Here is a 68,130-nt window from a genome sequence, read left to right as displayed (position 1 = left end):
CACTTGCAGCCAAGAATGCCTTCAAGGCTTTGGCTTTTGCGGTTCTCATTACCATCTTAACGCTGTCCTTTATCGTCCACAAAGAGGTTCGCTTCATATATCCTCTGCTACCCATACTGCACATTCTTGCTGGCCCCTACATTTCATCCTTTTTCATTGTACCGCAGGCAGATGGTATCCCCACGTCGCGCGGTGCAGTGGGTATCCAACGCAAGCCACTTGTCGTGGTCGGGCTCTTGGTCAATATCGTGATTGCAGCATACCTGTCGTACTTTCATTCTGCTGGGCCGATACTGGTCATGGATCAGCTCCGTGCAGATTTCCAGAGAATCCACCCAAAAAACTTGACAATGCCCATGCCTTTTGTCTACGCCAATGAGACTGCCGAACCACTTGAGCTCTTTGCACTCTTCCTGACACCTTGTCATGCCACGCCATGGCGCTCACATCTCGTCTACCCGGCCTTGAGGGCGCGCGCTCTGACTTGCGACCCCCCACTTCATACCGCACCTGGATCAGCGGAAAGGGAGGCCTATGTCCCAGAAGACCGTCGCTTTGATGATGACAAGGTCGGTTTCCTTGCCAACGAGCTGTGGCCTGTCAATGGGAAAAAGCAAGAACTTCCGAGGTACATTGTTGGATATGAAGGCATCGAGCCTGCATTGCAGGAGTATTTTGGTGCCAATGGACCGGGTAGCGACAAGGGTGTCGTGTTGAAGCAGACTTGGAGCGCGTGGAACGGATTGTTTACCGATGATGATAGAAAGAGCGGAGAGCTGAGGATCTGGGATACTGGACTCTATAGTGAAGCCTGAGGAGCGATGTAGACCATTCACGGTGATTCGAAGACGGTCGATTCAAGGACACATGACTGCTTCCATGTGTATTTTTCACGACTTTGATGCTGCAATTCGTGATATACAGTCGCGGGAAAGAATCTCGTCAGCTCATGTTTGACAGGCTCTGGAAATGGGCAAGTCAAAGATGTATTTCTCAAATTCGAATCTTGGCTTTTCATATCCCAAAGAATAATATACTCCTTTTCTTTGCTACCCGCTATACTGGTGGATTATGTCACTATTTGGTCCTGCTATAAATGGAGTGGAACAATACAACTTCATTAAACTAGTCAACTTTAATAATCACATGTCTTATAGACCCTTTGAAAGCTCCTTTTCATCCTCTTGATCCTCCTCAATAGATGCCATTAATGACAACTTGTCTTCATACTCGCTCACACTGTATCGTGGCGTGCTGTAATCACCCTCTTCCAAGCGATACTTTATGAGTATGTCCTTGATCTCCAATCTGTACTTGAGAATGCTGGCGCCAAAGTGCGACGCCACCAGCCTTGTTGACAGCAGGGGGATGAGGTTGTTGATGGCTGCGTGGACCTGGCTCCGTCGAGACTTTTCTTTACCTCTACCTCTGGTGACGTAGCTGAGGGCCACGGCGCTAATCTTGTCATAGCCCACAAACTTTGCTCGCCCTTCTAGTCGAAACGCGCGGTCCAAGATGAGGATGAGGTCGCACGCGCACTTGAGCACCACGCGCGCAGCGGTTGCGGCCTCGAGAAAGATACTGCCGACTCCGAGCAGCGCAACATTCTGGACAATGCTCTGGCCAATAAAAAGGGCACTATTCTTGCCGACGATCCTGGCAAGCAGGCCTTCTGCCTTGGCCGCCATGTGTTTGGGAATGCCATAACAGCCCGTGACAATTTCACTACACAAGAGTCGAGCAATCGTCGGCGTCCCTACGGCATTGGCAACCACTAATACACCGGCGGAAGTAGAGGTAAACATTGCTTTTCGAAGAAATTGCAGCGTCTTTTCAACGGCACGGTCAATCTTGATATCCAAGTCTTGGATCTGTGCCGCAATCATACCGTCGGCTGCCAATCCATCTTCGATCAGCTCCGCCGTTTTCTGTATCAGCTCGGTAATGGACCGGGCATCGTCTGTAGCCAATTAGTTTTCCCGTGATATAGAGAGTTGTGAATTCAACACGTCTAGACGAGGGGCCGTACATTGAGCGTTTTCCGACGAATCACTTGGCACTTCACCACCTAGTACACACTGAAATCGCTTGTTTTGCAGCAAGTGCCATGCATCCTTGGTGAGTATGTCCTTGGTTATGGCAAGCTCAATCCTTTCTTGTCGTCTTTCGAGTATTTCTCGCTCCCTGCGCAGCAACTTGTCGTCTGGGAGGAGATCGTTTCGGCAGATTGCATCAATATCGTCGTACGAAAATCTGTTGGTTTTGCTCATCAATAGCTTGTCCTTTTTCGTGCACACGACAATGACTGGCGTAGCTGGTGTGATTCTGGCAACTTCCTTTAGAACATTGGCCATTCCCTCTTGGACGGGTCTCTCATCATCTGCTGGAATGCATAACCTGACTTGATGTTAATGGAAATCATTAGGTGTGAGCTTTCAGGGTCCTGACCAAATCGCTTGGAGTTTCTCTCTCATGTCAACCGAACCAGATCGTCTTTCCAGAAACTTTGTCAAGGCCTTGACTTCCTGTTTTCCACCTTGCTGAAATCCCTCCGAGTCGTGAATGATAACACCGGGGTGCTGAGCATCTTGGTAGCCGTTTTCAACATCATGAGCACCTCGCTCCATGCTACTGATGCCAGTCTTGGAGCACAGCAATTAATTTCATCATTCGACATTTCATGACATGGACACTCACCAAGGACATGCCAAAGACACGATTCAAAATGGTGGATTTGCCCACTCCAGCGCCTCCACAGATCAGTATACGGCAAGTTGGCGTAGCCATTGTGGGGTTAAAGTCTCTGATCCAGGGATAAACGTCTAGTAGAGCAATACCATCAGGCGCCAAAGCTCGGAGCATGGCTTCCTCTCTGAAACTCTCCAGATGGTGCTGCAACCCCTCGAGGCTGCTGGCAAGATGTGGTGTACAGTATGACTCTACCAGCAGATACACTGAAGGATGAACAATGGTTCCAGATCGAGCTATACGTGGCATTAGCATCTTGCAACGGTGATGCCTTTGAAACTTACAGTCTGGATTGTATCCATTGAGCTTGCCTAGGCGTTCGCCAAAGACGCCCCGATCACCCAGCTTTAGACTATCAAGAGCGCCCGCATTGAGGCGCACATTGTGAGTGGCGAGAGATGGTGGAGCCGAACGTTTGGTGAGCTTTTGTTTCTGAGTCTTGAGGTCTACCACACCGTGTACAGCGCGAATGTCATACATGGAAACCTCTAGTTGGTTTGAATACCGAAATCTCCACGGAGCGCCCTTGTTGTTCAAAGGTCCAGATACTGGTACCGAAGGAAACTGTCCCGGGAGGACGAGCTGAAGAGGATCCGAGATGATATCGTGCGGTTCCTTGGGGCCATGCCCGAGAACTAGTCCGTTGGCTCTTGCCTCGTGCAAGATCCATTGCAAAGGGTATAGCGACAGGCCGTCATGGAGAGCACCACCGCCGATATCTTGATGGCTTCCTATGAACCAAGCCTCTATGATGGACCGAGAGGGATCGATATATTGAGTGTCATCTTTAGCTTTGACTGGGTAGCGAGCCAAGCGGTGTTCATTGAGGGCCATTACATGTCGGACAGTCTCGATGCGGTTTTCGTCGACAATTGGGAAGTCTTTCAGCCCCAAGGCTCTCTTGACCGTGTCAAAGAGCCCAAGAAATCTGATTCTGGGAAACGGCTTGCCATGGTTACGTCTGCATCATGACATGTCAGTGACCTTGCTTGGAATGGGACCTTGGTATACCCACACAATGTTTTGCCTTTGGCCACTGTTGTGACTTCCTGGATCGCTGCCCAGCTTTTTGAACACGGACTTGATTTGTGGTCCTTTGGATCTGGGAATGACGCCGTTGCACAAAAGTTTGGCTACTGCTCTGACAATGACTGAAACAACAATCAGCATCTGTAATCATTGTCTGGATGATACTGGAAACCCACAGGCTCCACGACTAAACCCAAAAAGCCACACTTCATCGTTTGAAGTCTCGATATTGTCTACGCAAAACTTGGAGCCCGTCAGCAAGTCTGAGATCTCTACCAAGAGATGAATTCTTGCAAGCAATTTTGTTGAGAGCAAGGTACTCACATCGTACACCTCATCGATTAGCTTCTCGCAGCTCCGGCCAAGGATGCCCTCGTTGATTTTCTCAAAGGGACTGACCCCGACGCCGATACCAGGATAGTACCGGGTAATCTATAAAGAGTCAGGGCCAGTGATGCATCATTTTTGTCTCTTGACGAGGCCTACCTGCTCAATCTGGCGACCATCTACATCGGTCACCATGCCCTGCTGGATCGAAGATTCGACACGAAAGACATTGCTATTGTTCCCTTGGCCCCTGTCTATTCCAAAACAGTCAGTTCAGTTTATATTGTACGCGACTATGCATTTTACCTTCTTGGCCGTCTTCGTTGAACCATGTGCCGTCTACGCAAGCAATGACTCGCTTCCGGACACTCGACGACATGATGTTTGATGTAGATTTCGTCATCCGGCGACTAGCTGACGTTGCACAGAAGCTCGGCCTCGAGGATGAACCTGCCTTGGAGTTTTTTTCGGGTTGGAAAGGTGATTTCAAGTTTCGTGTTCAATGAAAAGATGGCCGTCAGCAGCAAGACTTTTCAATAGCTCCAAATGACAACTACAGCCTTGGCAGCCTCGTCTCCAAAGGACAAGGATCAACAGAAAATTGTACTTTCCATTTATAGCAAGCCAATGAAATAATTGAAACGAAGTCACGTAAGAGAGGATTCACTGCAAATTGTGTCACCCGAAAAAGATCCTGGATGGCAGACGCAGCAATATCTCCCGAGCCCGACACACGGAAATCGACACTCCAGCCCGCGTTTGTTCATTGATCGGAATTGCGGAAGACAATGCCAAGTATTATTTGCGGCTCTTGAGGATGAGCTGTGACATTAATAATAGCGGAAATGCGCCCCCAAATGGCATCGAGGCGCAGTCACTTGAACGGAGATGGACCAATCAGTTTGTGCCAAGGAACCCGCCTACACTGTCCACATGAAAGCATGGCATGATCTAGAGCCTCTTGATATCATATTCATGACTCTTGGCAGCCTTGGGCACAAGTTCTTGTAACAGAAAAAAAAATCCAAGTTTTATTTTTATCTATTGATACTCAAGAGCTAGTCTTTAATGTCCTCGCTGTGAAATAACAGGAATCGCATATACAAACCAGGTTGTGCGAATTGGCTGCTCTAGCTCTATACTATCAAGCACGAGAAGCTCATCTACTACGTCCGCGAACGTCTCCATAGTCTTGACTCCTCGAATACTTTGTCCCCATCTTCTTGTGCCGTACCGACTGCGATCCCGACGAGGGGCTCATGATCATGTTGTCTGCGCGCGGGCGACTCGACGAGGTACGCGAGTCGCCGCGAAGGTCTCCCACGACATCAAACAGGTGGTTTGTTGGTTGTGAGCCGTGCCAGGCTACCTGATTTCTCAGCGGTCCTCCTTCGCTTGCCCGGCGGCTACTATGGCTATGGGGTAAAAAGTTAGCAGGTTTCTTTGAATACATCGGAAAAGTGTCATGGTCTACCTACTGGCGAGGAGGTCCATAAGCATCAGCGGAGCGACGTCGAGGGCGCGGGCCTCTATTGTCGCGGTGACCGTGGGTATGGCCATGGCTGGATTGATGCCGAGGCCGTGGACCACGTTGGTCATAATCATAATCATAATCATCAAGATATCTACTGGATGTACAACCCATGGTGAAGAAACTTGCTGTTGGGACTTTTTGGTAACCGAAAGTTTTATCTGATGGGAATCAAGAAGCTTCTCCTCGGATTTGAATCTCGTCTATTTATACTATTGAACACCTGGACTCTTATTCACATCTGTGGATTGCGTCTCTGATACACTCATTGCGAAAACCAGGTGTCTCCCTGCGATCGTGGCACTCCAAGGCATGGTAATCCCTCTCCTCATGCTGGTGAATAGCCAACTTGAAAGACCAACTAGTCGAGTGAAAAGCCTCTCGCCCACTGCAGAAATACCACGCTGTGTAATACAGGCCGCAAGTCAATCACACGAGCTTGAATCTCCTGCTTCGCAACTTCTCATGGATGTCTTGCCGGGCCAATCGTGTCTGCCTCCATGTCTAGCTTTGCCGATAGTGCTTTCTGCTGCACGTACTCATCTCATGATTCATTTATTCATAAGTACCACATCAAGACATGATTGATGGACTTTCCTCAAGATCATCTTATGCCAAGTACTCGTAAGAATTACCATCTCTTTCTAGGTAATCCTTCTCAATGAGCCTAAACAAGTATTAGCATCACCATTTTTGATATGAATGTCCAACTTACTTTTCAATGTTCTTCTTAATCTCTGTCGTGTCTACTGCACCGCGACTCTTGGTTTGGTTGATAACTTCGGCAACCAGATTGGCATGCGTCATGGTCTTTCTGCTCTTCATGATGCGCACAATGGCAGCTTGAGTCTCAAACTGTCTATCCACTGCAACCTTTTGGTGAGTTGCCTCATTCTCTTCCTTGGTCTCCTTGAGTTGGATCTGGTTAATCTTGACACGGTATCTCGTGTCCGTGAAAGCCTTGTTGACCTTGAATGTGTCGGTTGTCTGGACGTCCTTGCCCTTTGGCAACTTGGATAGCACGCGAGATTTGCCACAAGCAAGGGATTGTAGCGTGCGACGAAGGTCGCCATCTCCCAGTCCCGAGGCCTTGGCGATCTGATCAAAGGTCAGGAACTCTTCGCCTTTACCTTCAATTTGGTTGAAAAGGTCCAGAACGACAGCCTGAAAGGCACTGACGAGCAACTCCTTTGAGCCCTTGTTGAACTTGGCCTTGACAACACAGTGAGCCAGGTTGTGCTTCCAAGTAAGACGACGTCCTGTGTGCTTGCTGTGGTAAAACTTTTCAAATTGTTCAATCTGGGCAGCCACATTGGCGGGCAGGTTGAGCGATACTTCGCCATAGGTTGGCCAGGCTGCCGCCGACAAAATGTCCACGTTCAAATCCACCGGTGCCTTGTCATTGCCAGTATTCTCTTGGTACGACTTGTACGCGGTCATTTCGTCACGCGCAAGCTCCTTGTCCTTGAACATTTGCTCGAGATTGTGGGTGAAGCTGGAACCACACTCGCTCTTGAGCTTGGTCAGCATGCTGCGTTCAGCATCAGCACTAGCACTGCGGTTCATGAGCAATCTTCGAGCCAAATCCTGTTTGTAGAAAGCTTCAAAGACATCCTTGCCCTCAATGAATCTGAACAACTCCAAGGCTTGGTCCAGTTGTCGATCCAGCTCAGCATCTTCATCTCCAGTGCTGGCAAGACCACTTTGCTCCGCTACCATGCGGTCCTTGTTGTCTGATAGCAATGATTGAGGAATCGTCTTTAGACCGCCTCTGAGAAGCATGTCAATGTATTTGGCAATCATCTCGCCAACCTTTGATGTTCCAGTCTTCCAGGAAGACAATATCTTTCTGTCATTGATAAAGTGACCGAATGCCTCTCTCAAGCCATAGGTAAAGTCGTCGTTTTGGTTAAAAGCATCGCGTACCATAATATCCAATGCTCTTCGAAACTCCAACAGTCGGACGACCATCTCGTCGCCTCTTTCGGTATCATTGACAATGACTGCACCGGCCGTTCTGATGTATTCCTCCCAAGGGGTACGCAGCTTCTTCTGGATTGAGGAGAGCCGCAGAAGCTCGTATAGTGCTTGCATGGAGTCGACGGCATTCTCATCAAGCAGCTTGCTTACACTACCAGTGTCAAGAAGCTTTTCAGAATAGCCCTCGATGAGGGTAGAATGTGCGCTGTCCATGAGTTGGCGCTTTGTCAGACTGTCAAAATTGTATGCAATACATCTGTGGTCTTCAGCTGCCAACAGTCGCTTGCAGGCAGTAATATAAGACTTTAAAGACAAGGCGCTTTGGATCTCGGCAAACTCTTCGAAATAGTTGCGTGACGACTCTAGAAATCGAGGTTCAAAAGATTTGCCATAAATGTTCAAGACATGAAGCATGGAGATGGACTCGCGCAGTAGCGAGGCTTCAAAGCTGGGGTTTCCTCTTCGGTCGCGGTCGACCAGGTCAATGATGCCCGTCAGTGCTGTAGATCCGAGTTTTGAAGACACAAACAACATTCGTCTGTATAGCTGAATACCCATGTCATTGATCATGGGGTGATCTTTGGAGTTGAGTAAAAAGGTCCGGTCCAGGTAGCTGAATATCGATCGAATGCTGGCCTGTTCAAATTAGCAATCGGTGATGGGTAGGACATTTGTCGGACTCACAAGTTGCTGACACCATATGACCCAATACTTGAGCACGCTCTTTAGAACCTCGACGGGGTTTGCGCCAGCTCCACCGTGGATGGACTTGACCACCTCTACGTTGAGATAGTTTTCACATCGCTGCCGTAGGAACTCGTAGAGCTTGTTCTCATTGTGGGTTTTGTTGTCAATGTTCTTCTTGCGGAGATGCTGACAGAGACTCTCGACGCCCTTGTACAGTGTGTCGAGTGGCTTTCTGGGCTGTTGTCTTGCGAATACTGACTGCAGGGCGGCATCGAGATCCTCCCAGACCTTGGCATAGTACTGTTCCAGCTCATGGGTTCTCGAAACGGTGCGCAAGTTCTTGATTACGAGCTTCTTGGCGCCCTGGCTGGGTTGAAAGGCGCTGGCGCCGCGGGGTTTCGTCAGGTCAATCAAGTCGGCATTGACAGGCCGCTTGCCCTGGACCTTGCTCATTTTGTGTGTTGCCGACTGGCCCGGCGGCGGCGTAGTCTTGGGTCGCTTGAGGTCGTGGCCCGTCGGCTGGCTCTCAGAAGGTCGTCGCTTGCTCGAGAACAAGTCGGTCGATGGCTTGATGTGCTTTGAATGGGCAGTGCTGGCCGATCCGTTCCGTGGCAATGCTGGCGTTGTTGAAGGCGGAGGCATGGACCTGACCAGGAGGCCCTGGAACGCAATGCCACTGACCTCGTCGACAAGGGGATGGAAGAGATGCAATATTAACGGGAAGTGGGCAATCAAATCCTGCTGTCTAAATGCACAATTGTACCTAATGTAGGTAAAGACTTTGGGAAAAGGTTGAACTGTTGAGCGTTTGTGACGCCCATCCAACCGCCGGCTGATGTTATCTTTAATGATGCAAGCATATCGATCGCGTCGGGTCAGTCGCGCTTAAGTCCGATTTGCTGCTGAACGCTGTAGGATCGCGGGGAACGCTGGAGCTACCCCACTAATCCAAGCTGTCAGAGGGCCAAAGCTGCACGGCGCCGTTTGTTAGCGGGCTTCCAAGATAGCTGTGCTTCCACTATCGCTGCATTGTTTGAGATGAGCACGTCTTTTCAAGTAACAAGATTGTCCGTTGTGGTTGAAAGCATCTCTCTTGACCTCCAGAGGTCAAACGTGGTCTTGAGTTGTATTGCCTTTTCTTTTATTCATATGAAAGCACCAGAGAGTGATCTTGAAACATTCATTCCCGTGAAGCACTGGTATAATGTGTATGATGGACGCGAAGAATAATAAACAGGGACAAAAACAGTGGCCTGTTGTCAGCGGGAGTTATAGATGGCTACATTAGTCAGACACAAAACTACGCTGAGCAGGCGCTTTCATCCAGAGGGATAACTGTATATTCATAGACCTTGACCACTTATTCATGTTTGTCATTGACCGATGCACCAGTTGTGTCCTCATTGGATTTGTCTTGGCCCATTGCCAAAAAAGCCTCTTTCCAATGATTCCGTTCCGCCTCGAGTGTTGCTATCTTTTGTTCCAAGTCGTCCAATCTCTGAGCTCTCCTTTCGCGGGATTTGCGAGCAGCCAACGTGTTGCGGGCTCTTTTCACGGCAATTGGATCTCTGGCATTGTCGACCATGAAGGGTGGTAAAGGTTCACCTCTTCTTTGACTATTGACACCACTCACGGCAGACGAGCGCGCTGTCAGAGAGCTGCTCGGTGTGCTCGTTTCGAGAAAACCTTCAACCTCTTTGCCTTTGCTTCTCTTATCAGGCTCATCTGAAGCCAACAAGTCATGCTTTGATGACAACATGATAGGGCCACTTGACGGCTGGTAGCCATGGACAGAGACACTCTTGGGGCTTGGAGGCGGTGGCATTTCTGATAAACTTTCCAGTAAAGAATCGCTTATAGCAAATTCAGGGCCCATTGCGAAACCATTTATTGAATCACCAGCTTTTGGAGCATCTGCAGGTGTCGGATACGTGACTGAATCAGAGAATTCAAAACCGTGCAGGCCTATAGAAGCAAGCCAAGCCCGAGACGGGAAATCACTCCGCGTCTTTGATCTAGCCTTAGAGGTAGGAAGCTGTTGCTCCTCCAGAAACGACTCGTTGTCACTGTTTGGGTCTTTCTCTGCGGAAATATGCGGCTGTTCAGATTCTTGATTCATGGCACTGCCTTCAGGTGAGAGCTCTGGGGCCAAGTAGTTCGTCATGTCCTTGGTAATGGTAGGGCTGGATTGGCTAGGATTATGAGCCATGCCTGGAGCCATGTGATCGTGAACTGATTGTTGCATTCCGTCTCGGGTAGCGCTCGTGAGGCTTGATGCATCACTCTGCGAGGCCTGAGAAGAGTCCCCTTGACCCATCCTCAAGGCCTGGGTCCGAGCCTGCGCCTGCGCCTGCGCCTGCGCCTGAGCCTGAGCCTGAGCTTGCTGCTGCCGCAACCTCAATCGCTGTTGCCGGCGTGCTTCATGCATCTCTAGCATTTCACGATGTCCTGGTACATGTAGAGGTTGTTGGTACCCAAGCTGAGGAACTGAACCAGCGGTCACACTAGTAGGCCTGCCGATGTCGAGTTGCGGCTGCTCATATGGTTGAGTCTGCTGTGTGGGCACATGGTGAAGAAGTTGACTTGGGGCCGGAGATGCCTGGGCGTCACTGCGTACGGATCCCACGCGATCCTGTTGTTCTTCATCGCTATAATCAATCATAGATTCTTCGATTTCAAAAGTATCAGAATCCCTTGAATCGAACGCATCATCGCTTGTTCCATGCTGGACGTCTTGTTGCTTGTGATTCTGAGAGACTCTTCGACTATTTTTCTTTCTCTTAGTCTTAACTAGAGAGGGATTCACCGAAATTAGTGGCTGTGGATCTTGTTGTCGTGCAAGCGCTGGAGCTTCTGGTACGACCTCATCGACATAAGTGGATGGAACCCATGCTTGGCCCTGGACGCTCCTGGCCAACCACCAGCCTATCAATAGTTAGTACAGCCGGACGGACTTTGATTACCAGAAGCGAGCATTGATTCATACCGTTGACCTCTTTCTGCACAATCTCGATAATCTCACCGGCCTTTACACTGAGCTCGTTTGGCTCTCGTCCCGCAAAGTCATATAGTACTCGAGCCACTGGTTTAGAGTCTTTGGTTGAGGATGCCGCCGATGGTGTAGGCTTTATTGTTGACAAGTTTTCCACCTTGCTCTCAGTACTTGATACAACTTCTACTTGAGAAGCTGCGGACATGGGGAGCTGTTGGCTTGGAGAAGGTGGCTGATGGGCCGGAGCCGACGTGCTCGGGGGCTGGGTTTCAGTGCTTTGGTCCGTGGGAAGTGCCATGACTGAAATACTTTCTAAATGATCAGCCAAGTGCTCCACGATGCTGTCCATTCCCGAAGGCAGGAGCTCGTGGCAGAAACGACATATTATTGCAATTATTGCAGTCCAGTCATACAACGAGTCATGAGAGTGTTTGAGATGTCGTATCCAGCTCGATTTCGAAAGAAAAACTAGGCTCTCACATCCGGCCTCCAAACACATGTACGGCTGAAGGTCGGTAATAATGTGAGAGCTGCAGGTATATATGATCAGCATCATACGTCGGCAAGAGGTAGGCTTTGAGTTGGCTCATCGGGTGTCTTACTTCCACTTGGCTTCATCTTGAATTTTCAATCGCTCTCCACAGGCAATGCAACTGAATTCGTTGCCCAATTTTGCCCGTGTTGAAAGTTTGGGTATACTCAATACGTTGTTGTTCCATCCACCTTGGGTGGTCAGTGACGCGGCATATCTGCTGCGAGCTTGGTGATTGCTGGTTTGTACAGATGTACCCAGGCCAGAGTCATTGAATAGCGAAGTCGTATCTTTTGGTTCGTGTAGTAGGTGTGTCGGGTCAACGAATATCGACATGGCCGTGGCAAGAGTTACTGACTCTGGGGCGTTTCTTTCTTTGCTTTCTTGGAATTTGAGCACTCGCTCCCAATTGGCCTTTCCGAGGCGCTTGGCCAAGTCATTGTCGCATGAAGGATAAAGGCGACGGATTCTTTCAGCAAAATGTTCCGAGGGATCCCATCCGTCCACCGTTTGAGGGTCCACTGCTTCTTCGTTGACGAGTGGGTTCACAACCTGCTCGTCAAATCTTGCGCCGAGATCTAGAAGAAATTCCGTATCCGTGGTCAGATCCTTTGTGACCTCGCGCAGCTTCTCTGAATGGGCCGTGGTATCGTCATCGTCTTTAGTGCCACTGTCTGTAGACTCGTCACTACTGGAATATTCGCTGTAGTCATCACCTTGGATTAGTACCGACAGCTTTTCCGCCATGATTGAGAGATCTGCTGCCTTGAGGGAAATTTTCGCGGCTCTGGCGCCATGCTGATCAACAAGCGGGAGAAGTCCTGCCAATGTCAGCAGAGCTTTCTGCAAAGGGAGAAGAGTCTGTAATGTTTACCCCGAGTCAGAGCCCTACACACGTTCTTCAGGGTTCTCAAGGTAAAGTCGCCGATTCGCTGCGACAATTTCAATTTGCCTTCAAAGTCTCCTTGCTCGATGCCGTATGCATCGGCCCAGAGAACAAGACGATCATGGCTACGCTGAAGCTCGCATAGACGGGACCGGGGTGTTTCTTGCGATAAAGACTGGATCAGTAGGGTAAATAGTTCGGAGCAGGCTGCAAAAAGAGAGGCCAAGGGCGACTTTTCCGAGGGCGCATCGTGGCTGTCTAGCACCGTGTTTTGCCATTGCTGGATCTCTGGTCCAGTATCCATGTGTTGCATTTGATGTATATCCACACCAGCCTGGGCTGAGTGCATAGCTCCCACTTTTGCAATATGGTCCAGCTGTATATTGTGCAACCATGAGTAGGGCTTTCACTCAACAGTATCAATGGAGGAATAGACTTTTTCATCAAATATATTTCATTCCGAGTACACTTTCTGCACAAGGCATCATCAGAGTTGGATGATCCCGCTGGGCTGCAAGAATGCGGCGCAGTAGATTTCATTCCCCTCTATTGGACAGATTCTGGTCGCAAATGCGGCTCGGGAACAGAGGAACCACTTCCCCGCTGGCGACATTGGGGCTTAGGCGCTGAGCCTGAAGATCCTCTTGTCAGCTCTGTTGCTTATATTTGCATTCTCGGCTTCCTGGTCCCTCATCATTCATGACGAATGTTGTGAATTGCTTCCAAGGTCGCACGACCGTCACAAAATGGATCCTGTATCACTTATTCTTGGCATAACACCTCTTTGTATAAGCGCCATAAAAGGTATCAAAGCAGCCAAGGCCACACTGAAAACACTGCGACATTCCAAGTCGGAGCTCAAAAGGATAAGGAAAAAGTTTACAAAGGTGTGTCTCAAGTAGGAATTGAGTCCATGCCATGACTAAAACTGCTTTAGGAAACACATGTATTCCTCGACGAATGCCATCTCCTACTGCAGGAGATTGTCGACCCCGCTGATGTCGTTTTCATGATAGAGGAGCCAGACAATCCCTTGTGGTCTTCGGCTCAGCTAGACGAGCAGATCAAGACGTATCTTGGCAGGAGGCACGATGATTTCAAGGATGTGATGCAAGACATTCACGATATCATCATGTCTCTTGACAAGGAATTGAGTCTCGTGTCTTTCGAAACAACAGAGACTGTGAGCAATAGTCTGATCCTTTCTCGATTCAAAATTGTTACTAATAAATCCAGACTACAACTCAACGTATCAAAGGAGCTATTGATGTGACACAGCATAAATCGAAATGGCTGGCAAAGATTGAAAACATCAACGAGCTCAATCAAGATTTGAAGAGGCTACGCAAGACGGCCAAGCAGATTCAGCAAGCAAAGCCAAGAATTCAGAAACACGAGACGAGGCAGATACCGACATATTATGAACACTTGTCGCCATACACTCGATCCTTTTACCAAGCCTTGACGCAAAACTGGTCTTGTTCTCAGTCGAGACATGTTTATCACGACCTGGCTCTGTTCCTAGGTCAAGCTGGAGAAACAGTCGACTTTCTGATGCGCAACCGATCAGTATCGGGCTTCAAAACCACTACGTGCGTAACCCAAACCATCCACGCATGTCGGGGATCCAGAATATTGTCCAACTGATCAGAGTATAGCGATACGGTCAAGCTAAACGTCATGTCCCAAAAGATAGCGGATCGTCTCCAAGCACCATTGACACCATGTTCAAGCGTGGCGTCTCTGTCTTCTTGCGATGCTCCGCGGCCCAGCAAGAGATTGAGAGTGAAGGATGTCGACGAAGTCTCGCAAGCATCAACGCTCACGGCCAATACAATAACCATAATCGAACCAAGTCTGACCTGTCAATGTGCTCCCTTGGACCTGTCCCAAGCAGAAGATGTGTGCGGCACCATCTCCCAAAAGACAAACACGCTAACGCTTCCTACTGCATCCGTACTGTATATTGATGATGAGACTGGTTTTCGGCATGTGCTTGGGCATGGAACCGATACCTGGCCAAGTGTGACCCTTTCCAACCAAAGCTCATTTCCTCTCCACACCGTCTTGCAACAATCAATCGCCAATAACTTGTCTATACCTGACCAGCTTCGACTTGCATTGGCACTGGCCCGCGGCATGCTCCTCTTTAATCCAAGTCCATGGTGGCAATCGTACTGGAGCCTCGAAAACATCTACTACTTTCCGAGCAACAATGACGATACAGACCTGGCCACAAGTCTGCAGACTCTACATTTGAGCGCCCAGATTAATTCGACCACGGCAGTGAGAGACGAGTCCTACATGCACGAAAAGCTCAGTCCCGCTGAACCTCAAGATGGCAGCGACGAGGCCCAGCTGCTCTACGGAATCCGCAACCTGGCGCTCTACAGCCTCGGCGTCGCCCTGCTGCAGATTGACCGATGGAGCAGCGCAATGAGCGCCGACGACGTCGTCGCCATCCGGAGACTGGCGCGCCAGACGTCGCGGATGGGACCCAGATTCCAAGAGGTTGTGCGCAAGTGTATCGACTGCGATTTCGGGCAAGGCGGTGACCTGGAGAAACCGACGTTGCGCAATGCCGTGTATGGTTCGGTCATTTGTGAGATTGAAGATCTTGTTGCACGGATTTGCGAAAAGTGAATCAATACAGAAACGTGTACTACTCATTATAAACGTGCTGCACAAATCTGAACTCACTGTAATGGCAGGTCTGCGACACAAATGCTTGTGTATTCAAATGCAAGTCATGACTATTCGTAACTTTTCAAACACCAGACGCTATTCAAAGTAGACATATAATACACAATGTCCTTTTCGACAAATTGAACTTAATAGTTCTCACTCTCACGACTAGCCTGAGTAACCGACTCGGGAGCCTCGTAACCAGCCGAGGAAATGGATCCCGGAACGGTCTCGGGGGTATAGTACTCGGAGCCGGGGAACTTGCCCTTGGTTCGGGGCTGACCCTCGCTCTGGAGGTTCTCCTGGGCAAACTGCTTGCCCTCGGACATGACGTCGCGGTTTCCAGTCTCGTACGAGTCCGAGGCCTGAGGCTGTCGTCGTCCGCTCGTGTCAAAGGTGTTTTCGCCGCCAAAGTCGCGCTGCTGCTGTGCGAGCTTGTGCTCGGGGCCGCCCGTACCCTCAAAGTGCTCACCGCGAGTTTGTCTGGTGAAGGAATAAAGGGTTAGTATAATGATGGGACTGTCCAGCGCGGATCGCAAACATACCTTCCACGGGCATCGAGGTCACCACCCTCCTCGGGCGGGATGCGCTTGTTGTAGCCGCGGTTGGTGCTCAGTTCAGTGTCGTATTGCACCTGGGCGCCGGGGAATCTGTTCTCGACGCGCGAGTCGATGCCAGCGTCGTCGCTGGAAGAAAACTTTCCGGCTCCCGTCTTGGCTCGGTAGCTGTTGAGGTCGCGCTCAGCCTGCTCGGCAACGTTGCGAAGGTGCTGCTGGTGGTCTCCGGGTGCCATTTTGGAGATGGTGTGTGTTATGTGTATTGTATGGTGTCAAGGTGTAACTTGTAATTGTGGGCAATTTGGGTATCACAACTGATTGAAGAATATTGACTGAATTATCTGATTTGAATTCGATCATTACTCTGGATTTCGAGACTTCATATACTTCACATGTTCTGTCTGACAGCTCTATACGTCATAGAAGTGTATAGGTGGTAGGACACACTTCTGACTTCATGATTTCATCATGCCCCCAGTTTTTCCCTTCTGATCGCATAGAAATGCAGTCTCTGATGTTATTCATTATAGCCAACGTACATATTACGGACCCTGGATGTGTTTTTAAGGGTCTTTGGGCAATAAAAAAGGACAATTTGCATTTCAGTCGTGTGTTTCGTTATCTCGCAGTGTGATATGATCTCATGCCGAGTGTCGATCCCGGGCTAATCGCTCCGGCGGCTCTGCAACTACGGGGCTCCCTAACCGGAGCAGACCCGCCGTAGGGCTCCCAGGGTCCCACGCAATTAATCGATCGCCTCGCTCACTAGCGATTGCTCCCGCGGGATGCTCGTCTTGGCATACATCAATACTACTTTTGAGGATAAAATGTCTTTCATCTTTCACTAACGGTTTGAATCACTGTTGAAGATCGTGATTCCCTATCGAATCCCTCTCTCAAGCTGTGATTCTTGTTGTTGTATGTAGCTGCTGGCAACCGTCTAGGGTGTCTAGCCACGATCCGCCTGGTCTCATTGCACAAAAGACTGGGCCGCATAGCTTGTAGTGTCAGGACTCAGTCCATCCAAATCAAATGGAAGTGGTTCTCATCTCTGTATTGGGTTCACCCCTAGTCTAACAAATCCACCCTACAAGGCCTCATTTTCCACCCACATTTCCTTGAATCTAGAGTCCTCCCGAAGAAGCTGCTGCGGGTTGCCGACTTCACGAACGACAACGTGGTCGAGCACCACTACCTGATCAAAGTTGGCAATGGTGCTCAGGCGATGCGCAATGGCAATGACTGTGCAGTCCCTAAACTGCTCGCGAACGATTGTCTGCATGATGGCGTCGGTAGCCTGGTCCACACTGTTTTAAAAAGGTGTCAGCATGAGATTTCTTTATAGCAAAGTCGTGAGTAGCAATGGACTTACTTGCTCGTGATTTCATCAAGCAATACGATATTTGCCCTGCGAAGGATGGCGCCCGCCAGACAGAACAGTTGGCGCTGACCGTGGCTCAATATACCCGAGTCCATCTCTGCCGCCAGTCCGCCCTTGGCGTCCATTACGTCGAGAAGATGAACCCTCTTGAGCGCATCAAGTATCTCCGTATCTGAAAACTCCCCAGAAGGATCCAGATTCAAGCGGACGGTACCAGTAACAAAGACGGGCTCTTGGGGGACAATATTCAGACGAGCCCTCAGCGTCTTGCGAGGCAGAGTGCTGATGTCTAGGTCGTCGATAATGATGGAGCCCTCCTTCATCTCCAGCATGCGCGAAAGAAGCAGCAGGAGGGAAGATTTACCACTGATGATTGTGTTTTTAGTATACTGGCTTGTACTTTGGGATGATCTTGTTTGATGCCTTACCTGCCGCTTCGGCCACATATCCCCATCTTTTGTCCGCCTTCCACGGTTATGCTGATATTCTTGAGAACGAGAGAGTCTGGATTTGTTCTAATCATTCGTCAGTCACAGAAACCACTTGACCCATCTCGACACAGTCTGATCACTCACTCGTAGAATGCGCTCACATTGTCGAGCTGAATGCTGCCCTTGGTTGGCCAGGCCGGCGGCGGTTCTAGATCCTCGCCATCCTTGTTCTCAGACGGCGTACTCTCCACAAAGGCTTTGATCCTGCCGACGGAGCCAATACTGGTCTCGACAATGGTCCACTGCAAGACAATGGTTGTTAGCATCATGCTCAGCGACATGACCTGGGTCAGGGCCACGCCGGCCAGCCCGCCGCTCGACTTGAGGGCGACGGAGAGCGCTACAACAATAATGGCTATCAAGGCGACAATGGTGTCGAGGACAAACGTCAGCCAGCGCTGGATCATGTAGAGCAGGTAGAGAGGTTCCTGGGACGAGTCAAGAAGCTTCAGGTTCTTGTCCAGCGTCTCGGAAGCCCAGCCAAAAGACCTAAGCGTAGAGAGCCCGCTCAGTGTCTCCAGGAAGCTCGTATACAATGGACTCTTAGCTTCGAGCTCCAAAGACCTGAGCTGGCGTGAGGTTCGTAGATAGAAATTCTGCAGCGCGTAGAATACCGGTATGATGATGATAAAGGCCACTCCAACCCAAGGACTGGAAACAATGATCAAGATGACCTGACCAAGCGACAAGAATACTGTCAAGAGGAGCGTCAGCATTGACAAGGAGAGTTCATTGTCAACCAACTGAAGATCTTGAGAGAATCGATTGATTGTGACACCAACGTCTGTAGAGCTGAAAAAAGACAAGGGCGCCTCCATGACGGCCTTTAAAAGATGGGCGTGCAAGCTTGAGCCTGCCCGGTTGATGATCACAATGAACAAGTGATATGCTGCGGCGAACAACAGCAAGAGGGCCAAGAGCTGCAATGCAGAATAGACTCCCCAATACTTGAGATTTCCCGGATCAGCGGCACTGCTCCAAATATTGATCCAGTAACTTGGAACGTTATATGCGGCGGCGTAAAGTACAACTAGTAGTAGAAGAATACTAGAAACCCAGTTGCCTACCGCCATGATGTAGTAGCTGTAGACGGTAAAGTCACCACCCATGTTGTTCTGAATGACTTCATCGATCGTACTTGGCTCAGCAGCCGCATCATGACTGGCCTCTGCGTCGCCACCGCTCTGACCGTCGGCGTTTTTTATGCCACGATCCTGCGCGGTGCTGACGTACATGGAAAACCCTTCTTGAGAGCGTAAAGATTGGTAATCTCCCTCGTGCGCGACTCGGCCAGAACTATCCAGCGCGACAATATGGTCGCAAAAGGGAAGGAATTCTATGGCATGGGTGGCAAATATAATTGTCACGTTGTGTTGTCGCGCAACACCCTCTGGGCCCATGACGTTCCAAAAGACATGGTTCGCCCCCTTGCTGTCGAGACCGCTCAGAATATCGTCGAGGACAATCATTGGGATCCTGGCGTAGAGAGCTCTGGCTAGTGCTACCTTTTGTCTCTGGCCACCGCTCAAGTTGATACCGTCACTCCCAACCACGGTATTGTCTCGACTAGGCATTTTGCCTATGTCTTGAGACAATGCACAAGCAGCAATGACGGTATCGTACCAAGGTTGTGTAAAGTTGGAAAAGCCCACAATATTATCCCTAATGGAACCGTTTACCAAGTATGGTGTCTGGCTGCAAAAGGCAATCTGCTTGGAGTCACCAAGTACCTGCAGTCTGCCTTTTGCGGTGGGCGTCTCGCCTACCAACGCATGGCACAAGGTGGTCTTGCCACAAGCAACTGGTCCGACGACTAGCGTGAGCTGACCACGCGGAATGGCGATATTGATATCCTGGAGAACATCAATCGTGCCCCAGCCATAGTAGCCGTGATTGATGCGAATGATATCCTTATCCTTGTCTCCTACACTTGCGGGCTCAGGGACACGCTCTTTGAGGGGGTTCACCTTGGCAGTATCTGTGCTCTTGGGAACTTTGTCAAATCTCGACAGAGCGACTGCCTTTTCAGAGAGTTGGTCAAATTCTCGGAAATCTCTTTGGTGTTGGGCCGACAGGAACTCATCAATACGTGAAGAGGAACCAAAAGCGGCGACAAGTTGTGGCAGATCGAGTAAAGTCTGGCTCAAAGACTGCGCAATAAGCAAAAGCAGGGAGAGTGAAGTGAAAGCCCGAGGTGCGTCAAAAACCAAGTGAGTGGCTCGTGCCTGTAGGACAAACACCAGAAATGTCAGAACAGGTGAAAGGAACTGCGGAATATAGCCTAGCCCGACGGTCCACACCAGCAATATTCTGAATTTTGCCGCGAGCTCAAGTTCCTTCACACGAAGTTGCTGGATAATGGAAGACACGACGTCTGTCAGTCCGCGCATCTTGATGGCCTTGATAGATGACAGGATATTCGAAGTCGCCCCGATCCGAGACTGCGATGCCTCCATCCACGCAGTTTGACGAGCATGGGAAGACCGACTGACTGCGACCGACGCGACAGCGGAGAGAACTGTGACGACAATGGGAACCACGAGCGCTACTCCCAGCTGTCTTTGCAGGAAATATGCCAAGACTCCGACCTGAATTACAATGGCCCAAAATTCGTGAAAGCTCCGCAGACCAAATATGATTCTCTCAACGTCGGTACTCATCAGGGTTACGGCTGACTTTTGATCGGCCAAGGCATGGGTATTCACTTTCAACGTCTGCCAGCTAACTGCCGATACCAGACAACCACGAATCATGATGAGCACTCGGTAGTGATGATACCAATAGGCGCCAGTAGTTACAGCAATTCCAATGTATACCAGTGCGTACGCACCTATGAGACCCTTGCCAATTGATTCGGACTCGGGGGTAGAAGGCTCTCCCAAGTACCTGATCAAGGCTTGCAGTAAGACTGGCTGGCATATCGTGAAAGCCAAGAGCAGAATTCGCGGGACCAATGTGCCGAGTATTGGCCACCACAAAGTGGTCAAAATGGCCCGCATGGTGGCATAGCTCTGTCGTCTTTCCGATGCCCCAGCCCAAGCATCGAGAAAACGTGGACCAAGAGAAGTCGAAGTCATTTCTGGAGTCAAGCCATCAAGATTCCCAGGTCGGAGCACTGTTCGCGAGCCGTTCCATACAAGGGGATTGAGCCAGAAGAAGATGCTCCGGTTCAGGACACTACTGGTGCTTTCAGGTCCGTATGCCTCGGCTGGTGCCACAATGTAGTCCGACTTTTCGTGCAACTCCATGACGAGAACCACGGCTTTCGAGACGACTGAAGCAATGGAAATGCCCGCGAGCGCTGAGCCTGGAGACAACAGCCACGACGTACGGGCGCGGACCGCGTCAAACAGGGCAGAGAATAAAAGGTACAATAGTAGGACCGACGACGGGCGCACATTACGACCATGCTCAAGATATGAAAGTACGCACAGGGCAATGGCAGACGACAACGACAACCCCGCCGCCGCAATGGAGGAGCTCGACCACGGAGCATGTCGTTGTGTGGACCAGACACCGAGAACAGCCGCCTGCAGCCCAGTGTAGATTGCAAGAGTCAACTAGATGCAACATTTAGTAAACCGGGCACTGAGGGAAACTATCGAAGACTGTGAAAACTGACCAGCTTGACTACTTGGAGCATTCTAGCCGAGATCAGCTTCTTTTGGCGATACAGATGCCATGTTCTCCCCAAGGCGACGACTAGAACCAGTGCCGAAGGCAAAATGGAAAGTATGGTGTTTTCGAACAAGAGGGTAAAGTCAAAATCACGGCCACATCCCCTGACCACGGGGCCAAACCCATCATCGTTGCACTGCTGCAACTGCATCTTTGTGAAGCAGAGAGCCTGCAACTTGCGCGCGTCGGAAAGAGTTCTCGTTATTGTGCTCTGTGGTATACAACAATTGCTTCGTGGTTTACTTTGGGAAGAGAACGACACAATGTAAGCTTTGCATTATCTACCTAGGTACATACTTGCCAAGGTAGGTAATGCCTGGTGCTGGGGTGGCTTTGGTGTTTTGTTAAGGGTGGTGAGGGGGCCTTGGCTTTTTTTACTTTAGAAATAGAGAAGAGAGGAATGAAAAGAATGTTGGCAAATGATTCTGCGAGCCATGTATCGCCGTGATCTGAGCGCTAAGCTTTTGAGATCCCTGCTACCCACAGTCCACTTCCCAGCTCCTAGGTCCTCATCCCGCTGAGGCTTCCAGGTTGCTACAAGGTATCCAATATTGCACCGGCTGCCAGTCGCCTAAAGCTCACCTCTCTTACCGTCTGTAAATCGACGACCGAAGAGTAGCACATGGCGGGCATTACGCAATAAATGATGAATTTTGACTGAGCCTCGGCACAAAGCACCTTATTCTTCCGGCAACGTTGAACTTGCAAGAGATCCATGGCCAAAGTTCTACACTGGTCCTTTTCGTAGCTTCGGCGTTTTCCAAGTTTCGCGGATGCAATGAAGCGGCGCCCTGCTTACCAACGCGACCAGAGAACGCGAGCGGACCAATCAGCTTGGCGTAAATCCAGATTCGTATTTCCCAACTTGGGTGTAGTACGTAGTGAAGCGAGATTCCGAAGGAAGGAATATTTACATTAGCGTCCCCGGAACTGATCCGGGACTTGTCCGCAACTGTCCACGTGTTGCAGAGTGCTGATTCATCAAGGTATACAGAGTACCTATCATGGTGATTTGCGCATGTGGCACGGGTATAACCTCAGTATTGAGGAATATATTGCGGAGACGAACTCAAACAATAGTCGAGTGTATTGACCACTCCCTAACAATGAAGGATTGTTTGCCCTGGTACAAGATACTCACCGCTCGGTGGGCGCTCACAGCGCTCCACCCTATACTATACAGTCATCAGGGACGGGATAGCATGCAAGTGGGTTTGGGAATGGCTGCTGACATGGTCAACATGGAGATATCGCACCATTTGGAAGGTGTATTCATCACTTTAAAGTTTACAGTGGGGTCCCAGAAATACTCGGTCCACCCCATTTCCCAGCCACCCGATTATATATGCATACACGACTTCGCTTATACAGAACTTTATCAATTTCTATGGTAAAAATAAAAAAACACTATATATCGCGTTTTCTCACTATACAAATTAAAATCCAGTATATTATCCACGCGCTAGCTTTACGGCGGTAAGCCGTTTTTTTATAAAATTAATTAATTTAATAATATAACTGCTTAAAATTGCCTTTTACGCCGTATATAAATAAATAATAAAATACTTTATATTTGCTATATTTTTCTTAAGGTCCCAAAGCTTTAGGAATATTTTGCGAAGGTTCCTTTTAAATATTATTTATATTTATTTAATAGGGTTAAAATTTAGGCTATATAATAGCCAGTTTTCGTAAATAGCTATACCGTATTAAAAAAATTATTGCTTTATAAAATCCGATTTATAAATAAGGGCATTATCCTGCTAAAACATTTGCTAATTTTTATATTATGGTAAAAGACCTTCTTTTAAGCACTTTTAATAATTTTATAAAGTAAATCCACGTTGCCTTCCTTTAGGACCGGGCATTAGGTCCCGGGTTATTACTACTAATAAGCTGCGCTTGCCTATATCTATATTACGTATTTTTTCGGCCTAAATCGACCCCTAAACTATAATGGAAATATTAGCTTTAATATAATTCTTAAGGTTTATAAATTCCTTTTTAAATTTCTCGCTCGGGTAACGAAAAACCTACGCGGTTAGGCTCGAAAAGGAGTTTTAGTAAAAGGATTTATCGGAATAGATTATTTATGCTATTAGCTATAGCGCGTCGATAACTTTATATATACGTACCGCCTTTACCTCGTTTAGGTTCTGTAATCCCTAGTATGCAAAGGCATATCTAGCCTTAGCGTCCTCCTTGGATAATGGGATTCTTTTCTAGGACTTCTATTTCCGGAGTTTTTCCTTTTGGAGTTGCCGTCGCACCGTAGATTTGGATACATTAAAGGGTAGACCTCGGATTACATCTTTCTACGACGCGTTACGGTTCCTTTTGCAAATTATAAGCATGCTACGTCGCTGACGGTCCGTAAAACCCTTACGCCCTTTGCCAGATCTTTTCAAGAAAAATTTATAGAGTTTGAGCTGGTTTTTCCAGCGTTAAATGGAGGAGCGGCTGGTACGAAAGCGACGGCCATGCCATATATACTAAAAGATGTTCTTTCTTTCACCTCGAGCGGCGGGGCGCGTCTCATCGAACGAACTTGGTCCCTTTCGACCGTTGAAGTTTTGCGGCTTGCGGCGGAAGATGGCGGCGTTATTTTTGTCTCCCGAGACCGTGACCATGCTTCTTCCACCTCTCATAAGGGGTAGTTGCAACAGCCTGGACGGAACGTGTGCAAGATCAGGGCAAATACCGCCCTTTCCCGGCACACGGAGATTTGTGTGTATATTTATGGATACAAACCTGGGTCGGTGGTTTATTTCAACATGATTGGACCACCAAGTTCAACACAATTTACTCGTCCAATCATCTTCAGGAAAGCACATGGATTATATCCATATACCAATCTCTTCATGCTAGAAAAACTGATATATGCATAATTCTCCTCGTCAGCCCTGGCGTGATCATTTCATTCAATGCATGTGCCCTCGTAAAATAGACTCAAATAGTCAAAATCCTACAGAATCACGCAGAGCTTACTAAGAGGTTGGCGTTCCTATATGTTCCTTTTCACACTCTTTTCACTTACCTAGATATCGGGATACTCGACATTCGTTTCAGCAATTACGCACGTACAGAGACACCATAATCCGCGATTATTCACTACTCCTTTCGCTGTTTCAAAGACCCATGCCTTTGGTGGATTAGTGATCCCAGAACAGAATAGAGCTCTACGGTGGCGCTCCTGCTGACGGATTATAGTCACGAAGTATAAGCCAGGGTCATGCTCAAGCAACATCGTGAGAGGATGCAAATCCCAGTGCTACGAGTGGTTCGACATGTCGCCATTGGACTGCTCGCTTTCAAGAGAATTTCTCACGCACGGGTGAACATGAGAACGTCGTCGAAAAGATCGTGGTCTGGGTCATTATCGTCAGGAGAGATCTCGATGAGAACTGATCTTGGTCGGTGTCCCTGGAGAATGTCGAGTATAAAATGAAGAGGTCTGACAGTGACGGAGGGTTGTCCAGGAACTGCAAGATTCCCATAGCTAGCAACACTCATACCTTCTCGTTTAACTCCTGTGTTGAATTAGCTCCTTTTTCTCAAGTGAAGAAGCCGAAAATGGCTCCAGGCGCAATCTTTCCTACTGATGACGGCCTTGACATCTGTCAAGAGCCAGTCTCCATCCCTCAGAGCATTGCCTTGTCTCTGAATGTCAAACACACAGAGATAGAAGACCTGTATCAGTGCACACCCTTGCAAGAAGCCTTGATCACTCTTTCCACCAAGGGTTCTTCAGCTTATGTGAAGCATGTGGTTTTGTCTTTGAACCCCAATGCAGACACTGAAAGGCTTCGACTGGCAGTTGAAGATGCTGTCAAAGCCATCCCCGTATTGCGCACTCGCATTGCCCATTCCGATCACCTCGGTTTCAGGCAGGTCGTCCTCTCGAAAAAGGTCGAATGGTCCGAGGCAGCTTCTCTAGAAGAATGTCAGGAGAAGACAGAGTCGGAGAAATGGGGCATTGGCGACCCCTTGGTGCGCTATACACTGGTAAAGGATGCCCAGGGAGCGACACGGTGGTTTGTCTGGGCCATCCACCACGCGCTCTACGATGGCTGGACGTTCCCACTCATGGTTGAACAAGTCTGCCAGAGATATGATGGATGCCTTGTCAAGCCACTTCCATCATACAAGCACTTTGTGGAACACATTGCCAGTAAGAACCAGAATGGTTCAGAGCAGTACTGGCAATCTGCCCTCACAAATGTCCAACACTCGCCCTTTCCAGCACTTCCAGAACTTTCATATGCGCCAAAGGCCGACAGCACAGTGGAGCATCTTTGTCCTCCAATACCCAGAGTCCAGGGCATTTCGAGGACAGCACTCCTTCGTGCAGCATGGGCCTTGGTTATGAAACGCTTCCATGATTCAGAGGACACCATCTTTGGGACTGTCATTTCTGGTCGGCTTGAGGCTCTCAAAGGCATTCAGTCCCTCATCGGCCCAACCGTCTCTACTGCTCCCATGCGTATCAAGGTCAACCACAATGATACCGTGGAGAGCTATCTCGGGGCAATAGAGACGCAAGGACATGAGTTGAACTCATTTGGCCAGTACGGTCTGCATCAAATCTCCAAACTTGGCAATGATGCTCGCCAGGCTTGCGGCTTCCAGACTCTGCTCGTGGTACAGCCCGGAGAAGAGACTCATGCCATTGCGAGCAACGTAGGCGAGTGGAAACGTCTAGAGACTGACGTCGGCCGCTCATCCTATGCATTGACCATTCAGTGCTTCATCAATCAGACAGGAATCAGGATGGTCGCCATCTTTGATTCCGTGACAATCGACTCGTGGAAGGCACAGAAAATGCTCGAGCAGCTCGCTTTCGTCACGCAACAACTGGCTGAATCTCCTCCGTCGCGATCCGTGACTGATGTTAACACGACCATGTCCCCGAGCGATTTGCAAGACATATGGCGGTGGAACTCGGAGGTGCCACCTGCTGAAGAGACTTGCGTGCACGACTTGATCTCGACAGTGGCAAGCAGGCAGCCAGACGCTCTAGCAATATGCGCTTGGGACGGAAACCTGACCTACAAGGAAGTCGACGAAATGTCAACACGCGTCGCGCGCCACTTGGTCAGCAAAGGGTTTTCTGTACAGTCCATGGTCCCACTATGTCTTGAAAAGTCCAAATGGACCGCGGTGGCAATGCTGGGCGTTATGAAGGCTGGTGGCGTATCGATCGCATTAGATACTACGCAGCCAGAGGACCGCCTGAAGAGTATCGTTGAACAAGTCCAGCCAGAATTCATCATTTCATCGGTTAAGAACAAGTCGCTGGCGCAACGCGTTGGCGGCTGCAATGTGGTTGTCATTGGACAAGAATCCTTTGCCACTATGGACACGATGCCAGTTACCATAATGCCAAGCGTCCTTCCATCCTATAAGCTAATGGTGCTCTTCACTTCTGGAAGCACAGGCTCTCCAAAGGGTGCAGTCATGACACATTCTTCGTTTTCGACTGGTATCAAACATCACGGATCTGTTTTTGGAATCGGCCCCGGTGAGCGCGTGTATGACTTTGCATCATACAGCTTTGATATCGCTTGGTTCAACGTGCTGCAGGCATTTTCACACGGTGCTTGTCTTTGCGTTCCCTCGGAATCGGAGCGAAAAGATGACTTGGAGAATTCAATAGCTCGATTCAAGGCGACTGTCCTATTCTTGACTCCATCAGTCTGCCGGCTCTTACACCCTGACAACCTCCCAGATGTCAGGTGCGTGGCCTTGGGTGGCGAGCCACAGAAATGGACCGATTTCCAGTCATGGCCTGCAAACGTGCGAAAGCTCAGCGTGTATGGTCCTGCTGAATGCACTGTCGTATCAGCCGCTACCGATGCCAAAATTCTGCAACGTGGCGACATGTATATTGGTAAAGGCCTCGGCAGCGCCAACTGGATCTTGACCAACTCTGAAACCCCGACACTGGCCCCGGTCGGCACGGTCGGCGAGCTCTGGATAGAAGGACCTCTAGTCGGCCAAGGTTATATCAATCGTACCAATGAAGCATTTGTTGAGAATCCTTCTTGGTTGCTCCAAGGATGCTCTAGCCATCCTGGCCGCCGCGGTCGGCTCTACAGAACGGGAGATCTTGTGCGCTACAATCCTGACGGTACCCTCGCATTCGCCGGCCGCAAAGACAATCAGGTCAAGATTCGAGGACAACGAGTTGAGTTGGGTGAAATCGAACACCACATCCGCCGACAGCTTAATGAAGTTTGTCATCCTAAACCCTTTGACGGGCTTGTGGTGGCAGATTTGATAGTGCCTGAAAGCAGTAGCAATCCGACTTTGGTCGCATTTGTTCACCAGAAATCGGACCATGTGGGGTTAGATGAAATCCAGTCAGAAGAAGCGTGGTCCGAAGCAATTCATCAGCTTGTAGATGGTTTATACGAGCGCTTGTCTGATGTTCTGCCTTCGTACATGGTTCCTAATGCATTCATTCCAGTCAGAAAAGTCCCCATGACAAACAACGGCAAGACAGATCGACGGCAGCTGCGCGACATGGGACGTACCAGTTTTCGCGCTTGCACCCTCAGAGAGCAAGACACCATGAGAATCACCCCGTCCAACAATGTCGAAAGAATCCTTCTGGAGGTTTGGGCAGAAGTACTCAACATGGGGTCAAGCGACATCTCGACAGATGTCTCGTTCCTGCGTATCGGCGGAGATTCCATCACGGCCATGCAAGTAGTATCACGGTGTCGATCTCAAGGCATTCTCCTTACAGTAGGGGAAATGATCCGAGAGCAAACAATCCAGAAGATTGCAAAGATCTGCACCGTTGCGACACATGTGTCTTCTCTCGTTGAAGAGGAACCAGAGGGAATCGCCTGGGCGTTATCACCGATACAGCAAATGTTCCTCGAGTTCCACCCAGAGGGTCTGAACCATTTCAATCAAGGGTTTCTGCTGAAGCTGCGCAACACAATCCCTAGCGATGTCATTCAAAGTGCGTTGGAGGTTGTGGTTGATCGGCATTCGATGCTCCGCGCACGCTTTCAGCAGAATGAACATGGCAAGTGGACGCAAGTGGTTTCCGAAAACGGCCCGACTTCGTTTCGATTCGATGAAGCTTCTGTAACATCGATAGGTCAAGTCGATGAGTTTGTGAATGCTCAGCATGATAGTATCGACATTGTCAATGGCCCAGTATTTGCAGCTGGTCTCCTCACTGATGCGCAAGGAGTACAGTTCCTGTCGCTCGTGGCCCATCATCTAGTCATTGACCTGGTGTCATGGCGGATTCTGTGGCATGAAGTTGAATCCATGGTCAGAAAAGGAGAAAGCCTTGCGCATCGGCCGACGTCGTTCCATTCCTGGTGCGAATTGCAGCAAAAGGAAAGCCGGTCACTTTCGCTGGACCGAGTCCTTCCCTTTCCCTTTAACCGCCCCAACTTGGAGTACTGGGGTATATCCGCAGCGGAAAATACGCATGGAGGTATCAAGAATTACAACATCCATCTAGATGTTGATACGACCAATCTCTTGCTCGGCAAAAGCAACCAAGCTTTTGGTACTGAAGTCACCGACATCTTGGTGGCAGCCTTGGACTATTCATTCCAACAAGTTTTCGCAGACCGTCAGCCACCCCCAGTCCATTTGGAAGGCCACGGTAGGGAGCCTCTTGGCCAAGTCGAGGTTGATCTTTCAGAAACCGTGGGCTGGTTCACTACCATGTACCCTCTTCAGCTTCCCGTAGCGGCCGCCGAGCAAGACATGGCCGACTGGGTCAGGATCGCCAAGGACCTTCGACGTCGTGTCCCTGGCAAGGGGCGTCCCTATTTCAATCACCTCTATGGAACGCCCAGAGACGGTCAACTCTTTTCTGAAGACGACGTTCCCGAGGTAACACTCAATTTCACCGGCGTATATCAGCAGTTGGAGAAGAGCAGTGGGCTTTTCCAGCTTCAAGGTAGATCTGGCGAATCTGGAAGATCACTGAGCTCGCTGCCGAGTGCCAAGAGGTTTTGTTTGGTTGAAGTCTTGGTGGGTGTTGCCAATGGTGTCATGAGCATTTCTTTTGCAGTCCACGAAAAGATGCGGTACCAGCTGCAGTTGGAAGCCTGGATGACCAACTTTGCGCAGAAGTTGACACTCGCCGCCACCTGTTTGTCCGAGCGGGCACCTTACTTTACACCCAGCGACTTTCCTCTGCTGGAAACCACGTACAAGGATTTGGACACGCTGATTGGTCAAACACTTCCCGAAGCGAGCGTGTCGATAGACAGGGTCCAAGACATTTACCCCTGCACTTCACTCCAAAATGGCATCCTCCTTAGTATCAGCAAAGGAACCGCATCCTATGCAAACTATTTTGTATGGGAGTGTCATGCTCAGAGCAATAGTCCGATCCTTGCCGAGCAGCTCAGGACGGCGTGGATCAGCGTGGCTGCGCACCACCCGATTCTTTCCACCGTCTTTGTACCGCGCCTCAACGTTGGCGACTTCGTCCAAGTGCTGCTTCAACAACAATCTCCAAGGGTCTCGGTTATCAATTCTGATGCAAGGCGACCGGCAGATGTTTTGAAAGAGCTAGAACGACCAGTATTCACTGCTGGGGAACCAGAGCACGCCTTTACAATATGCACGGCCCGGAATGGCGATGTGGCTTGTCGGCTGGACGTTACCCACGCCCTGATTGATGCTGCATCCGTTCAAATCCTGATGCGCGATCTCTCAAAGGCCTATGATGGCATGGCAGCGTCTTCAAACGCGCCCTTTAGCCAATACATACGACACGTGACGAATGCGAATAATGCTGAAAGTCTCCAGTTTTGGACGCGGCTCCTCGCAAATACCCAAAGGTGCTACTTTCCGTCAGAGAGCGCCATTGGTTCGCCCATACATGCAAAGTCTCAGACTCGAGTCTCCCTTCCATTGAGCACAACGTCTGGACTACACCCTTTCTGCCAGAGCAAGGGCATTACACGCTCAGTCTTCATGCAGATAGTCTGGGCCATTGTGCTATCCCAGTATACTGGTTCAAGAGACGTCTGCTTTGGCTATCTGGCATCAAGTCGTGATATACCCATCAACGGCATCGAGAACACGGTCGGGCCATTGATCAATGTCCTGATCAGTCGCATCAACCTGGACGGTACCGCTCAGCACGTTGTCTCGGACACTTTTGAGCAATCTGCCAAGCAGTTGACTTATCGCTATACCAGTCTCGCCGAGATCCAGCACGAGTTGGGTCTCAATGGTGGACCCTTGTTCAACACTGCAATGACCGTTCGCGAGTCGCGCCAGGCCAAGGGGCAATATGATGGCGACCTCAGCTTTGATGAAATCGACGGGGCAGATCCGGACGAGGTTTGAATACTTCCCTCTGCACACAGTTACGAAAATGAATTGCTGACATATCTTTTCCTTCAGTTTGATGTCACTGTTGTCGTTGGAATCGATGGAGTCAGCACAGATGTCAGTCTTGTTTACCGTGACGGCTTCCTCAGTCCCATCACAGCGCAAGGAGTTGCTGGTATGATGTGTGATGCGATTGAGTACATACTAAGCATCAATATCCAACCCAACGACAACAACATACAAGATGATCTCTGCCTGTATGATGCCTTCTTCTTTCACCGCACTGGTTTCCACGAGGATCTTGGAGTCGAGTTCTGGGGAAAGGAATTTGAAGGCTCCGAAGCACCGCAATTTCCTAGTCTGCCGTCGCCTACATATACGCCCCGCCTTGATGATGCCGTGCATCACAATATTCAAGGCCTTGATTTCCGCAATTTGAAATTTGCGGCAACGACGATAGTTGTGGCCGCTTGGTCGATCTTAGCAGCCCGGTATGCCAGTTCCGACCAAGCTATATTTGGAACTGTTGTGGCCAAGCAGACAACGGCACATCAAAGGGACCAAATGGGCAGCCGCCCGACTTTCTCACCGACTGACACACTGGGTGTGCCAATGTTTGTCAAGATGGATCAAGCTTGGCGCGTGAGCGAGTTTTTGGCGCATGTCCAGAAAAAGGAAGAGGACACTGAACATTTCGGGCAAGTTGGCCGCGAATGGCTTCGCAGAATAAGCGAGGAGCTGAGGCGGGCATGCCAGTACCAGACGCTGTTGGTGGTTCTGCCTGAGCAATCTGAAGGCGCGCATTCGATTCTGAATATTCGCGGCCAACGCTCTGAAGGGCACAAGGCCGGCAAAACAGTTGAGCAGGCCGAAGCAGAGTGCTCACTGATAATCACGTGTCAGCTCCAAGAACAAGGCGCGGAATTGTTCATTTCTTTTGACAGCACAATTATCCCCAGGGAACAAATGACCCGCATCATTCATCAATTCCAGCACATCCTGGACCAAGTATTGAGCTTGGATCATGTACAGTTGCATGAAATCAGCATGGCAAGCAGCGCCGACCTCCATGAGATTTGGCTTCGCAACGCAACTCCTCCCGAGCCTGTTTCGGCGTGTGTGCATGATTTGATTGCCAAAACTGTCCAGAAACAGCCTGAAGCACCCGCAATCTGTGCTTGGGATGGAGGACTCACCTATCAGCAACTCGATGCGCTTTCAACCAAGTTGGCGCAGCAACTCTTACAATTGGGCATCCCGCTCGAGAGCCCCATATGCTTGTGCTTTGAAAAGTCAGTCTGGACGTCTGTAGCCATACTTGGCGTAATGAAGGCAGGTGGCGTCTCTGTCAATCTAGACATGTCGCAACCCAGATCTCGTCTACAGTCTATTGTTGATCAGGTGGTGCCACGGCTGATCCTGTCGTCACGAGGAAACATTGACGTGGCGCGTCAACTCGGACCATACAAGGTGCTGACATTGGACAAGGAGCTTGAAACCCTCGCCAACCCATCCGTCGAGCTGCCTCTGATTACCTCAAAGAGCCCTCTCTACATTGTCTTTACTTCTGGCAGCACAGGAACACCAAAAGGAGTTGTGATCAGCCACAGTAACTTTTCCAGCGCCATCAACCATCAACAAGCCCTTGGTTTCAGATCCACATCCCGAGTCTATGACTTTGCCTCGTATGCTTTCGATGTATCTTGGTCGAACTGTCTGCATACATTGGCCGCGGGTGGTTGCTTATGCGTTCCTTCTGATGAAGACCGCAAACAAAACCTTTTGGAGTCCATGCGTAATCTGGAGGCCAATTATGTTGACCTCACTCCCACGGTTGCACAATTTCTATCGCCTTTGCAGGTTCCTCAGCTCAAGACTCTCAATCTAGGTGGCGAGGCGTTGGTACCAGGCACATTCGACCATTGGCCGGAAGACATTAGGATCATCAATGCATATGGCCCTGCGGAATGTACAGTTGTCAGCACGTACGCAGAGGTGGGTCGGTCCAAGCAGGATCTTGGTATCGGTACGGTATTAGGTACTGTCACCTGGGTGGTTGACCCTGACACGGACAGGCTGGCTGCCATTGGCACAGTAGGTGAGCTCTGGATCGAGGGACCCCTTGTTGCCCAGGGATATCTCAACGATCCCGAGCGAACTGCTCAATCCTTTGTCCAAGACCCGTCTTGGCTTCTGGCAGGCAGTGCTGGCTTTGCGGGACGTTCTGGCCGACTCTACAAGACTGGCGATTTGGTCTGTTACAATGTTGACGGGTCGCTCAGCTATGTTGGCCGCAAAGATACCCAGGTCAAGATCAATGGCCAACGAGTGGAACTCGGCGAGATTGAACATCATATTCAAAGAGCCCTTTCCAATGTTGCTCCCGACTTCAATGGAATTGTGGTGACAGAGGTCATTAGCCCCCTTGGCAGCCATCACCCAGTTCTGTTGGCGTTCATTGGCCAGGTTTACCAAAATTCAAGGAAGGATGGACATCAACACGACAAGATGGACACCGGGGCCATAAAGTCAATCGCCGCAGGTCTCCAAGCGCAGCTGTCCGCTGTCCTACCATCCCATATGCTTCCAACCGCCTATATACCTACTGAAGACATGTATATGACGGCGACTGGCAAGGCTGACCGCCGCCGGATACGCCAGACGTATTCATTATTGAAATTGGAACAAATCATTGCATTGGGCTCGGCAACACATGAGCGACGACAGCCTCAAACGTCCCAAGAACGGCGGTTGCAATCTCTTTGGGCAAGCGTGCTTGGTCTTGATACGAACCGTATCGGATTGGACGATGACTTTTTCCGCATGGGCGGCGATTCTATTGGAGCGATGAAACTTGTCGGTCAAGCTCGAGAACAAGGCTTTTCCTTGACCATTGTGGACATTTTTACCCATCCGCGCCTGGAACAGCTTGCCAAGTTACTGGTCAAGAAGGATGAAGGCCACCAGATGAGTATTCCCCCATTTTCCCTGCTTGGCGCCGCTGTGGATAGAGACTTGGCCGTACAAAGTGCCGCATCGCTGTGTAGGATCGAGCCCGACCAGATCGAAGACATTTTTGGATGCACGCCCTTGCAAGAAGGTCTTCTAGCAATGACGGCTCTGCATTCCGGACACTATACTGGTCAATTTGTCTATGAATTGCCGTCCAATGTCGACCTGGATCGATTCGCCAGAGCCTGTGAACAAGTCACGGTAGATGCATCCATATTACGAACCCGCATCGTTGATCTGAAAGGAGCTGGCCTCGTGCAGGTGGTCATCAAGGATCCAGCACCATGCATCAGGACAGACAACCTGGAAGAATACCTGGAAGCAGACAAGAAAGAGCCAATGGGGCTTGGGACCGCTCTCACAAAGTTTGCTCTTGCCACCAACCCTAATGGCCCTAAGGTGCATTTTGTATGGACCATCCACCATGCATTATACGACGGATGGTCGATGCCCTTGCTTCTAAAGGCGATTGATCAGACGTACCGAGGCGACTCATGTTCTCTCTCGACGCCGTTTCAGCGATTTATACAATACGTCGCCAGCGTGGATGAACAAGCAGGAACCAATTTCTGGCGCCAACAATTAGAGGGCTCGGATGCACCTCAGTTCCCTCTTTTGCCTTCAAAGAATTATCACCCAACCGCCGACAGCAGGTTGGATCATGAAATCACCTGGAAAGAGTACGGCGCCAGTGAGTTTACCGTCTCGACATTGGTCCGCACAGCGTGGGCAATCCTGGCAGCGCGGCATACCGATTCAGATGAAGCCGTATTTGGCACAACCTTGACAGGGCGACAGGCAGCTGTTGAAGGTGTCGAACTCATAATGGGCCCGACTTTTGCCACTGTTCCAGTGCGCGTGTCAATCGACCAGACCACCAGCCTGCATGATTTAATGCTCAAGGTACAAAATCAGGCAGCGCAAATGATTCCATTCGAGCAAATGGGACTTCAAAACATTCGAAAGATTTGCAATGACACTGAATGGAAGGGCGATTTTCAGACACTGCTAGTGGTGCATCCTGAGAAAAGAGACTTGGATGATGCAAGCCTATTCTGTCAGTTGCAACACCCCGACAAAAGCAACGGGGGCGAGAAGGATTCTTTCGCTACAAATGCGTTGGAAATTGAGTGTTTCATAAAAAAAAGCGGCGTGGACTTGCGCATTACGTTTGATTCTGCCATTGTGCCACGACCGCAAGCGAAGAGACTCGCTCAGCAGTTTGATCACTTGTTGCAACAACTTCGCTCTGACCAAAACAGGCAAAGGAGCATTGAAAGTCTCAACATGGTCGGAAAGAAAGATCTACTTGATATCTGGAATTGGAACGCTACCATACCAGCTTCTGTTGAATCATCAGTGCCAAAACTCCTGGCGGAAACCTTTCACCAGAAACCAAGCAAGACGGCCATTTGTGCTTGGGACGGAGAGTTCACTTATGGAGAATTGGACTCCCTTTCGACACAATTAGCTCATTGCCTTATTGACGAATTTGGCATTGGCCCGGACATCCTCGTTCCACTGCTATTCGAAAAGTCAAAGTGGGCGCCAGTTGCCATATTGGGAACAATAAAAGCCGGCGGTACATGTGTGCCAATGGATCCTTCGCAGGCAGAAGACACATTGAAACGGATCGTGGAGCAGGTAAACCCAAAGGTCATTCTGTCCTCCTCATCCAATGAGCTGCTCGCCAAGCAGCTTTGTGCTGGAGTCCAGGTTGTCAACATACATGACGCTTTGCAACGCACCAAGAAGCGTAACAATGCTAACACAGCAATCAGTCCTGATAACATGTTATATGTCATCTTCACTTCTGGCAGTACAGGAGCACCAAAGGGCGCTGTCGTCAATCATCGAAATTTCTGCAGCGCCATGAAGCATCAACTATCACCACTAGGATACACTTCAGAGCACCGCGTATATGATTTCTCGTCCTATGCCTTTGATGTTGCTTGGTCCAATCTTTTGTATACTTTGTATGCTGGTGGCTGTGTGTGCATCCCTTCAGAGCTAGATCGAAAGCGCGATCTCACCGGCTCCATCCAAAGACTGGGAGCAACATATTTGGACCTTACACCGTCTGTTGCTGAGCTGCTCTCCCACTCACAGGTCCCAAGTGTCACGCACGTGGTGTTTGGAGGAGAGGCACTTACCGAAGCTGCCTATTCCCACTGGCCAGAACATGTCCGGCTCATCAACGTTTATGGACCATCTGAATGCACAATCAATAGCACATCGACCATAATCAACCCCAATGAGAAGCACCAGCGTGGGATTGGAAATGGTATTGGTGCCGCGACATGGATTGTTGCAAGCAATGGTGAGCTAGCTCCCATTGGCGCAGTTGGGGAGCTCTGGCTTGAAGGCCCCATTGTCGGAGCAGGTTACTTGAGCAGCCCGACAGAGACATTGGCGGCGTTTGTCGAGAATCCATCGTGGCTACTCCAAGGAGACGGTTCTACACGTCCAGGGCGAACAGGTCGCCTGTACAAGACGGGAGACCTGGTCAGGTATAATCCTGACGGCTCTCTTGGGTTTGTTGGCCGCAAGGACACGCAGGTCAAAATCCGTGGCCAACGCGTCGAGCTCACTGCAGTTGAAGACTACATGTATCAGTTGCTCCGTGAATCCTCTTCAGGGCCACCAGAGCGCAGAGGTGTCAGCAAAGCGTCTGACGTTGCCCTTGTGGCTGAAGTGATTACGGCAAAAGACCGAAATCAACCTGCGCTTGTACTATTCATTTATCCAGGCGAGAGCTTTGTCAAGACAGAGCGCGAATGTTTTCAAGAAGTTGGTCAGATCGCTGCCTTTTTGATGAAAGGATTGGCTGAGTCGGCGCCTCTATATATGCTTCCTAGCGCCTTCTTACCTTTACAGGAACTACCCAAACTGAACTCTCAAAAGGTGAACCGTCGCGAACTCCGCGCCACTTGTTCCTCGCTCACATGGGACGCCATTGCCGCACGGAATGCGCTGAGCAAAGCTACACACGTGCGACGAGTTCCAAAAACCAAGGCAGAAGTACAAATTCAGGCCCTGTGGGCTAGGATCTTGGAATTGGATGCCGTTTCCATCAGTCTCGATGACAATTTCCTACAACTTGGTGGTGACTCGATCAAAGCAATGCGACTGGCCTCTGCTGCGAGGGAAGAGGGCCTCCTCCTCCATGTCGCAGACATTCTACGATATCCAAACCTTGCCGAAGTGGCGAATCATGCAGAGACAGACCACGGCCTCGATGATAAAGATTTCCGCCCATTTTCCTTGTTGGGCTCCGATTCGGACGTGGACAATATCAAATGCAATGTACTGCCACTATACAAAACAACGAAGATTCAAGACATTTTCCACTGTACACCCCTTCAGGCCGGCCTCTTTGCACTGAGCATGCAGAATGAAGCCAACTATATAGCCCGTTTCATTGAGGAATTGCATCCTGATGTCGACACCTCACGTTTCATCAATGCATGGAACCGCACAACCGAGAGCTCACCTATACTGCGAACAAGCTTTGTCCAGCTACCAGAAGGTGGTATCTACCAGGTAGTGACAGAGCCACAGCATTGCTGGCAATTCGGGAGCGATCTCGATACATACATTGAACAGGACAAGGTCCGCACAATGGGTCTAACAGAACCGCTCTCACGGACAGGTCTTGTTCAAGACTGCAAATCAGGCAAACGATTTTTCGTCTGGACTGTACATCACGCTTTATACGATGCATGGTCGTTGAAGCTCCTGTTCGACATGGTCCAGGAGACCTACGAGCGTGAATCCAGCTCGACTCTAGTCCCGTTCCAAGCCTTTGTCAAGCATGTGGTCATGATTGATGATGCCTCGGCCAACGAATTTTGGACGCGGCAATTTGAGAGATTGGAAACACAGCCATTTCCGTCTTTGCCCACCTCGACATATACTCCACGCATCGATCAGAACCTCAGATACCAGGTGCAAGGTCTTTCATGGAGCCAAAACAGCTTCACAGCATCAACCAACATTAGATCGGCATGGAGCGTCCTTGCTGCGAAGCGCAATGCTGCAAGCTCTGCGGTATTTGGATCACTGGTTTCGGGGCGACAAGCTCCAGTGGCTGGAATAGACCGGATCATGGCGCCCACAATCGCAACGGTACCGATCCATGTCACGTTTGACTGGGACCAGACGATTAGGGATTTGTTGAAAGCTGTGCAGGGCCAAGCAGCTGACATGATTGCCTTTGAACAAACTGGTCTCCAGCGCATACGATGCATCAGCGAGCGTGCCAAGATGGCATGTGAATTCCAAACATTGCTGGTTGTTCAACCGGCTAGGCTGGAGTCGGACGGGTCGAGCCTCTTTGTGCCCAAGGACGAGCACTTGGTCGATGACGACGATGAGACCATGACAAACTTTAGTACTTATGCGCTCACAATCCAATGTGAGTTGGAGGAGCAGGGCATGCGTATCCTAGCCAGTTTCGACTCTTCGGTATTGGAAGAGTTGGTAGTACGTCGCATGCTCCAGCAATTCGAACATATCTTGCAACAGATAACGGCAGAAAAGTATCAGACGACGGCAGTGAGCGACATGAGTTTTGAAAGCTCACAAGACTTGCACGACATTATGCAATGGAACGAAACAGTACCAGCACCAGCCGACACATGCATACATGATCTTATCACGCAAATGACGCGCCGGCAACCCGAGGCTCCCGCGGTCGATGCATGGGATGGACAAGCGACCTATGAAGGTCTCGATAGCCTGTCGAATCAACTAGCGCAGCATCTTATTGATCTGGGAGTGGGACCAGAAGTGACAATCCCAGTGTGCTTTGAAAAGTCCATGTGGATGCCGGTGACGATGCTTGGCATCATGAAAGCTGGTGCCGCCTTTGTCCCGGTCGATGTCGGTCAGGCGGAAGGCCGGGCGCGATTGATTCTTGAAAGTTTACAGCCCAAGCTCGTTCTCACCTCCAAGAAATACCGAGACTTTGCTCGGAACCAAGGCTACCATACAGTTGCACCGGAAGATGTTCTCAGTTGCGGTGCAACAGAGGGTATGGATACACTCGGCAACGTGGAAGTGACTCCTCAATCAGCTGCATATATCATTTTCACGTCGGGAAGCACCGGAGTACCAAAAGGCGTAGTCATGGAGCATGGCGCAGCGTGTACAAGTCTTTTGGCCCATGGAGCCGAATTGCGTCTGAGCCCGACTACGCGATTCTTCCAATTTGCATCATATGCATTTGATGCCTGTATTATGGAAACATTGACGAATCTCATCCATGGGGGTTGTATCTGTATTCCACCAGAAGAATCAAAGCTTGAACGATTGGCAGAGAGTATCAATGAGATGAGGGCCAACACATTGTTTGCAACTCCATCCGTCGCGCGTATTTTGCAGCCGGATCAGGTTCCAAGCCTCAGCACCCTCGCTATAGGGGGAGAGTATGTGTCGCTCACAGATACTCAAAGATGGATGCACCTTCCCCGTCTCTTGGAGGTTTATGGGCCGACGGAATGCGCAGTCTTGAGCGTCATGCAACTTTTGACCGGAAATAGCGTACCTGCGCAAACTATCGGCAGAGGTGTTGGTTGTGCAACGTGGGTGGTGGATCCAGAAAACCACAATAGCCTCACACCCATCGGAGCAGTTGGCGAGCTGCTGATCGAAGGCAATATCCTTGCCAGAGGGTATCTCCACGACGAGCTTCGGACTGCAGCAGCTTTTGTGGAAAATCCGTCATTTTTGGCAGAGGCCGGACGACGTGGCCGTCTTTACAAGACCGGAGATCTTGTTCGATATAACCCCGACGGCACGCTGATATGTGTCGGGCGCAAAGATAACCAAGTGAAAATGAATGGCCAGCGCGTGGAACTGGGTGAGATTGAATACCACGTAGGACAACTTTTGGCCAGCCCTTCAGCAGCTCACGGCAGTGGCATTGAGCTGGCGGTAGAAATCATCAAGGCCGGAGATGCTACTCAACCCATGCTAGTCGCTTTCATCTGTCCGGGAAAGTCTGCTCTTCTGCCAGCAGACGAGTGCGCCGTGAAAGTGCGAGAAATGACAGCTGGCTTGGCTGACAAGCTAGCGAAAGTCATTCCACTTCACATGATCCCCAGCGTTTACATCCCTTTGCAGAGTATGCCCATGATGATGACTGGAAAGCTGGACCGCAAAGCTTTGCGATGCAAAGGAAGCTCATTCACCAGATCCGAATTGGCGGCCATGAGCATGCAAACCGACACGCCGAAACGACTGCCTACAAGTCAAATGGAACGCGACTTGGCACAAATATGGGCACGGATTTTGAATGTCAACACCGAGATTGGCTTGGACGACAACTTCTTCAGCTTGGGCGGTGACTCCATCTCTGCCATGCAGGTCTCGTCGGCAGCACGCTCAAAGGGTTACCACATTCCTACCAGGGACTTCAAGTCCAAGAACACCATTGCAAAGCTTTGCAACTCAGTAGTCGTTCAAAGCGAAGCAGCTCGCCCCTTGGTCCCGAGCAAGGCTACTCATTCTGGTGGCCACTTTAGTCTTTCACCAATCCAGAGGTTTCATTTTGAGACAAGGCCAGAAGGCCCCGATTGGGCGGATCTTCCATTCTACCTTCGAATCACCAATCGCATAGAGTCTGGATTGATGTACGATGCTCTTCACCAACTGGTGGAAAGACACCCAATGCTGCGGGCTCGCTTCAGCCGCAGTGAGGCGGCCGGCGAATGGATGCAGTATGTCTGCGAAAGTACAAAAGACTCTCTCTTGTTCAAACGATTCGATGAGACTAGCGAAACACAAAAGGCTGCTCTCATTGCAGAGTGCCGTGCTAGCATTGACATTGAGAATGGACCCTCTTTCGTGGCTGCTCTTTTCGAAGACCACCAGGAGCAGACCTTGTTCCTCACAACCCATCACCTGGTCATAGACTTTGTGTCGTGGCGATTAATTTTTCAGGACTTGGAGGATTTCCTGACACGAGGAGAGTTTATTACTCTCCCCATCACATCCTTTGAGGAGTGGTGCCGGCTGCAGAAAGATTACGCGGCCAAAACCCTAGAGCCCACGGATGCGCTGAACCACGTGCCATACCCACAACCTGCGGATTACTGGGGAACAGAAGACGCGAAACCGGGCAAGGAATCGTACACTAGAAAGCAGTTCTATCTTGATGATGCCACCAGCTCAGCCGTCCTTGGTTCTCGCAGCGCAGATCTGCAAGCACGGCCTCATGAACTGATGATGGGAGCTCTGAGCTACTCTTTCAGCCGCGTTTTCCAGGATCGTCCTCTCCCACGAATCTTTACTGAAAGTCACGGCCGTGAAGCTTGGGAGGACTCAATCGACCTATCTCAGACGGTCGGCTGGTTCACGACCGTCTTTCCTGTACAGATTCACGTAGGGCCAGAGGACAGTGTGGTTGACTTTGTCTCGAAGACGAGGGACAGCCTACGCAACACGCCCCGTCAGGGTTGGTCTTACTTTGCATCCAAGTACCTCAACGAAAATGGCCGCAAGGCCTTTTCCCAAGATCACATGGAAATCAACTTCAACTTCCTGGGGCAGTTCCAGCAGCTAGAACGCGAATCGTCTCTGCTAGAATCAGTGAACCTCCCGGACAATTGCAAACCAGTCGGGATGGCGCCCATAGACACTGTCGGCACAATCGATGTCGTCATCTTCATTGAGAGGGGTCAGGTCCATGCCGACTTCAAGTACAACAGCCGAGTCCGTTATCGAGACCGAATCGAGGCTTGGATCCAGATGTTCAAGGAGACTTTGGTGAAAATGGCAAAGACTGTGTAGATGAATTCAAGCTCGGAATAGGGGCGGGGGTTCTTTTTTTTTTTTTTTTTTTTTGTCAGAGAGGAGAAGAGGCTTGGATTTGCAGAACGCGAAGAGGGAAAGGAAGCAAAGAACGATGAAAAACCATACAGACTGAATCGATATAATATAGCTTTGTTAGAAACAACAAATATGAGTGTTACCAAAGAAAAGAAAATTTCCAAAACAAATTGAACGCGCGGGTGACAAAGTAGATGGGAAGTCAGACGCTTTCCAAATAAGAAGGCTGTACTCAGGTAGCCTTGTAGGATAAATGACTTCACCGAGAAGGTAAAGGTCGCAGTGCTTGACTTGAAACTTCACATACGCAAAAGGGGACGTATTCGCGGCCTGTACTAACAGCAAATTTGCTTATAGGACTTTCTTCATCTTTGGCCAAACTTTTAGACTGAAAATTAAGCCTTTAAAACAGATGAAAGGCCAGGTAGCATGCAAAATACCTTGATACGTCGCGCTCACAGGTATGTAAGAAAGCTGGGGGTTGCAACCTTCGTACCAATTTGATTGATTTCCAGCCTGCTGATTGGCTGCTGCTGACGTTCTTGCCAAGCAATATGGCCCCAAAACTGTGTTAGAAAAGACTTCAATATTGATTTTAGTCGGATTTGCAAGCATACCCTAGCATTCACTGCAAATTTAATCCCCGCAAAGGGGACAAACATTCAATACCCAAGTATACAGACTGGCGTTTCCCTGAATAGTTGAGTCTCGCCCTGCCTATTTGCGGCATGTTCTCAATGCAAATTTACTCCCCGCAGAGAGGATCAATTTGTAGTATGCAGACTGGTTGTCGACATTGGCTGCTGTTGCTACTGCATGAATCATAGCAAGTTTACTTGAAATTCTCTCATTAAAGACACGTCTTTTGCAGGGTTGTGTGAATAAGAAATGCATTACATGATATATCTGTACTCTCATGATTTAGAACAAAGACTTCACTGAATACGAGTCCATCTTCCAAGTCATGTCAACTCGTATCATCTGCTTTCTTGGCGGCAGACGTGAAGATTTTCCACAATGCGCAGAAATGTGATTTAGTAGCTATGTGAATTCGAGACCACTCTGGTGTGTTTTTCGAAATCGTAATATCGATATGGTTGCATGTGAAAGCCTGCATTTCAGGCCCATGTGAATTGAAAAACGACTTTTTATCTACCGTGCCGATTCGGACAAGTACTGCAATCGTCCAGGATCCTCCGAATATTCATTGTTCTATGCCCTCATGTTCACCCAGCTACCCAGCCAGCGCCAGCTCTGGGCGACACGGCCAATACCTTCCAGAACCCCCTTGACCCGGCCTTCGGGATCATCGTACCGGTGGCCCTCAAACTCGACAAAGAAGACATACTGAAAGGGCTCCTGCAGGCTAGGTCGGCTGTTGATGCTCGTCAAGTTTAGCCCACCGGCCCGGAAGCAATCGAGTACATCAGCCAGGGCGCCGGGCGACGTGTGCGGGACGGTAAAGGAGACGAGGGACTTTGTCTTTTGCTTGCCATCTACCGCTACCTGTGACGGCGACGCCGCCAGCTCACTCCCACACGCATCCTTGCGCAGGACAAAGAAGCGCGTGGTATTGTCCTCGCGGTCCTCGATATTGCGCGCCAGCACCTCGAGACTCTGGACCTCGGCGGCCAGGGCGCTGCTCACGGCGGCGCTGGTGCCCGTCGCGTCGGCCTTGGCGAGCGCCGCCGCCCGGCTCGTCGAGCTCACGTCAATGGTCTCGATGCCGCGGAGGTGCGTGCGCATGAAGCGCGTCACCTGGCCCCAGGCCTGCGGGTGGCTGTAGACTCTCTTGACGTGGGCGAGGCTGGCGAGGGGCTGCGCGACGGCGACGACGCCCTTTTCCTCTTCTCCCGTAGCTGGAGCTGTGGCGGGAGCTGTGGCAGCAGCCTGGCCATCAGTAGGAGGTGCATAGCCTAGGAGACAGTGGTGCACGCTCAGGTAAGCCTCGGCGCATACGCTCAGGTCCCCATAACGGCCGTCACGGTCGGCAAAGTGGTCCAATGTAAAGACGACGGAGCCGTTGGTGGAGTTTTCAAACGGCACGACGCCGTGGGTAGCCCGCCCGGATTGGGTCATGTCAAAGACATCTGCGCGGGAATGTCAGTCTCACCTCCTAAAAGTCGACCGCGCATGGCTTGTGTCTTTTTGGTGATAGTGAGGATTTCATGGAAAGGGGGAGGGGTGGACCGCGGGGTGTCCAAAGGGCAAATAAGAGGCAACGAATATTATGTGTCTTACCCTTGATTGTCAAGGCGGGGAGGTGCTCATAATCCGCAGCAGGAAATGCCTGCAATGCCGCCTGGTGCGTATACGAGGTCTCTGGACCCAGATAGCAGACTATTGGCTTGTCAGCCGGCATTGTATCTACTTGTCTTGCTGCCTCAAGCCTATTCAATTTTTTGAACAGCAAAGGTCGGGTTTTGGCCTCGGAGGTCAATCGGAGACCAGTTTGATTTTACCCAAGCTCAACAAATTGGATGGGTAATGTTTATGTTAACAACAACCTTGAGTTCAGGACGCTTGGATTCTTTGAGAAATGATTTCTGAATTGTCTTGTGTCTTTCAAAATTGCGCAATTGCACTTGTTCGGAAATCATAGTAAGTTGCAATTACTTCTGCATGAATCAAAATAGTAAGCTGCAATTACTTGACAATTGTGTGGGACTGACTGGTCGGCAAGAGGCATCGGCGCCAATGTCGATCCACTCTCCGCCCGCATCCCGCATGAATTGATGGACAGAAGAAAATGTACATACACAGTTGAGAGTCACGTAAATAGTGAGAGTATATAATACACTCCAACTTTTGAAAGGTTTCGTTATCAAGGCACAACTGTATAATCAAATGCTGCCATCACGGGTACTGGTTGGACCAAGGCACACAACAAAGCATAGCAACGAATGACTTTTGTTTCAACTTCAAAATCTAAGGGAATATGATCAGACTCTGCGTCGGCCAGGCTGTCCCGTCTTTGCCGACCCATGCTACGGTACACGCGGAAAGCTTGTTGAAAAGACAACTGCAGTAAGAAATAATAATGTCTAGGCGAAATCGGCCCAGTATAGCCTGAGCTCATTTGCCCCTGCGCAGTCGCAGTCCATCAACCCAAACATATCCGATGTCCTTGCCCCAACGTAACATTCAGCAAGTATCTGCTTAATCTCGAGGCAAGTTAGCTCAAATTGTTTGCTTCGTGTAATCATTGAAAGATATTCGACTCACCTCCTTTTCAAATTGTAGCTTCAACTCAAGACGTCATCATATCACGAAGCGGACTCGGTCGGGCAACCTGCTTAGCCGTGTGGAGGGAAGTTGCAGGCCCAAGAGTGATCTTGCGCCGCTCCACGTAGGACAACGGCTCGGCCTTTACTGCTGGCGCAGCTTGGGGGCTAGGCGGCGCTGGACCTGCCGGCTCTTTGGCGGCAGTTGCCGAAGACGACGTAGTGACTTGAGTTGATCCCTCGGACGATTCGAGGGCATCATACTGTCAATCGTCGTAGTAGTCATCGTCGTCCTCATCCACTTCAGCCAGCTGCTCAAAGTTGACCTTGTATCGGAGAATGCCACCAATACCACCAAAGCCCTTGACGAACTGGTTACCCTCGGTAGATCGGTCAGAGACGAACTCGAGGTTGGTACCAAAGTCCTTGTAGTGCTCAGCAATCCACTCAATAAAGGAGTCTTGTGACACGACATCCATCTCCTGGCCAGTCTCCTTGTCCATGAACTTGGTACGGTCCGTCTCCTGCTGCTTGGTGGTGTGGAGCATAATCTCGGCGCCGGCGCTGTCCTTGAGGACCCAGCGGGTGATTTCCAAATTCTCAAAGACAATCAAGACCTCGACGGCACCAAGCTCGAGCGCCTTGAGTGTATCATCGATACCATAGCACACCTTGCCGGTATCCTGACTGATTTCCTCAAAGTACTTGCCAATGAGCTTCTTTTCCTGGATAAATTTGACATTGCCCAGCGTCTCAGAGGACAACTCGATGGCTTGGTTGAAGCCGTTCTCACCACCATACGAAACATCCACAACCTTGATAACCTTGGTAGCGAGACGGTTGTCAAACAGGTCGGATGAGTTCAAGTCGGTCTTGAAATCAGCAGAACCTGCGAGAATGAGACCAGCAACGTTGACTTTGTCGTTGGTAATGAAGTTTTGTACAGCCAACTCGGCCACCTTTCGGACATAGTTGTGTCGCTTTTCCTCTCGAAGACGGGCGAAACGGAGGGCAGACTGACCACCACGACCGTGCTTCTTGGGAAGATCGACAGAGAACTTGTGGACAATGTCTCGAGTGTTACCGCTCAGGGTACCAAAGAGCGCACCGTTACCATCCATGATGATGAAACCAAACTTTTGATCCGACTCGAGCAGCTCGGCGAGGGCCTCGGTGTGGAATTTGTTGTCACAAAGGTAGAGCGACGTGTTGATGGGCTTGAAGGGCTCAAAGTCAATGTTGACCTTTCGCTCCTTTCCTTCCGAGGTCAAGATTTCACCACAGTAGACGACAAGTCCATTCGGGGGGACCTTGTTGTACAGCTTGAGACGCTGCTGGGTCGAGGTAATGGCCGAGAGCACGGACTGTCTGTTGACACGCGACTTGATGTTCGAGGCAGTACCCTATAACAAACGGTCAGTATATTCGAAGTACAATTACAAGGGTTTTACATACGTATTCTTCAGCCAACATCTTGGCTGCTCGCGAAATCTGATCCTTGGGAGCTATATAATGTGTCAGCCACATAAGCCCATGTCGCCAACCGCTGGACATTGGCGGGGTACACGGGGAGAAACTCACGAATGATGAGGGAAATCATGGATGTGCCATTGCCGCGAGCGGCCTCGAGGCGCTTAATGAGCTTCTTCACCTTCCATATTTCAATCTGCCCAACGGTGTTTTGTCAGTCTGGCGCTCGGTTGAGGGTTCGTTTTTGCGGAGTCGGTTTTCGTGGGCGGTATGCTGTTGCAAGACAGGGCGGGGCTCCTTGTTTTTGCCGTGCGTGGTGTAATGGCCAGCAGACGGGAAAGGACTCACGTTCTTCTCAGCCTCGTTGGCCTGGGCGTCACTCATGATGGGCGCTTTTCAAGGAGTGAGCGCTGGGAAATCGAGTGAGTGTTCAGCAGATAGCAGTCGGTAGTGATCGTGGTGACGATCGGGGACGTGGGAAGAGGGAGAAAGCAGTCGAACGTGTTGGTCAAGGGTAGGAATAATTTGAGCGCAGGCACAAAATACCTAATAACCTAGTGAACTTTGGTGGAGGCCAGATGTGCCAAGGCTGCTGGGCTGCAACAGCGTCACAGGCCCCGCCAGGTCTCTACCGTCTACGCTGTGCCTCTCTGCTGAAGTTTTTCCCTCCTGCCCCGCGTTGCCCGAAACGGAAAAACCCACAGTGAGAGCCACGAGCCCGGGCCAGGGGACGGGGGGCCTACATGGGCTTACATAGTATTGCCGCGCGCGGCAAGTTCTACACTACTTTAGTGCTAGCGTTGAGGTGCTTTGAAACATATCATGCAAGCATGTCACTCTTTTATGTGCATATTCATTGTTTGAAAGACTAAAGGTTGTTGAAGACGAGGGTGACATTCATTGCAAATTATTTATTGCTCGTCTTCTTGATACAGCAGTCATCAAGTCCAGTTTCGTTGAAGCTGTGAGTAGGTCACTAGATGTAGAAGAAAGAAATTCTACGAGGTGCATCATCATTCGGCTCGACCGAACGAGTCCTCTATACAGTGCATTGCGCTCACTAGTATTCCATACAGAATAATTCGTTTTAGCGCATTATGAAGTTTGTGCATCCTGCTCAAGGCAAAAAAAAAAAAAGCTTTGGCGCGAGGCTTGTCGCTCCCACCCGGCGGGCGAGGCGGGTTTTTGGCGGGGTCTCATCACAACAACACCCGCTCAAGTCACGTCTGCTTCAACTTTGCCCGCAACGTCAGTCATCTCACCAGGAATGACTCAGACATCGCAAACTGCACCCGGGCAGTCCGATGATTCGCTTTGATGCAATGCATCATTTTTCGAGCGCTGGATACTCGAAAGAATCCTCTGATAGCATGAGATTTCATGCCTGTTGCTTGTTTGCAAGAGATCTGATGCATCGCGTTGGCATTCTCAAAGGTGAGAAATGAACTTGCCAGCTTGCGACTGTAATTCTGGGCGCATGCAAATCTCAAATGGTGGCAAGGTTGGGCCGGGTCCCGGGGTTGCCAATGGAGGCTTTGACGTATGCGAGACGAGAGGTGCAATCGGCACTCGCCATCCCCAGAATGACTGAATTGGGGGTTGTTTGTGACTGCTACAGAGCTCACAGCTGCTCCTCGGTCCAATGGCGACAGATTGGCAACTTTCGACTGCGCAAGTGATCTTTTATGACACGCGAGCAAGGTCGAGGGAGGCGGGCATGCAGGAATCATGCTACGGGCTACCGACGTGCCTTGTCACACTGCCTTTGCCAACAAGGGATGCGGCCGCATACGACAGACACAAATCTTGCGGCGACGGTGACCTCTTTTGATGGAGTGCCAGAAGGAAGAAGTAGCGCTTGGCTTCATCCGTCATCCTTCCTCCTGTTGCATGGCTCTCCCCATGGCCTAGTGCAGAGTTTGGTCGTCGCGGTGGTTGTCCAGCATTGACAACCTAGCCAAACCCACCAACATGTGGGAAATTGGTAATGGTGATGGCTTCGTTTCGGAGTCTGCCGATCCCAGTGCCCAGGCTTGGTTAGGACGCCATCTTTTACACAGTGCTGCGGTGAAGCCACAATCACACACAAGTCTGGCTCACAATCGATTGATCATGTCGAGTTCCATGATGAAAGCTGCTTTGCTACTTTTTCATGCGTTTCTCAACATGATCAATGCCGGGTTTGAGACTTGGGATGTGCTGGTTGCTTAGCTTGACGCATTTGCGGTCTGCTATATTGACGGCTTGGCTTGGGCGATCGGGTGGGGCCTCGTGTCAACGACTATCCATGCAGCTCTCGACGGACGAAATGCTGACTGGTGGCAGTGTCTCATATCAATCAGCAATCGAAAGACTCGATGCGCAATGAATGAGGGATCTGGCTGGACTTGTTGAGCCCAAGAGACATTCGTGGTGACAATGCTCGTGATGCTGCGGATTTGTCGTGGCAGCTGTGGTTCTCTACAGTATGTCTGGACAGCTGTGCTTTGTAAGCGCCCTCTTGAGAGACGTGATATATGAAGGAATTGCTAGACAATGGTGAGTGCAATTGGACCGCAGCATTCTGGGACCACGTCGACGGGCTCCAAGCGACCATGCAGGACTGTGGTCGATGCTCGGCAGTTGTTGGGGGCGTCCAAGAAGGTATGCATGCAATATGGAACGTCTTCCTACCTACCTAGTTGCCTAATAGATTATCTTTTCCTATCGGATGCCTCGTCACCTTTTGATATGCGGCTCGACCCCGGGGGTGCCTGTGGGTTTTAGTGCGGCCCAATTTGTGTGGGTGACCTTGACCACTTCTCTTTCCGCTTGCACTTTACTTCAACCTCCACCCTCCACATCCCATCAGACTAGCACCAACCACGACCACGACCGACCGACCGACCGACCGACTGCTGCTCAACATGGCCGACGATGACTCTAGTGACCTCTCATCGTTGTCTTCCTTGTCTCCAGCTCCCTCGGACGATGAGAATGACGTTGAGCTAAAGAATGACAAGGGTATTCTCAAGTTCTTCCACAAGCTACCCAAGGGCAGCAAGCCCGCGCAAGCCAACAAGGAGCCCTCTCCGCCTCCGCGAAAGAGATCGCCTTCGCCACCTCATGACTATGTGTTGGCAGATAATCCAGCTATTGCAGTAAGCAATTTGGCCATAATCGCGTTCAAAACGCGAAATTTCGCGTTGTGACGCGTGCTAATTAGTTTCGCGTACAGTTCATTGTGATGTTCCGAAGTCGCTTCAACGAAGCTTTCCCCAGATCGCTTGCCAACTTTGGACCTCAGGAATTGGAGCGCGATGTCACCGAATCGATTCCCGGCGATCGTGTCGAGCATTTTCTATGCGCAGTCCTCGGTCTTTTGCTGAACCGCAAGCAAGATGTCAAGTATGACGCAATAGCCTACCCACCCTCGAATGGGCTGTATTGCTAACATGTGCAGGCCTGGCCACTACGGCAGAGCTTTGGAGGATGCCATTGCAAGTCACAAGAGCCAATGGCCCAAGGTTTGGGAGGAAAAGAGCCCTTTGTCGGGCGGCGCAACGTTCACGTCAATGAACCCCACAGAACGCGTACGTACCGACACCATTCACGCGCAGCATCACGAGCAACATTTGAGCCAAGTGTTGCGCAAAAAGTTTGTGTCAATCACCGCTAACCAGTGTACTACAGCTCACACTCTTGCGAACGCTGGTCCTTTGGAGTCTTTCATCGTCAGACACCATTAAGCAAATCATCAACACATCTTACAAGGGCAATCGCCGCGACGACGACCTGAACCAACCCCTCTCTGTGCAACCATGGGGTGCAGACAGCGACAAACGTCGGTACTTTCTCATTGAAGGATTAGATGACACCAACTTTCGCGTCTACCGCGAGAGCGATCCGGCAGGGTTCAACAGAACATGGTGGAGCGTTGCAGGAAACATCGAGGAGCTCACCGCCCTAGCGGAAAAACTGCAAACGGTAGATGGCCGACCCAAGGGCAAAAAGCTGGCGCAGCAGATGCTAGCTGCTGTTCCTCGCTTTGAAGCCTCTGAGGAGAAGCGCAAGAGGCGCGAGTATCGGCAGCAGCAGAAAGAACGTTTCAAGCGGCCAGAACCAGGCTTCTCCATGTACGAAGGCAGGACAAGAGGCAAGCGCATGAAGTACACATACTCGGACGATGAGGATTTCTTGACCGACTCGACGGGAGCGCGACGCTCCGCCCGCAACACTGGCACCTCCACTCCGATTGAACCCGCAGGACCAGTCACCACTGCCAGTGGTCGTCACATCAAGGCACCATCGCGCATGACGGTTGATGCGTCGAACAATATTGTAACTGTTGATGGTGATCAGGATCGATCATCTGCAAGAGACGCATCGACGAGGGCATCATCCAAGGAATCCTCAGTCGGACCCACGGGTCGGCCTCGTAGATCAGCAGCGGTGAACCACAGCACCAATGGTTGGTCATCCTCGCGGAAGAAGGATGAGTACAATTCCATGGATGATGATGAAGAAGAGTCGGAGCCAGAGCTCGGTGACGATGAGGACGATCACGTGCCCGACGAAAGCGAGGAGGAGGAGGAAGACGAAGAATTTGACGAAGACGTGGAGATGGCCGACGAGGACAATGATCTCGATGCCAGCCCTCAAAGCATGGTTGTCAAGCTCAAAGTGCCCGAGAAGGAAGGCGTCAAGATTGACTTTGACAAGTTCCGGTATAGTGGCACGGCACCCAAGGCGAACGGCAAACCCTCGGCTGAAACCGAGGAGACTACAACAGAGAAACAAGACCCTGCCGTGGCCGAGAAGGGGAATACTTCACCACCGCCGAGTAAGTCCTCTGATGCGGCATCTCTCCTGACTGGGCGACCGCCGTTGTCGCCCAAGCCAAATGCTCTGCAAACCAAACCTCTGGCTTATAGGGAGAGCCCAGAGAAGCCCTTTGCTGGTCGTCCTGTCGAGTAGATGTCTCTGGGCGGGCTCCAGATGGTGTCGATTACGGAAAAGAATACAGCAATGACTTGGTCTCTTGGTTTGTCCTTTGCGGACTGCTTTGTTGGCGTTGCAATTGGAATTCACGAGGGCATACATACCACCACCGAAAAGAAAAAGCGATTTTATGACGGATAGACGGACTGTTGGGTGATGTGCGTACATCAAGGACGCCTGATAGATGAATAGGCAGAAAATTGCCCTGGCGATATGTAATTTTCATAGTGCGCAGTACACTATACTCTGACAGTTTTTGGTCAGAGTTTTGCACATGATTCTATATGTGCTACAATACATGAGACACAACGGACTCTGATTCAGGACCCTTGACTGTGCTGTATGCTATATGACTTGTCCCGATGATTTCTACGGTCAAGTACTGTCTTGCCCTTTAAATTCTTGCTTAATATTGACATGTCGTGTTTGCTATTCCACTGGTAGTCTGTGGAATCATTCCTTAGTGTTGTAGTTGATGAGCCTCCATGGCCCTTGTATAGATTATCACGACCTCTTTGACTTTTGGGGAATCTTCCAGTTGTTCACCTCGTACCACCAACGCCGTAACCTGGCACCGGCCGAGCTTCCACTGTACTGTGCGTTTCGATTCCAAAACTGCCAGCCGCATATCGCGAGGTTATACAGGACACCCTGAGCCAAGGGCATCATGATCTAGATTTGCACCTCTTTTGTCAGCACCGTTTTTCACATGTATATTCAAGTCTTTTTCTGGCTCGGTCGGTATGCCTTCTGGGAGCGAGCAGTGCTCTTCAAAAGGAACAACGGTGGTGTATTCTCGACGTACCTGATCCCGTACTGTAATCCAGGCAATCTTGCCCCACCGCCCCTCGGCGCCCTCGATACTGTGCAGATAACTCTGTTCAAAGCGCAGGTCGGGCATGGGCGGGAAACTATGGCGTCGACGATGCGGCCGGAGGACGCTGACGGGGATATCGCTCTCCTCGCCGTCCGAGTCCTCCTCTGCTGCCACCACGGCGATGTCGTCTTCGTCATCGCCCCTGCCGCGTTGGTGTTGTTGTTTCCGTAGAGATTCCAGGCGCACGGGCTCCCGTGTCGAGGCCGACGTCGATGGGTTGGCGTCGTGGTGTGGTGATGGGTCGCGTTGAATGTGTGCTGTTTGCACCGTCTCGGCGATTTGCGTGGGGATGGACATGTTTGCGGCTTCCTTCTTGAGGCTGCCTGTGGCCTTTTTTGTTTTCCCCTGCGCTGCTTGGAAATTCAGTGTTGGGTGCGAGAGACAAAGTTTCTTGACGGACGCCTCTTATTGTGGTATTCGTTAGAGTTGTTGGACCGAGGATCGGATGGTTGTTGTGATGAGTGGTTCGTCCTTTTGGCGGTTTGGAGTTCCAAGCTAGACGTGCAGTATGAGCTAATGGCTTTCCGAGTCGTAGCTAGCTAGAAACAGCTGATTGCACCTGTGGGGCTCCAAGGTCTCAAGTTGTATGAACAAGAAGACACGAGTACTGGTTATACAAGTTTGTATTTTCTGTAATATCAGGATTGAAATTGAATGCTTGCTGATTTAATTACATTTGAGTTATTGGCAACTTTTGTATCAGTTGGACCTACTGGATCCCCAGCCGTTCACGTGTTCAATTGTACAAGACATTGCTCAGTATTTCTCCGGAACCTTGGCATAAAGAGAGCTTGCAATTCCTCAGTACATTCGTGGCTAGAATCGAGAATGCTTAAATATAGTACCCGATAAACTGTCTTACAGTTTGTCCCATGGCAAATCTGTCCATATTCTTCTCAGACGTGCACACATTCGCAACAATTGGAGCACAGCCAATAAAGCTCTTTGGAAAAATTGGATGATATCATAAACAAGTGTCTCGATTTCTACCAACAAGACCGCATCCATTCCCGCCTTCTAGATATGATACAGGAGATTTGACTACAAAAGAGAAAGACGCCGTATTTTTATATTTAGAAGTAGTAGTTCTCTTCAGCAGTCCTGCCACGGATGTATTGCGGCTCGCTGCCCTTGACGTAAATGTCCTCGTATAGGATCTGGGGGGTGGTGTCGGGAACGGGCATGGCCTCGGCAATGGCGACCTCCTCGTTGACGTGCTTGCGGGCCTCCTTGTCGATACCCTTGAGCTCCTCCTCGGTGACAACGTTCCAGTCCAGCATCTTCTGCTTGAGGCCGGCAATGGGGTCGTTTGTCGAACGCATGCGCTGAATCTCCTCACGGGTTCTGTAGGTGGTACCGGGGTCGGACATGGAGTGACCTCCGTATCTGTATGTGACGTACTCGAGAACAAGAGGACCGTTGTCGTTGATGGCCCACTCCTTTCCGTACTTGACGGCGGCCTTGACGGCAAGGACATCCATACCGTTGACCTTGAGACCAGGAATGTACTGACCACGCTTGTAGTAGTCGGTCAAGGCAGACGAACGGGCAGCAGCCGTACCCATACCGTACTTGTTGTCTAAAGACTCGTGTTAGTTGCCTGGTACTCTATCCTTACCACGAAAGCTTGGCTTCAGGGAAACTTACTCTCGCAACCGAAAAGGGCGGGCAGCTTCCAGAGCTTGGCCATGTTGAAAGCCTCAAAGACCTGACCCTGGTTGCTGGCACCGTCACCGTATAGGATGACACTAGCCTGCTTGCGGCCAGTGTACTTGTGTGCGAAAGCCAGACCGGCACCGACGGGGACCTGGGCACCGACGATACCGTTTCCACCGTAGAAGCCCTTGCTGAACATGTGCATGGAACCACCCTTTCCGTAGGCGATACCCTCACGGCGACCAAGAAGCTCACCAATGATGGATCGGACCGTGGCACCACGCATCAGGGCGTAACCGTGGCATCGGTAGGCGGTAATAACATCGTCCTCCTTGTCCAGGGCGTACTCGATACCGGTTGCGACGGCCTCCTGACCAGTGGACAAGTGGCAGAAACCTCGGATCTTCTTTTCCTTGTATAGCCTGTCGGCGGCCATCTCCATTTGACTGGGACGCAAATCAGCTCATGATCTTTCTTACCCAACGTGGGAGAACGTGAGAGAGTTCCATACCGGGTGACGACCATGTCGCGGTACATGTTCTTGAGCTCATTCTTGGTGGTCTCGAGGGTGTATGGTGGGGGGTCGAGCTCGTATGTCTCGAAACTCTCGTCGCTCAGGTTGATGGTGAAGGGCTTGTCATCCTCCTAAATGCACACACATGATCTTGTCAGCAACCCGTCGTTCCAAAAGGAAAATGCGCATCGACAATGTTGACCCCGTAGCAATGCAATGTCATCGGTTGGCAGGTGTGGCTTGGTCCAATTGACAGCCGAGGAGTCGAGGAATTTATTCGCATACCTCCGGGACACCCTTCTCGAGAGAGGCCGACGCCGCATCGGTGGTGACGGTTCTGAAGGCACCAACGGTGGGAGCGCGGGCTGCGCGGGCAGCACGCAGCGAAGGGGCAGCAGCCCTCTGTACCCTCAATGCGCGAGAGAACATGATGTGAAAATGGTTCGTCTGGCTGGCGCTGACGGACGGGGGGGAGGAAAGGAAGGGTCAAAGAGGTAGAAATGAGAGGATTGACAAGCTTCGTGAGATATGGAGAACCTCCGACCAGCAACAAATTATTTGGCGTTGGGGATTTTCGCTGAGGATACGGAGGTACTTTGCGCTGTTTCGCTCCGAGATTTCCCTCACCAGACGTTAGATCTGATCGGGTTTAGTGCTCAACGGAGCTTTGGTGGGTCCTTCAAGCTTGTTGGGTCGCTCTAAAGAAGCTGCGATAGCAGTAGTAGTAGTATTTAAATTTTTCGTCTTATTTTTATCTCTTGCTATTATCCATTGAAATGTTTTGAATTGACCGCCAAATGTTTACACTCGATTCAATATTCAAGGGACCTGACTCAGTTCAAAAGGTATCAACTTTTGAATCTATGCCCGGGTCCTTCTTTCTCAATCTGTTCACGCTCAGGGGCATTTCCCGGACTTCCAATTCACCATCGGACAAGCCAATACCGTAAAGGAAGGATCCTAATTGGGCGGACCTCGACTCATCGGACCGATCTCCTACGCCAGCCGCCATGCTCCTTGAAGCCTCACGATAACAAAAAGACTCATATAAAAGCATACAATATGCTATTCTCACAAGAACATGCCACTTTCAAGCAATATTATTGTTTTTCTACATATTTTTAACCATTGGTTCAATCATAAAATGGCCATGAAAGGGGTTCATGGTCACCAAGCTCTACATGGATTGTGATATCCAGGGTTCCAACCGTCTATTCGGGTTCCGACACGGTAATTGTAAGCCCCGGGATCCTAGTGGTGACGATTTTCCTGCTTGTCGTCACTTCTCGTCTATACCATTCAACAGTGTAACGGTAGCTCAAGTACTCGAATTGGCACCCCTTGTACAAACCTACCACGATGATCGTTTACTTGTATGCAAGAACATTACAGGAGACAAGGTAGTCCATACCTACCTTCACATGACGCTTTCGAAACAAGGACCCAAGAATTCATTCGAGGTTCAATTACCAAGATCATCATATCTACTCAACTAATGAGTCTGAAAGTGAATCTTGCGTATTCCCCCAAATACATCAGAACAAACACACTCTAGTAAGCGATCAACAGTTCGTGATGTCGTCGCCCCCCTCGACTGGAGCACGATCCATTGCGTGACCTCTTTGGATTCCAGATTCCAAAACCAAGACACTGCAAAATTCCGGATACCATGATAGGCCGCCTTCTGGTGCACAAATCCCCATTTTCCGGTACTGCACCAATACCTTGTTCTCTCTGTTCCTCTGAACCAAGATCCCATGCCCCAAATGTTGGTAGTCGTAATCAGTTTTCCGTAATGCTGCCTCTTCCACCATGCCCATATCCAGCACAGAAGAAACACCAATCGAGTGAAAAGAAATTGTCTACACCAGTGTGCTGATGAAACCCCCGCATCGTAAATGAATCTCGGGCTGACGCTGAAAGTAAGTTTTCCAATGTGAGAAAAGAAAAAGAAAAAAGAGAAAGGGAAAAAAATCATGGCTAAAGTCATCATGTATATCTCCGGTTTATTGTCGACTTGAGAGGTTTTGACTTGCAAGACTAGTCAATATTACTTGATCTTTCTTGCAATTTTTGGTCCCAAACGACCAAATGCCAGAAATGCAATTATTTCCGCTGCTTTTTACGCCTTGTGCTTGCCGAACCACTGGCATTGTCGTCGTCATCATCGTCACCGTCGCTATCGTCTCTGCCACGTCCGCCTCTTTCGTTGCCCTTTTTGATAGAGATGAGGCACCCCTGTTCCTTTAGCTTCTTTGTCAATGGTGTGCTGGCCTGCATGCCAGGAAAGTCTTTGGCGCTGTACACAGTAAAGACATCACTCATAGTCTGGGCTCGGACCGGATGGCGGGCACCAATGTAGTTAGCCATGGGGTCAACCATGACCATGACGAATCTGAGGCGGAACGTGCCAGCTGTCCGCACCGACAAGTCCGGGAAACAGAAGAAGCAGCCCTCCCGTCCGTGCTCGTCACGCCCATTGAACGGTGATGCCACTGTCGTGCCCATGAGTCGCCGCTGCTGTCGATACTCCTCGGGCATAAAGCTTATGTCCTCGTTGCCCGCTTCATTCCAGATTGTGCAATGTACTACCGAGAATGGAACTTCGAGGCCTCTACGGATGTCCTCGGGAGTGGCGGCAGGGTCCTCAATCTTGAGCTCGACAATTGGCGGCGGGTCGATCACGCGCCTGTCCCGTTCACCAAAGCCGCAGGAGCGGGCGGCAATGGGCTGCTGGCGGACGCTGATTGTGTAGTTGAAACGGATTGAGGGAGTGATCGGAGACTGGGTCGACATTGGGCGACCTATAGCCTGACTTCTAGAAGGGCTTTGTTGATCATTGCTGAGAAGGTCCGAAATCCCTACTCTCTTGGGTTGACGGGTATCTGGTCTAGATGACAAAGATCGATTAGAAGGGGGTTGATGACGAAAATCTTGTTGTTGGACTTGAGTGCCAGGATTTGATTGAAACTCCAAGGGCCGGGGATTCTCGTCTCTGCCAAATCGACGACCTTGTTCAGACCGTGGTTCCTGGCTTGGCCATGAAGGAGACGGATATCGTGCTTCTGAGAATGAGTTTCGACCCACCATTGGGGGGTAATTTCGATTTGATTCCACATCTCCCTGATGTCTACTGGTTACCGAGGATGAGGATGTCGAGGGAAAGCGATTTGATCTGTCCACTGCATGACGAGGATCATGGTTGACCGAGGTAAACTCCCCTCGCGTTGGAATAGGTGAGTGGGGAGACAATTGACGTTGTGGGTGATCTCTGGCATAAAAGCCCTGATGAGGCGGCTGACTCCCTCTTGGATCATGATGAGCCGGAGCGGGTTGATAATCGGGACCTCTTGTATCAAACGCACTGGATATGGGCGGTAGTCGGGGAGCAGGACCTGGCAGCTCTTGGGGATAGTATCTTGAATAACTAGGCTGGGGTGCCCAGGTATTCGTGAGTGGATGGCTCATGGTTTCCACCATGATAGGGTCTTGAATGGATATCGAGATGTTGAGCCCAAAATCTGGCAAGATATCCTCTGTCAAGGGAGTGCTGGTCTCGGGAAGCGGCCTATATAGACACATCAACGCGAGATTAGCGGCTCGGCTGTGTGATCAATGTATTGGCTGCACTCAATGTACCAAACGATGCTCCTTGCAGACCAGCCTTGCAGGACAAGATCCCGACTGCTTGGGTAAGGGTACGAATGACAGGAACCCCAGGCAAGCTTTTCGGCAGAAAAAGCAAAGAGACACCACCTTTTGGGGGCTCGGACAAGACAGGTCGCAAACAGAGCGCGCGGCGTTATCGTCGCTCGCTCGCGTGGGTTCCCGCTCCTCCAGGCCTATTCCGGACCGGTGTGCAAGCGTGGTCTGCCGTCAATTTAAGAATGAGCTGGGCGGGCGGCGGAAAGTAAAGATGCAGAATTGATGCAGTGTTCTCAATATCTTCGATTGAGACAATCGTCGGCTGTCCCTCCGCGCTTGGTGGGATTTTGAGACGCACCAAAGCAAGCAGGCCGCCCAGGTTAATCCTTGTAACAGTGCTGACCGTCACACGTCTAATCGAATTGCACGACTATAAACCACGGCGCTGTGGGGTCGTATTCGGGAGTAGAAGCAATTTGTATGCCTTTTAAACTTCAACAAGAATTAAAGAAGAAAGAAAAGAGGTGTGTAAAAGAAGAAGTATGTGTGTGATATGAGGACCTGATGAGAGAGAGAGTGAAAAAAGGGAGGGCCGAGCATGGAAATTTTCACCCCGACTTTTTTCTCTGTCTCTCTCCCTCCTCTCTGGGCAGAAAGGCGCTGCGACCAAACTTTTGCTATAGTTGTATTGTTTATTAGTGGCGGGGCATAGGCACTATCAATACCTTGCGGGCTGAGCACTGAGACTCCCACACAAACTTCTGTCTGTCAATCCCACGCAGCAGGCGGCCAGTGTTCCGGCCTTGGATCCGTGCAGATCACGTCGGAGCCCAGCAGCAAAGTGGGAGCAAGCCCCTTGTACACTCTCTGGCTCTGTTTGGACGAGAATACTTGAGTCGCAGCGGGATGGATGCAGATCGAGTTGGTGGCCAGGTGCTTGCTTGGCTGTGCTTGGACTGGCACGATGGGGCCAAGTAGGTAGATAGGTATACTGAACTGGCAAGAGAAGAAAAAAAAACCCCAGCAGCAGCAGAGGTCCAAGGGACGTGAGCAGTCTCTGCGATTGGATCAACAGCTGCTGCTTACGAAATACATGCTACTATTGTAGTATGCTATCCGAGGTACGTTGGATTTGTAGCGTTATGTAGCGGATGCACAAAGAAAGAATGAGAGCGGGTCTCGTGTTGACTAAAAAGAGCCTCGTACGTATCGTGCACCAGGCTCAAATAGTAGGGAGGTAATAAGTAATGTATGCAGCGGAATGCAACGGGGCCTAACAAGTCGATTCTTTTGTTTCCAGAAAACCGGTCAGTGGGATAGGGTGGCGGCCACTGGGAACATTCCCATGTATCAACGACTGGCTGGGGCGCGACCTATGTATTAAGCGAGCCCCGACAGACGACCTTTCAGGTGGAGGAAGAGAGCGGTTATTAGGTGGATTTGGCCTACATAGTATATGGCCCAGCGTCTGTTCACCTCGACGACATGCTCAAAGGGGCAATCCACTTGCTAGTTCAATGCATGGCAGCTGCAACATGCCTCGAGTGTTGATTGAACCTTAACAGAGTGAGTACATACGATGCTGCTGCTGCTGCTGCTACATATTTGATCGCCGATCTGAAAATATGCACACGCATTGGGAGGTACATACCTTACATATCCTACATCACTATCTCTTTATATATATTGATGTATGTAATATATGTATCAGTCAATCAAAAAAATCCCATGGTGGTACAAAGGAGGTGATTCCGAGTTACCGGACTGTGGGAGGAAGAAAGGGTTGGTTGGCAAGTTGGCTGGCTCTCAAAAATAAATTGAGAAGCAAAGAGGTGTGGGTGGTGGTGGTGGTGGTGGTGTGCTGGTCGTTCCATTATCCTGGAAAGCGGTAGAGCAACGAAACCCTCCCAATAAAGGCAGGAACAGGACATTGCATTGACAGTCGCGTACATCAACTACAAAGTAACCTACGGTACCGACTTCCAATTGCTGAAGCTGGGCACCCTTTGGCACCTTCATGTAGGCAAGAAGAAGGGACCGCTACAATCAAGGTAAGTACAATTGTAGTGTAGGTTGAGGTGACCTCGCAGCTCCTCTTGTGGGGGAGGGGAACATTCCCCAAACAAGGGCCCGTATGTGTTTCCCATACTAGGCTTAATACGCTGGTCTCTGTCTCACAGGCTGACCAGTTGAACGTGGGATGACATTTTATCCTATTACCAACCTGCCCAGGCTACATTACCTACCTACCATACATGACCCAACACTCCAGACCTCAGATAGATACATACCAACTCATCCCGCGTCTTTGATGCCAAAGACCATAATATCCGTGCCGTGCATCTGCGGTACAAGCTGCCTTTCAATTAGAGTCCGACCCGGGAGAATAGATTCAACTGTTTGATCTCGGATATAAACGGTTCATTCATGCTTCATGACCTCCTGCAATGACATCTGGATTCCGTCCATGCTCACTCTCCTCTCGTCCCGCACCTTCAGATGTTGCTTTGTCGATGCATTACCCAAACCGGGCCTTTGTTACGAGAACCGAGATTACAGCTTCAGCGGCTAATATTGATCATTACTACTGGTGCCCCCAATGCCTCGGGCTTATACTTGCACGGTCAGGTACATTTGTGCGCTTCCATGCACGAGAGAGAAAGTAAAAAAAAAAAAAAAAAAAGTTGCGTGTGGTCTGGGACGAATCGGATTTTTGCAGTCTGTCGTCCGGCTTTGTGTGGCATCTCTTTCATGGCTCAAAACGGGGAGCCCCAAACGAAATATACTATCGCCGCAAGCCAATCATAATCGACATGCCAAAAGCTAGGTGCTGGACCTGGGGCCTCCTCTAACCCCCCAACCCCGGGACCCGCTCTGGAAGAACCTCCCTGAGCTCATTGGAATGGGCAGACCCCTGGGAAAATCATAACAGGGCATGGGCTTCAGTGATCAGCCCATCCCTAATTGAATCCCAGATACATTGTCGACACTCGGCTCCTACGATACTTTGGCCAACTCTCATTGCGATTCGCTCAATACCGCGATCGCCGTACACCAATCTGCGACCTGCCGGCGCACGATCAAGTTGAACAAGACGCATTTTGGCTCCCGCTCTAGTCCAATCCTTTGTTCACGATATGATGCCATGGAAGAGAAGGGGACATGTCCGTCGTAGCCAGCATGTCTACTACACTGGTCACCGTCACAGTACACGTGGGGCCATGTATGTATGCCACTTGACCTGCTAAATAGCACCGACCAGGTTCGCAATGAAAGAAATTTCAGATGGATGACACAGTTCTTACTCACGACGCTACCAAATCTTTGACGTTTGCAGGGCCTTGCAAGTTTTATACACAGTACAGCTGAACACTTTTTCTCCCGTGGATGTGGCCCTAACCCACCAAGCGGCGAGTGGCCAGGTCGCCGTCATGAAAAGCACAGCAGCCATATATTCGGGGACTTGGCACCTCACAGCGGCTGGCTGCGTTGTCTTGCTTCGTTTCCGGATGCCTGGTGGCCGCCTCGACCCTGTACAACTTTGCCACGCCACTGATGACGCTTCCCAAACGACCTGATGTTGCTCAGTGCATAGCACCCGGGACGAATATGGGTAACCTGGACCCTTGGTGAAGCCTCTCCCGGTTCAATCCCCCAGAACTGGCGAGACAATGTCTCTAGCCGAACAACAATGGCCAGAGGCAAAGACACACATACTTTTTGCGAATCGTAACTTGTCATTTCTGCCAGAAGACTATTCCCACGGACGCCCGGCGTTGTTACAGGGGTTCGACGGGGCCTACGATGCAGGGAGCATGTCAATACCTTGCCCTTTCTTGCGCCATCGAGATGCGGACAGGCCCAACGATTCTGAGCCAGGTGCGCAAAGGGGAGATCTGCAAGATGGTAACCCTAGTTCCCGGTCGACTATTCACTCGGAACCACTGCCATTACCATGCCATGGCTTACCCACAGGCTACCGATGCTCATGTCTGCATCTAGCCGAGCAGGGTTTCATTTCTTGGTCTATTCATCCTGAGAACTCAGTGAAGGAGCCAAAAAAAAAAAAAAAAGGACTCCATTGCGCTTCCAATATACTCGCCAATGGCATGGCTGAATACAAATGCAGGTAAGAGTCAACGATATAGTGAGAAGGATTCAGCAGCATGCACAGCCAGCATCCGAGCCATGCTCATGTCGACCTACCCGCATCTGAATATCTCGCCTCGGCCCCTTTGACCGACTTCCATAAGACAGCTTCAAGAAAACGGGTTTTCTCTTTGAACAAGTAATAGTTTCATGGTACTTTTCGACAAAACTTGTGCACTCGGTCAATCTGTGTGAGGGCGTCTACATGACACAAAACATCAAGCTCCGCACTATATCGGACCCGGTACCGCAATTGCTTATGCTGCAAAAGCATTTCCGCGCCAGCTCACATGCAAATATATATCCACCAGTCCGAGCCACAGTTGGCACTGCGATCCCGAAGCCACGAGAGCTCAGCTGGTCTCGGTGGCCTAGGCCGAAGCAACGCGTCCATGGCGTCGAAACATGATATACGCCACGCCTCCAAAACCACGAGAACATGCTCCGAACATCTTGTAGCAGAATATTACCTGTCATTCTACTGCTTCTTTTGCCAGAGTTGATTCTGCGCTAATTGCCAGAGCAAAAGTACGTGCATGATATTCTAATGGCTTGCGTTTCTTTTCGTTCTGTCGAAACAAAAAGTCTAAACAAATGGTCACGACGCTACTTGCGAGATTAAGGATGTGGAACGCTCGGAACCACCATTTTCAGGGTGCTGCTGCGCCTATACTTGCTCAACTCTAATGCCACGCTGGAAGCTGTCAGACAGTTCGCTAATCCCCAAGACTCTAGTCCACCTTGTCAACATGGATCCATCCTCTGTCGGGATGCATTGGTCTGTGATGTGGTAAATGTCAAGAGGCCATGCAGATTCACCACTTCGGCTCCGGTCGCTGTCCATGAAATGCTCGGTTGAGGGCTCGAAATCCATGGACACTAGCTCATCTGGACCATATTCGACCGTGGTACGCCACGATTAAACCCTGTCACCAGAGAGACTATGTCATTCCACATGTTGTCTCAGATAATATTCCGGCCTATTATACCCCAGACTGAGCCTCTCAAGTCTGGTACCGTAATACCCACTACGTGGAGTCGCGCCGTTCCTTGACTGCCAACGGTTCGTCCTCAAAACAACTCACGAGTGCAACCACGGCAGATACTTTGATAGATGTGAGCCCTCGGTTGTATTAATGCCACCCAGTCAGATTCCATGGCATGATTCAAACAGCATGACGGTGGAAAAGTATCTCGACATTGCCGTGCCGGTGATGTTGTTGCACATACATGGAGCAGAAACTCTATAATGGCAAAGAACCATTAAGAAAGCTTCCGTGGATTAGGTCATCCGCAAGCGCAGGCCAAGCGCCTAAGAAAAGCCAGCACCCAGGGCAGAAACGTCTTACTCGAGGATGACTGATCATTTTTTGCCATCAAACATCATACGATAATCTGCTGTAGATGTGCAAATCACTGAGGCTCGCATTCCGGCGGAGTCGTACTATGTATTAGCGCTTGACGCGGCACTTTTTACAGCACTTGCACAAGACAAACATGATGTTGCTGACTTGCCGAGCAGCCCCTTGCGGCACCCTATCCCACCGCCCACTTCTTCCCTTGTCCGCACTCGAGAACCCCCTGTACTGTACACCCCTAGTCCAGCTAGCCACGAGGATTCTGCGCTCAGCGCCGAGTCGAAGCAGGTAGGGACTTGACATCCCAGTCCACTGACTGCAAGGTGTTTTATATCTACCTGTCATCGATTAAACCTTATCCCACAATCCGATGTGCACCAACTTGCAGAGACTCAAAGGATCGCCAAATGTCTGCATCTCGTCTTTGCCCGAAACCAACAAGGTGAATACCGAGAGGCCGACAATAACACGAGGCAGTTTTTTCGGCACAACAAATGGGGAAACTGTCTGGCAAGAAAAAGCCGGTTGACACTGCGCATTACAGCAGAAGAGAGTAACGACCGGGAGACCGCAACACCAGACAAATTTATTCGTGACAATCACGCGACTTCATTCATCTGCAGGTCCTCCGAAATCTTGTGTTACGTTCCTGCCACTTGTCAAAACAGCAGAAGGAGAGGCATTGTGATGCTAAGTGTAAAAGGAAACAAAAACAAAACAGGACACGTCAAAACGTCACCATTATGCCCTCGATGCTACGCAACATGAACTGCCAACCACCGTCAATGCTTCTTGTCATCTAAATAGATCAATGCTTGGTACAGCCTTCAGGGTCTCTCTCGTGCTAGGGGAGGTCTTGGGTAGCAGCCGAAAACATTTGCCTTTTCGGTGAATGCAATTCTATTTGACATTTTCCCCTTCTTGACGAGCCCTGGATCTTGTTGAGGTGCCCTGCCCTGCCCCTTGCCATGTCTGGCATAATTCAACGGCACTTCATTCGAGGGGTGAGCGGGCATTTGTCCCTTGTTCTCGTCCTTTTCTTGGTTTGCGGATACGAAGCCGGGTAAAGTGGGCAAAGACGGGCTGCTCTAGGCTTTTGTCTTTTCTCCCCGACACCAACCCGCGCATGGGTAAGGTGGTGGTGGTGTTCGAGATTGAGTTGAAACCAGTGCCGAACTTGGCCCTTGTCTGGTTTTCCCTCTTCCTTGAACTACTAGTTGAACGAACCCAACTTGAGCTATTTCTGGTTCCTCTTCTCCAATCGTAGCGCCCCGGAGGCTTTCTCTGGCCTGTCAGCATCTTTAGTATTGCAACGGTGCCAAATGGTGATGGCAGCCGCTCTCCATCTTTGTGGTTTTTCGCTTGTTCAGACGTGTCCCGTTTCCGGGAAATGATAACGTTACCGGATAGAGTTGCACTTGAGCTTAATGGACGTGCCCCCCACTTTCAAGTCATGCAAGAACCAAAAGGAACATGCCAAGTTTGATATTAGGCGATATGGCTTGAGAATCAAAGAATGGATCATGTTGATTCTTTGGACCCTTGGTGATACCCGCCCACCGGGCCAAGTACTCTGATTTGATCCACATGACGATGAAAAGAATGCATCCAGCAAGGCAACCTTTATCCATGATATGATTATCCTGCCCGTGGTTTCTCTCCTTGCATTGAGATGAACCAAAGACCTTCTTGCACTGCTCTACCATGATGTATTCTGATGCCGAGTTCTAACTTAGAGCTACCGAGTTGTACCCCATCCAACGTTCATGATACATGTTTCGCTTGTTTCAACTTTGAGTAGGAACATTGGAATGAATCATCAAGTCTCATGTAGATGATATCCAGGAAACTATCGTGTTTGTCTGCGCTTACCTGTTTGCAGTCCCGAGATGTAGAGATCTGCGGCACAAATGTCTTTAGGCAGCTCATGTGGAAGAATATAGGTGCGACTAATGCGCCCTGTCATCTGCGTCGGATAGGAGCGCTACCGTGATGGGATCTCTTTGTTGGGACCTCGCAATTTCCCGAGCATGAATATGCTGACAGGTTTTCGATATCATCAGAGCCCCGGGGACAACACTGGACCAGCACGTTGGAAGGTTTTTGGTTCTTTATCGTGGCCCCAAGAACGGTTGGGTAGTCATGTAGGACTTTTAAAGATAAGGCGGCCAAGGAAGCGTGTCTTTTCTTGCCCGTCTTCGGAGCCATCTATACGACATGATGAATCATGTTGTTGCCATGTATGCTGGATTGGCATACATCTACCAAGCGTTCATCTCCTCATAGACCGCAGACGCAATTTATACAAGAGCAGTGCGAAAGTTATCATGTCAAATTGACGTACTACATTGGATGTCATTGCCGGTCACTGGTACAAGAGTAATATACGATAATAAAAGACAAGTTGATTTGTGTTGTGTGCAAGGGCAGGTTAGACTTGAAGCAATATATTATTCACAACAATCATGCGTGTGATGATTCAATATAAATTTCATCCTTGTTGCATTTTATCACAATGTGTATGCTGTATTTGGTTGAAACATTGTGCAGTCGAGGAAGCAGGCCCGGGATGATGGTGGGTGTTGTAGCAAAAGTCTTGACAGATGTTGGTCTTGTAGATCTTCCAAACTGATGAACCACATTCCACCAAAATCTCGTTCAAGATTATCAGCCAGCGTTGCCAATAATGACGTGCTCAGTGGAATTAATGCGAACAAGTACATTTACTCGAGACTTGACAAATTTACATCTCATCAAAAGCCTCATCCTCGCTCGGTACGGATCTCGGTATGCAAAACGCAGTAGACATATCCGCAAGTACAATTCTACTCTGTCCACAGCCATATTCAAAAGCTCTGGCCATGATTCCATCACAAAGGCCCTCAAGCGGATTGATATTGTAAAAGTTGTGCTTGGCAGTTACTTCCGGTGTACCACAAGACAGTTGCCTACATTGACAGCGCCACGAATGCAGTCAATCCATTTTTCTGGTCCCATCTGGAAAGCTCAGTCCAGTCACGAGTCGATACTACCGGTGCTACAAATCTCAAACTTGACCAAAGACCTGACGTGTAGACAACGACAAACTCGACCAAGATAGCCAGTTCGGCTCGCCGCAGTGTTTTCAGGGTAGTAGGGCGAAGAATATGTTTCACCAACATTGTTCTAGTCTGTCGGGCCAGATCTTGTCAATCTCTGTATGACCCGAGTTGAGACGTTCCATCAGAGGTTACGGCGGCAATACTAGTGACATTTAAGCAAACTTCTTATGTGTTTGATAGTACACTGTCGGACTAGGCTGACGACACCCTCAATGGGAATCTTGAATCGTCGATATATAAGCTGGGGAGAAATGCTCGTAATAAAAACGTCGCGAGTCTGATGAAAGAATGCCAGACAGCTGCTCAATCTTCCGAGTCTCAAACAGATATCAAGACTCATATCCGCCAGAGAACCTCTATCGAGCCGTTAGGTGTGCCCTGTATATCGCCCGAGCCTCATTGAAAAATGTTGTCTCAGCTATCCATTCTCGCGCTCGCCCTTCTCTTGTCCTTTCATGGTCACGGCGCCACGGCCTCGACAACGCTGGAAAAAGTCCTCATCCAAAGAAACCTCGAGCACAATGACAACCCGCCCTTGACCGAGTCCTCCATGGCCCCAGCAACAGCACCACCGCCTCCTCCCCATCCACCCGTCTCGTCCTTTACCGCCAGCTGCGACGACGCCTTTTGCAGCCAAGGGTCACGGTACTGCTACTACTGGGGCGGCGAGACGAGCTACGAGTTCGGCAAGGGGCCCGTCCCGGGCGAGACGCAGACCATCTTGGGGGCGTGTACCGTGGTGACCTCGACGGTCCCCGGGTCAGTGGTCACGCAGACGATTACGGATTCTGTTGGCGCCGTGGCCACGGTGGCTAGTACGGTGCCGGCTACTGTCATGGTGGTGGAGGTGTGGGAATGAGCTAGGTGAGCGGTGGTTCTTGGACATGTTGACGAGCTTGAAGAGTTGGATTTCTGGATCTCTTCAAGAAGAGTTTAGAACTTGATGGTAAACTGTTGGGTAGCGGCTATTTTGTTGACGGATATTTGGTCATGAACTAGTAATGAAAGTCAAGATTCCAATACCGGCCACTCTGGTTACTGAACTATGCATTTTGGATTCTTCTCATCTCAAGGAATCAAGAATGAAATTCACATTCTTCCATGCGCTACAGCGCCGTTCAACAGCCGCCACTATACCTCGCTCCTCTTGCTACAGACTTAAGCCGCCGGCCCATTGACCGAAGTGGTCATAGACCCGCTCTCAATGTAGACGCCAGAAAAGTAAAAGTCCTCATTGGCATCACTGTACCCCGAGCGAGGGAGCTCCAGGACGCCCAGGTGCCAGTCTGCCCCGTTGGACGACGTTGATGCCGACTGCGGCGCCACCAGCTGCGTGAGTGGTGCGCCGCCCTCGGAATGCCAGAATCCGACCGTGTTCTTGGAAAAGTCCTTTGAGAAAGTCACCAGTCAACAAAGTCGTTACCATCAGAAAAACAAGGGGTCAAGTAGGGGAAACTCACAATTTCAAAGGCAACGTTGT

At 50.2% G+C, this 68,130-nt stretch overlaps 18 protein-coding genes across 18 annotated transcripts in view; 5 read left to right on the top strand and 13 right to left on the bottom strand.

Annotated features, from left to right (window-relative positions):
- PFICI_11795 (uncharacterized protein) overlaps window positions 1–815 on the top strand; it is a gene marked incomplete at both ends in the record, with an annotated part of 2,125 nt that extends 1,310 nt beyond the window's left edge. The window contains one exon of the mRNA XM_007840376.1: window positions 1–815. This exon is cut by the window's left edge and continues 227 nt beyond it. Coding sequence (XP_007838567.1) covers window positions 1–815 — 815 coding nt within the window.
- Window positions 816–1,151: 336 nt separating this feature from the next.
- On the bottom strand, window positions 1,152–4,483 carry PFICI_11794 (uncharacterized protein; the record flags this gene model as incomplete). Its single annotated transcript, XM_007840375.1, has 10 exons — window positions 1,152–1,960; window positions 2,030–2,397; window positions 2,449–2,642; window positions 2,698–2,984; window positions 3,033–3,709; window positions 3,764–3,899; window positions 3,954–4,020; window positions 4,102–4,209; window positions 4,264–4,358; window positions 4,411–4,483. The coding sequence occupies 10 exons, from the start codon at window positions 4,481–4,483 to the stop codon at window positions 1,152–1,154; spliced, it is 2,814 nt and encodes a 937-aa protein (XP_007838566.1).
- A 780-nt stretch (window positions 4,484–5,263) lies between these two features.
- On the bottom strand, window positions 5,264–5,703 carry PFICI_11793 (uncharacterized protein; the record flags this gene model as incomplete). The annotated part of the gene is made up of 2 exons (XM_007840374.1): window positions 5,264–5,519; window positions 5,579–5,703. The coding sequence occupies 2 exons, from the start codon at window positions 5,701–5,703 to the stop codon at window positions 5,264–5,266; spliced, it is 381 nt and encodes a 126-aa protein (XP_007838565.1).
- Window positions 5,704–6,244: 541 nt separating this feature from the next.
- PFICI_11792 (uncharacterized protein) lies at window positions 6,245–8,944 on the bottom strand (the record flags this gene model as incomplete). The annotated part of the gene is made up of 3 exons (XM_007840373.1): window positions 6,245–6,302; window positions 6,351–8,251; window positions 8,300–8,944. The coding sequence occupies 3 exons, from the start codon at window positions 8,942–8,944 to the stop codon at window positions 6,245–6,247; spliced, it is 2,604 nt and encodes an 867-aa protein (XP_007838564.1).
- A 718-nt stretch (window positions 8,945–9,662) lies between these two features.
- Window positions 9,663–11,592, bottom strand: PFICI_11791 (uncharacterized protein; the record flags this gene model as incomplete). The annotated part of the gene is made up of 2 exons (XM_007840372.1): window positions 9,663–11,227; window positions 11,289–11,592. 2 exons carry the CDS (start codon window positions 11,590–11,592, stop codon window positions 9,663–9,665), a joined length of 1,869 nt encoding a protein of 622 aa, XP_007838563.1.
- A 300-nt stretch (window positions 11,593–11,892) lies between these two features.
- PFICI_11790 (uncharacterized protein) lies at window positions 11,893–13,061 on the bottom strand (the record flags this gene model as incomplete). Its single annotated transcript, XM_007840371.1, has 2 exons — window positions 11,893–12,669; window positions 12,723–13,061. 2 exons carry the CDS (start codon window positions 13,059–13,061, stop codon window positions 11,893–11,895), a joined length of 1,116 nt encoding a protein of 371 aa, XP_007838562.1.
- A 397-nt stretch (window positions 13,062–13,458) lies between these two features.
- On the top strand, window positions 13,459–15,355 carry PFICI_11789 (uncharacterized protein; the record flags this gene model as incomplete). Its single annotated transcript, XM_007840370.1, has 4 exons — window positions 13,459–13,599; window positions 13,650–13,895; window positions 13,949–14,304; window positions 14,371–15,355. The coding sequence occupies 4 exons, from the start codon at window positions 13,459–13,461 to the stop codon at window positions 15,353–15,355; spliced, it is 1,728 nt and encodes a 575-aa protein (XP_007838561.1).
- A 188-nt stretch (window positions 15,356–15,543) lies between these two features.
- On the bottom strand, window positions 15,544–16,190 carry PFICI_11788 (uncharacterized protein; the record flags this gene model as incomplete). Its single annotated transcript, XM_007840369.1, has 2 exons — window positions 15,544–15,880; window positions 15,943–16,190. The coding sequence occupies 2 exons, from the start codon at window positions 16,188–16,190 to the stop codon at window positions 15,544–15,546; spliced, it is 585 nt and encodes a 194-aa protein (XP_007838560.1).
- Window positions 16,191–17,041: 851 nt separating this feature from the next.
- Window positions 17,042–21,655, bottom strand: PFICI_11787 (uncharacterized protein; the record flags this gene model as incomplete). Its single annotated transcript, XM_007840368.1, has 5 exons — window positions 17,042–17,261; window positions 17,327–17,701; window positions 17,764–17,850; window positions 17,911–21,386; window positions 21,449–21,655. 5 exons carry the CDS (start codon window positions 21,653–21,655, stop codon window positions 17,042–17,044), a joined length of 4,365 nt encoding a protein of 1,454 aa, XP_007838559.1.
- A 3,422-nt stretch (window positions 21,656–25,077) lies between these two features.
- Window positions 25,078–41,637, top strand: PFICI_11786 (uncharacterized protein; the record flags this gene model as incomplete). The annotated part of the gene is made up of 2 exons (XM_007840367.1): window positions 25,078–30,840; window positions 30,904–41,637. The coding sequence occupies 2 exons, from the start codon at window positions 25,078–25,080 to the stop codon at window positions 41,635–41,637; spliced, it is 16,497 nt and encodes a 5,498-aa protein (XP_007838558.1).
- Window positions 41,638–42,888: 1,251 nt separating this feature from the next.
- On the bottom strand, window positions 42,889–44,038 carry PFICI_11785 (uncharacterized protein; the record flags this gene model as incomplete). Its single annotated transcript, XM_007840366.1, has 2 exons — window positions 42,889–43,766; window positions 43,918–44,038. The coding sequence occupies 2 exons, from the start codon at window positions 44,036–44,038 to the stop codon at window positions 42,889–42,891; spliced, it is 999 nt and encodes a 332-aa protein (XP_007838557.1).
- An 888-nt stretch (window positions 44,039–44,926) lies between these two features.
- PFICI_11784 (Eukaryotic peptide chain release factor subunit 1) lies at window positions 44,927–46,754 on the bottom strand (the record flags this gene model as incomplete). Its single annotated transcript, XM_007840365.1, has 5 exons — window positions 44,927–45,163; window positions 45,203–46,303; window positions 46,356–46,405; window positions 46,482–46,566; window positions 46,719–46,754. The coding sequence occupies 5 exons, from the start codon at window positions 46,752–46,754 to the stop codon at window positions 44,927–44,929; spliced, it is 1,509 nt and encodes a 502-aa protein (XP_007838556.1).
- Window positions 46,755–49,276: 2,522 nt separating this feature from the next.
- PFICI_11783 (uncharacterized protein) lies at window positions 49,277–51,326 on the top strand (the record flags this gene model as incomplete). The annotated part of the gene is made up of 4 exons (XM_007840364.1): window positions 49,277–49,510; window positions 49,588–49,757; window positions 49,813–49,942; window positions 50,043–51,326. 4 exons carry the CDS (start codon window positions 49,277–49,279, stop codon window positions 51,324–51,326), a joined length of 1,818 nt encoding a protein of 605 aa, XP_007838555.1.
- Window positions 51,327–51,854: 528 nt separating this feature from the next.
- Window positions 51,855–52,524, bottom strand: PFICI_11782 (uncharacterized protein; the record flags this gene model as incomplete). The annotated part of the gene is made up of 2 exons (XM_007840363.1): window positions 51,855–52,022; window positions 52,156–52,524. 2 exons carry the CDS (start codon window positions 52,522–52,524, stop codon window positions 51,855–51,857), a joined length of 537 nt encoding a protein of 178 aa, XP_007838554.1.
- Window positions 52,525–53,300: 776 nt separating this feature from the next.
- Window positions 53,301–54,826, bottom strand: PFICI_11781 (Pyruvate dehydrogenase E1 component subunit alpha; the record flags this gene model as incomplete). The annotated part of the gene is made up of 4 exons (XM_007840362.1): window positions 53,301–53,806; window positions 53,875–54,329; window positions 54,395–54,528; window positions 54,683–54,826. 4 exons carry the CDS (start codon window positions 54,824–54,826, stop codon window positions 53,301–53,303), a joined length of 1,239 nt encoding a protein of 412 aa, XP_007838553.1.
- Window positions 54,827–56,503: 1,677 nt separating this feature from the next.
- Window positions 56,504–57,193, bottom strand: PFICI_11780 (uncharacterized protein; the record flags this gene model as incomplete). Its single annotated transcript, XM_007840361.1, has 1 exon — window positions 56,504–57,193. One exon carries the CDS (start codon window positions 57,191–57,193, stop codon window positions 56,504–56,506), a length of 690 nt encoding a protein of 229 aa, XP_007838552.1.
- Window positions 57,194–67,056: 9,863 nt separating this feature from the next.
- PFICI_11779 (uncharacterized protein) lies at window positions 67,057–67,509 on the top strand (the record flags this gene model as incomplete). Its single annotated transcript, XM_007840360.1, has 1 exon — window positions 67,057–67,509. The coding sequence occupies one exon, from the start codon at window positions 67,057–67,059 to the stop codon at window positions 67,507–67,509; it is 453 nt and encodes a 150-aa protein (XP_007838551.1).
- Window positions 67,510–67,808: 299 nt separating this feature from the next.
- Window positions 67,809–68,130, bottom strand: part of PFICI_11778 (uncharacterized protein) — a gene marked incomplete at both ends in the record, with an annotated part of 916 nt that continues 594 nt past the window's right edge. Inside the window, 2 exons of the mRNA XM_007840359.1 lie at window positions 67,809–68,039; window positions 68,111–68,130. The exon at window positions 68,111–68,130 is cut by the window's right edge and continues 430 nt beyond it. Of these exons, the coding sequence (XP_007838550.1) occupies window positions 67,809–68,039; window positions 68,111–68,130 (251 nt within the window). The remainder of the gene's footprint in view (window positions 68,040–68,110) is intronic.

The sequence above is a fragment of the Pestalotiopsis fici genome (genome assembly GCF_000516985.1).
Source record: "Pestalotiopsis fici W106-1 unplaced genomic scaffold PFICI_Scf_9, whole genome shotgun sequence".
Lineage (NCBI taxonomy): Eukaryota > Fungi > Ascomycota > Sordariomycetes > Amphisphaeriales > Sporocadaceae > Pestalotiopsis > Pestalotiopsis fici.
This window is presented reverse-complemented; position numbering and strand designations above follow the sequence as displayed.